General features: G+C 35.3%; 4 protein-coding genes and 1 pseudogene across 5 annotated transcripts; 4 read left to right on the top strand and 1 right to left on the bottom strand.

Moving 5' to 3' along the window:
- Window positions 1-14,117: 14,117 nt before the first annotated feature.
- Window positions 14,118-15,670, bottom strand: LOC102665699 (protein MAIN-LIKE 2-like). The gene is made up of 4 exons (XM_006588195.1): window positions 15,296-15,670; window positions 15,003-15,200; window positions 14,564-14,905; window positions 14,118-14,483 (listed from the first exon to the last, which is right to left on the bottom strand). Exons 1-4 carry the CDS (start codon window positions 15,668-15,670, stop codon window positions 14,118-14,120), a joined length of 1,281 nt encoding a protein of 426 aa, XP_006588258.1.
- A 3,066-nt stretch (window positions 15,671-18,736) lies between these two features.
- Window positions 18,737-21,872, top strand: LOC106794609 (zinc finger BED domain-containing protein DAYSLEEPER-like; annotated as a pseudogene).
- A 10,423-nt stretch (window positions 21,873-32,295) lies between these two features.
- LOC100802336 (ATP-dependent Clp protease ATP-binding subunit CLPT1, chloroplastic) lies at window positions 32,296-36,527 on the top strand. Its single transcript, XM_003533992.5, has 6 exons — window positions 32,296-32,633; window positions 32,736-32,771; window positions 32,873-32,982; window positions 34,859-35,038; window positions 35,961-36,088; window positions 36,166-36,527. Exons 1-6 carry the CDS (start codon window positions 32,371-32,373, stop codon window positions 36,205-36,207), a joined length of 759 nt encoding a protein of 252 aa, XP_003534040.1. The 5' UTR covers window positions 32,296-32,370; the 3' UTR covers window positions 36,208-36,527.
- Window positions 36,528-37,351: 824 nt separating this feature from the next.
- LOC100802863 (ATP-dependent Clp protease ATP-binding subunit CLPT1, chloroplastic) lies at window positions 37,352-40,554 on the top strand. The gene is made up of 6 exons (XM_003533993.4): window positions 37,352-37,579; window positions 37,693-37,728; window positions 37,836-37,945; window positions 39,233-39,412; window positions 40,251-40,304; window positions 40,385-40,554. Exons 1-5 carry the CDS (start codon window positions 37,383-37,385, stop codon window positions 40,271-40,273), a joined length of 546 nt encoding a protein of 181 aa, XP_003534041.3. The 5' UTR covers window positions 37,352-37,382; the 3' UTR covers window positions 40,274-40,304; window positions 40,385-40,554.
- Window positions 40,555-42,412: 1,858 nt separating this feature from the next.
- On the top strand, window positions 42,413-64,043 carry LOC100801803 (cleavage and polyadenylation specificity factor subunit 1). Of its 2 annotated transcripts, XM_003533991.4 has the most exons (26): window positions 42,413-42,926; window positions 44,112-44,258; window positions 45,721-45,874; window positions 50,146-50,281; window positions 51,617-51,762; window positions 52,639-52,734; window positions 52,891-52,943; window positions 53,145-53,276; window positions 53,905-53,956; window positions 54,056-54,175; window positions 54,382-54,513; window positions 54,655-54,783; window positions 54,999-55,076; window positions 55,462-55,602; window positions 56,753-56,847; window positions 57,183-57,379; window positions 57,549-58,327; window positions 58,696-58,776; window positions 58,867-58,932; window positions 59,020-59,097; window positions 60,124-60,351; window positions 60,433-60,564; window positions 60,675-60,851; window positions 61,143-61,328; window positions 62,678-63,060; window positions 63,480-64,043. In XM_003533991.4, the coding sequence occupies exons 1-26, from the start codon at window positions 42,610-42,612 to the stop codon at window positions 63,592-63,594; spliced, it is 4,350 nt and encodes a 1,449-aa protein (XP_003534039.1). In that variant the 5' UTR covers window positions 42,413-42,609; the 3' UTR covers window positions 63,595-64,043. The 2 variants fall into 2 exon arrangements, with proteins under 2 accessions (XP_003534039.1, XP_006587381.1); XM_006587318.4 differs by lacking the exons at window positions 42,413-42,926; window positions 44,112-44,258; window positions 45,721-45,874 and adding an exon at window positions 46,976-47,109.
- Window positions 64,044-72,089: the final 8,046 nt, after the last annotated feature.

The raw sequence follows: 72,089 nt of genomic DNA, 5'->3' as shown, positions 1-72,089 counted from the left end.
TTATAATTACATTTATTTAAAGCAAATGTAATCCAAAAAAATGTAATAAAAAACTTATATACCATGAATAATTCATCAACAAGTAGAGACTGCTTTAATTCTTCAAATTAGTATTTGCCACTGAGCAGGTTGATATACTCATCAGACCATTTTACAAGTTCTTTAAGCAAATGGTTGTGCACCAAAGCCCATGAATCTTCACATATACCTAATAAGGTAGTAATTGCACGATATCCACAGTTACTATCAGCTTTGACATCAATAATATTTTCAATGGAATCATGAATGCATGGATGAAATTGATCCAACATCGGCATGATCCTTCTTGGAATTACTTGCTCAGATAATGATGCACTACGTTTGACTGAAGAATTACTATTTTGCACATAATGAAATACATCAACATACTTCCAGTAAGACGGATCACACTTTGTTGATCTTTGATGTTTGGTCATTGATTTCTTCTAAGCACCTTTTGTTTTCACCTTTTCTAGAGGAGGACACAGAGAGTTTAGATCATAGTAGTCAATTTCCCAAAGTTTACTCTTTATAGTAACAATGCTACAAACATCAAGCTCTTCAAACCGCTTGGATATGGTTTTCATCTCTTCGGTTATGTTGACTTCGGGCTCAGATAACCTTTGGTCTGAAAAACTTAGTCTCTACCATAACATATGGATTGTGTCAAGTGGTATGCTACCAACAACATGTATAGCTACCTCACATGCACATGCAAGATTGTGAGTAGTTCTCATGATACATCCACAACGAGAAGGGTTTTTGCCAGCATAATATACACGCTCAAACTCAGCAGCAATCTGGTTTAAAGCATACCTTCATAGCATGCAAAGTAGTCTCTTATATAAGGTAACTTTAAAAGAATGTCTAACCACATGTGTACTTGTCTCAAAAGATGCCTTAATTTCAGTGTTTTACAGCGTGATCATGTTGTTCATGGCTTCTCAAACACTACATAGGTCTCCAAGGCTATTGTGTAGTAGTCTCTTTAAGACCCAATGAGCAGACTTAACCATGCATATGGAATACACAAGCAAGTAAAGAAACATAATTATTTTTATCCATTCAATCCTAAACCCTAACAACAACAAAAATTTACAATTTTCATACCTATTAGTTGTTGTGTTTCCTAAGTGCATCACATTATTCATCCAGGCTTTAACAAATCTTTCTTTGTAGGGAATGAATCATGTCTGGTTGACATAATTAACAAACATTGGTCATGGTGAGCAAATAATTTCAAACTTCTTAAGACACTCATCAAACTCTTGCTCAGAAAAACAATCCACCAAACTCCCCAAGGCTTCCATGACATAATCTCATGCATTTTTTTTACCAACTAGGGGTTTACACTTTGCCTTGACATTCTTATCAATGTGAAACTGACACAACAAATTGTTAGCCTCAAAGAATACAATTTTCATTGCATTCATCAATGCTAGATCTCTGTCAGTAACAATAACTCCAAGGAGTGCATCACGTTTGAGAAAAAGACCTTGAAACCGTTGTAGAGCCCAAACAACATAATTTAGACGTTCTCCTTCCAAATATGCAAAAGCAGCAGAGAATGTTATCCTTATTGGTGTCACGCCAATAATATCAAGTAACGATAGCCTGTACTTGTTTGTTTTGTAGGTACTATCTATTAAAAATACCAAATTACAGGCATTGGTTAATTTGACTGCATCAGGATGACTCCAAAATATGTCATGTACAACATCTTCATCCTTTAATCTATGCCAACGAATATATTAATCCTATTCAAGAAGCTTTATTAGTTGTCGCATTTCACTATTACTCCCTTTTATGGAAAAATGATAAGCATTTCTTGCATTATATATTTTCTTGATTGTTGTATAACTATTGACATTGTGCTCTTTTAGTGTTAGAAGAATATATCTTGGTTTCACCATTGATTTTGTCATATCAGCAACAATGATTTTCTCTTCCTTAGTCAATCGGCCAACATATGAATGTCCAACTAATGACTTGACCAATTCATGATTGTGACTCTCACACATTAACTTCACCATCCATCATTCGCTCACAACACTAGTTTTGCACGCAACTTAAACGGGCACCCATATTTTTTACTGCTAGTAACCGTTCTTACCAAATCTTTCTTCTTTGCCCTATATTGATCACTCATTTTACAACCAATTAAAACAAATGAGGTTCGTCCTCTAATACCATTATTTGTGTTTGATCTCATAATCATTGCCACAAAACCAATTTCATAAGCAATAGATTGAGCCTAATGTAGAATATCATCATGGGTGACAAACACTTACAATGCAATCGATACAAGTTTAGTCTTTAAGGGACATTCATTTACTTACTTTAATAACAAAAAATCATAATAATACCTGACAAATATTGAACGCATCAGAACAATCAACATGTTGTTCATTCACACCAACTTCATCTTCATTTTATTCATTCATATCAACTTCTTAAAATATTATACTATCATATATCTACTGATATTCGTTTATCTAAACAAAACATTCAAAAATTTCAATGACAAACAAAAAACCCCTAACCCCACCATAATTATACTATCGCATAATTTTCGCATTTTTGTTGCATTTAATAATTTAATACATTAAATTTAAAAGGAAAAAAAATTATGTTCAAACGACTAAATTAAATTAAAAGTATAAATTATTTTAACATTCATATCACTTTCAAACTATACAAACTACAACTTTCAAATGAATATTCAAACTATATCTATTTAATTTTTTTAAAATTAACAATTCTAATTTTATTTAATTACACAATAAAACAAATTTTTAAAAATTAAAAACAAATTAAAAGGAACTTACGCATTGACAATCCATAAGAATCATACAGATTGACAATCCGTAAGATTTTTATGGATTAGCAATCTGTAAGTACCATACGAATTGACAATCGGTAAGGTTCTTACGGATTACTAATCCATAAGTTATATAAAACTTACGAATTATCAATCTATACATTGTATACAACTTACGGATTATTAATCCATTATTTTAACACAAAAAAACCAGATCGAACACCTTACCTCACCATTAATGGCCAAATCAACCACTCTTACAACTGTCACTTGCCCACGAACCACCGTAAGCAATGCACCTTCACCGAAGAGGACACAATAACGAACAAGCAACTCGAACCAAAACAACTCTCACGACACAATAAAGGTGAAGGAAAAAAAACAACAAGCTCTCATGAACAAACGTTAAAAAGCAAAGCGCTGAAGAAGAAGTTATAAGGGAGGGGTATAATAAGAATTTAAAAATTTTTCCTGGGTGTACCAAGAATGCCATAGGTGCCCAAAGTGTAACATGGAAATACCATTGGGCTGAAAATTCTCTTAAGCTGGAGTGGGTCCTCATTCACACCCATTCAGTGAGTATGGTCTCCAACTGCAACAAAAGTACCAAAAACATAAATAATTAAATAAAAACAACCACAACCGTTCTCTCTTATTGATAACAGGGTGGGCTAGGGCTAGGGCTAGGGCTAAGGAATGGGAAAACAGAAACATGGACCTAAAAATCAAACCAAAATGTAAATTATTTTAATAAAAGTTAAAATATACAAATAATAGTAATGGACCTTTGAGTCCAAAACCCTATTTTACCATCGAGTGTTGCTAGGTGCACCCAGCAAAGCTTTTAAATGCCAAAATTGCCCCTAGCCCCTTTCTTTCTAAAAAATGTAACTTTTTTTTCCAGAAAAGTTGTTTACCTCCATTTTCAGAAACGTTTTGCTTCTCGTTTTCTCTTTTTCGTGCGGCATTGCCTCTGGTTCGTGGGGGTAGCAGCGTTGAGCGTAGCGATGAAGGTGAAGGTACCGACGTTGAGCGTTGCGGTGGTCGGTGGCGGCAAACGAGGTACCCAGATGGTGGTTTGACTGTCGTGGACGTACGAATGACTTCCTGATCAAGTTGATCCGTAAGTGTATTATTTTTGGTATTTGTTGTTTTTGCTTTTATTTTCCTTTTTTTCTTTTAAATTACTAATTTTTTTGTATGACCATTTTTTGTTTGATTTGGTTAGATGGACGGAGATGAGTGGATGTATGAAATAATGTCTGAACGAGCGGATATGGATTGTGAAAATACAGAATCATGTGGTGCGAATGAACCACATGCTGATTGTTTGGATGCGTTCAAGACTTCTCTGGTTATAATGTTAATGTTTGTCACATATTTTATAAAATGAATACTGGTAGAAAACTTAAATTATGTGGATTTTGTAGGTGTTTGAGTGCCAAGGGGATGTTTTGCGGTGGGCTTGATCCGTGGCTTATGAAAACAGATTTGTGGCGGTGATTTTAAGGTCAGACATAAACACAGGTAGTAGAGGAAGGACTACGTTTGTGTTAATTGGCTGTGAAAAGAGTGGCGAGTATAGGTGTAGGAAAAAAGAATTTATCAGAAGAGACACTGGGACTAGGAAATGTGGGTGTCCCTTCAAGCTTCGTTGCAAGCCAGTGGTTGGAGGAGAAAGCTGGATGGTGAAGTTGATTTGTGGAGTACATAATCATGAATTGGCCAAGTCATTAGTTGGATATCTATATGCGGGGCGATTGGCTAAGGCTGAAAAAACACTTATTGCTGATATGACGAAGTCCATGGCGAAGCCAAGAAACATTCTGCTAACTCTGAAGGAACACAATGCCAATAGCTATACGACCATTAAACAGATATACAATGCAAGAAGTGCATTCCGTTCTTCCATAAGAGGAAGCGATCTTGAAATGCAACATCTGATGAAACTTCTTGAACGTGATCAATATATTCATTGGCACAGAATAAAGGATGAAGACGTGGTTCGTGATATCTTTTGGTGTCACCCTGATTCTGTGAAGTTAGTCAACGTATGTAATTTGGTGTTTTTGATAGACAACACCTACAAAACAAATCGGTAAAGACTCCCATTGCTCGATTTTGTTGGGGTGACACCGACTGGGATGACATTCTCTGCCGGTTTTGCATATGTGGAGGGTGAACGCGTTAATAATTTGGTATAAGCTTTACAACGCTTCTGAGGCCTTTTTTAAAAGCGTGATGCCCTCCCTAGAGTTATTGTCACTGACAGAGACCAAACATTGATGAATGCTGTGAAGGATGTATTCCCTGAATGCACAAATTTGTTGTGCATCTTTCACATAAACAAGAATGTGAAGGCCAAATGTAAATCACTAATTGCGCAAAAAAATGCTTGGGATTATATCATGGATTGTTGGGGATCTCTGACTGATTGTCCTTCAGAACAACAGTTTGATGAATGTCTGAAGAAGTTCGAAATAGCTTGTGCACCTTTGCCAATGTTTGTTGACTATGTCAAGGAAACATGGATAATACCACACAAGGAAAAATTTGTTTCCGCCTGGACTAATAAGGTGATGCACTTAGGAAACACAACAACAAACAGGTACGAAAAATTTATGGAATTGTATTATTGTATATGTTTATTTTTATTTGTGTATTTGAAATGTAGGGTTGAATCTGCTCACTCGTCTTTAAAAAAACTGTTACAAAATAGCATTGGAGACTTATGCAGTGTGTGGGATGCCATGAACAACATGATTACGTTGCAGCACACAGAGATTAAAGCATCATTTGAAACAAGTACACATGTCGTTGGACATGTGTTCCAAAAAACCATATACAGGAGGCTGCTTGGAATGGTTTCAAGGTATGCTTTAAATCAGATTGCTGCTGAATTAGAGCGTGTTGACTATGCTGGCAAGAATCCCTCAAGTTGTGGTTGCGTGGTGAGAATCACGCTTGGTCTTCCTTGTGCTTGTGAGCTATCCAAATATGTTGGTGGTTGCATCCCACTGGATTCAATCCATATGTTCTGGAGGAGACTCAGTTTTTCAGACCAAGGGTTATCTGAGCCCGAGGTGGGCATCAAGGACGTAATGGAAACAATATACCAAAAATTCGAAGAACTTGATGTTTGTGGCAAGTTTACTCTAAGAACTAAACTTTGGGAAATTGCACACCCTGATCAGAATTCGATGCTTCCTTCTCCAGCAAAGGTTAACACAAAGGGGGCACCAAAGAAAACTACGAGCAGGAACCCAAGGTCAACAAAGCGCGATCCATCTTACTGGGAGTATGTAGATGCCTTTGAATCACAACAAAATAGCAATTCGTCGGTGAGGCGTACTACATCATCCTCTGAGCAACTGAATCGAAGAACGATGATGCCCATGTTGGACCAGTTTCAGCCATTTATGCACGACTTCATTGATAAGATTGTTGATGTCAAAGCTGATGGTAACTGTGGATATCGGTCGGTTGCCAGTTTATTAGGTATGGGTCAAGACTCTTGGTCGGTGGTCCGCAACCATCTGCTTAAAGAACTTGCCAATTTCTCATAAGACTATATCAAGCTCTTTTGTGGCACGGAGAGATTTGAGGAATTAAGAATGTCACTACTTGTTGATGGGTTAACCAAGGTAGGTAATTTATGTATTTGATTTTTAAGACTTTAGTTTGAAATTAAGTTTGACGTGTATATTTGTTTTATTCAGGTGACAACGGATAAGTGGATGGATATAACGAACATGGGACATGTCATTGCATCAAAGGTATAACGTAATCGTTGTATCCTTGTCTAAACAACAAAGCATGATATTCTTTCCCCTTAGAAGTTAACCGCTGGCAAATTCTTCATTGCATCGTATAATTTGTATCGGTCATATGTATGATAATCATTTTGTTGAGGTACATTGTAGATATGAAGTGTTTTTTTTTATGATTATGCAATGAGTTTTGTAGGATTGAGTTAACATTTTTTTCACATACACAACAGGTTTATTTAAAAGAACATTGTCCCTTACCGCATGTATCATTGTTATGGTCTAGCAATTGTCATCTGCAGGCGAAGTCATGGCCAACTCCATTTATTAGCAGAATGCAGCATTACAAGAGCTTCGTGATGTTCAAGAGAGACTATGTTGACATAAATGATGATTGAACATGTAATTTATAAATGGCTGATCGTTTTGAACATGTAATTTATTTGTTACGTCCACAACAAAATTATTACTTAATTCTAAAAAAGCATGTATGATATATCGTTGTCTGAGTTGACTACACATTGTGGAAAACCGTGTATGATAAATTGTTGTCTGCATTAACATAAAGTGCGTGAAAGGACCCTGCACAACATGACTACACATGCAGATCTGATGCAAGCTAAAGCGTGTCATGTCATTTGTGTAGTTGACAACACATACAGAAAACATGTGCATGCGTATTTTCAATCTTTAAAAAATGCAGCACTGATATTAAAACTCATCTATATATATAGCACAACCTAACCTTGTAAGAAAGCACAAGTTTCAGTATCAACCCAAGTCTTACAAAAAACTATGGAATTCTTGGGAGAGACAAGCAGTCAGAGAGTTGTGAACTCCACATTAGGTTTATTTTTCCAAATGAATCCATTGTTCACAACGACAGTGGTGTTTCCTTTCAAGCTTCCACTCCAGTTCCCATTCGAGTACCTAACGGGTGTGATTTTCAAATGTTAAAAACCAGAATACACAATACCCTTAAGCTAACCGACAAGCAACTTTTGGTTGAAATTTACTACCGGCAGCCTTTCACGTATACAAGTAATCAATTTCGGTTTCAATGTATGCAACTGAAAGATGATGCTGATGTTAACACAATGTTAATGTGTAATCATGAATTTTCGTTTGTTGGTCCAATTGAGTTATTATGTAGCATTGCTAGAACCCCAGCTGGTATTTTAAACTTACTTGAAGCTACTATGACCCCTACTCATGATACCCTGCTATATTACAATGGGAGGTGAAACATGTCAAGCCAAAATGAGTTTGTTGGTTACTCGTTCATAGGAAAAAATCTCAAAAACTTTGACATTTCCACCGGATGTACCATGGATGAACTGAAGGATTTAATCAAGCAAGTTGCGCCTCGTGGGATTCCCCCTTATGGTGTTGATGAAACACAAATGGTAAGGCGATTGTTTTTTCGGAAACCAAGTCACCATGAGCATTCAGAAAAAGTTATAAAATTCGAAATAATTGAACTAAAAACCAACGAGGACGTGATGAAGGTGCTCATTGAGTCTAACTACTGGAAAAAGATTGGGCCAATAGAAATTTTAGCTGTTTTCAGTAAACATGTACCGCAAATGGAAGACGAGTTGTCCTTGTCGCAAAATTAGCATGAGTTAGTTGTAGTATTTGATGCGAATTTAATTTCGTTCGACTATGTTTGAATTTTAGCTGTTTTCAGTAAACATGTACTGTTTGAATTCATGTATTGCATAATCGTTTTCAATTACAAGAATCTCAACTAAAAAAATAGATTACTATATATAACAAATTAATTAATGTAACAGCGATATTACCAACGATAACAGTGAGAAGCACTGGCAGCAAAGAATAAACAATTCTAAATACCTGCCAATGTTTATACCTCAACAACTAAAAACTAAGACGAAGAACACAAGTCTGAAGCACAAAAAACAAAAGGGGGATAGTAGAAATGAAAACAAAAAATTAATTATTTATAATAAATCAATATTTATAAATATATTATAATTAATAAAATAAATATCTGTATAAATTATATTATAAAATAAATATATTTAAATGTATAATTAATAAATTATTGTTTTTCCTCTTACGGATCAAGTTGATCCGTACGTTGATCCGTAAGAGAAAAAACAAGCAAGGGCAATTTTGCCATTTTGTTAGAATGCTGGGTGCACCAGCAATAATGCTAGGTGCACCTAGCAACACTCTAACGGCGATAGAAGAGGAAGCCCGAAAACGGAGCTTCAGGGCCCGACGGAGTGAGATCTTTGGGTTTTATTTTGGGCAATTGCTAGGGGCACCCAGCAACATTGCTGGTGCACCCAACAATTTTTAAAAAACCCAAAAATGCCCATGTATGTTTTTCTTTTATAAAAAGCTATTTTTTTTATTTCATGGTTCCTTTCTGCTTTCTCTCTTGCGTTTTCTCCATTCCGGTGCATGTGTTGTGCGATTTTTGTTAGTGCTGGTTGTGCTTATGCTCTGCTTTGGTGTGATATTTGTCAACTAAGGTACATAGCTGCTTTTCTGTGGTTGATTGTTTATTTTTGGTAGTAGAATGGTGTAAGCGTTTCAGATTCGACCCAAGAAATTTTCTTCCGGCGAAGACATTACAACTGCGGAACAAAAAAACTTCTTCCGTGGAATCTCGTGGAAGACGTCTTCCGCGAGACTCCACGGAAAAAGGTTTCTTCCATTGTTTAAATTACACCCGCGAGCACTCATGGAAGAAGCTGTCTTCCGCAGTTGTGATGTCAACAGCGGAAGAAGGCTTCTTCCGTGGAGTAATTCGTTTTATGATTTTTTAGTTTTAAGATTATTTTGAATGTTATTTTGGTTTATTCTATTTGTAATTTATGAAAAACATAAAAATATATTTGTTGGTTGAAGTGTGGATTTTTTTTGCCTAGGTTGAAGTATTTTTTGGTTAAATGAGCTTTGTAGGTTATAATTTTGAAATTATGTAATTAAAAGTTGAATTTGGTTATGTATATGTAGATTAAATATTTGTGTGAGGTTGTCAAATGTTGAATTAGTTTGATATTCATAGTTTGTAAATTTTTTTGGGTTCCTGTATTGTTCAAATTATTTAGTTGAATGTTGAATCAGGTGATAGTTATAGTTTGTATTAAGATGGTCGAAGATCAATGGGCATATTACAGTGTGATGTCCGAAGAAGTTGATATGGATTTTCAAGATGAAGAAGATTGTGGTGTGAATGAAACACATGTTGATTGTTCAGATGCTTTTAATACTTCTCAGGTAATCATGCCGATCAGTTTTAATTGTTTGGTCTAATGTATGATTTGTGTAAAAATTAATATGTCATGGTTGTGTCCTAGGTCTTTGCAACCCGAGAAGATGTTTTGAAGCGGACCTGGATGGTTGCTCATGAAAATGGTTTTATTGCAGTAATTATGAGGTCTGATACATATACTGGTAGCAGAGGAAGAATTTCCTTTGTGTTAATTGGGTATGAAAGGAGCGGTAAGTACAAGGGTAGGAAGAAAGAATTTGTTAGAAGAGACACATGCACTAGAAAATGTGGTTGTCCCTTTAAGATTCGTGGAAAACCAGTGCATGGAGATGAAGGTTGGGCGGTGAAGCTGATATGTGGGATTCACAACCATGAATTGGCGAAGACCTTAGTTGGACATCCATGTACTGGGAGATTGACAGATGATGAGAAGAATATCATTACTGATATGACGAAGTCGAATGTGAAACCAAGAAACACCCTGCTAACGTTGAAGGAGCACAACAGCAGCAGTTGCACCACAATCAAACAAATCTACAATGCAAGAAGTGCATATTGTTCTTCAATCAGAGGAGATGACACTGAAATGCAACACCTAATGAGGCTCCTTGAACGTGACCAATACATTCATTGGCATAGATTGAAGGATGAAGATATGGTGCGTGATTTGTTTTGGTGTCACCCAGATGCAGTTAAGTTATGTAACGCATGTCATCTTGTTTTTTGATAAACAGTACCTACAAAACAAATAGGTACAGGCTCCCATCATGGGGGTGACACCAATCGGGATGACTTTCTTTGCTAGGTTTGCATATCTGGAGGGTGAGCGCGTGAACAATCTTGTATGGGCATTGGAACGGTTTCGAGGCCTTTTTTTAAGAAACGATCGCCTTCCTGTTGTTATTGACACAGACAGAGACCTAGCCCTGATGAATGCTGTGAAAGTTGTGTTTCCGGAGTGTACGAATTTGTTGTGCAAGTTTCACATAGACAAGAATGTGAAGACAAAGTGTAAATCGCTAATTGGTCAGAAGAATGACTGGGACTACGTAATGGATAGCTGGGGTAACCTGGTAGATTGTCCTTCGGAACAGGAGTTCCCTGAGCACCTTCAAAGGTTTCAAGTAGCGTGTTCCCCGTGGCCAATGTTCATTGACTAATAAGGTGATGCACCTAGGCAACACAACAACAAATAGGTATTTAAATGTTTTATTATTTTAGTCAAGTTTCTTTTAATGATTGGTTGGAACATTATTGTTATTAATTTGTCTTCTCTGTTGTGTGTTTTAAATGTAGGGTTGAATCTGCTCATTGGTCTTTGAAAATGATATTACAGAATAGCGTTGAAGACCTCTGTAGTGTTTGGGATGCAATGAACAATATGATGATGCTGCAACACACTGAAATTAGAGCATCATTCGAAACAAGTACGCATGTCGTTGGTCATGTTTTTAAGAAAATCATATACAAGAGGCTTCTGGGAATGGTGTCAAGGTACGCTTTAAATGAAATTTCAGTTAAGTTTGAGCGCGTACGTCATTTGAAAAACAATTTGTCTTCTTGTGGGTGTGTCTTAAGAACCACGCTAGGTCTTCCTTGTGCATGCGAGCTACAAAGGTAAGATGGTGGCATCATCCCACTGGATGCAGTCCATATGTACTAGAGGAGACTTAATTTTTTAGACCAGGGGCTATGTGAGGCCGAAGTGAGCATCAAGGAAGAGATTGATAGAATACATAAAAGATTCAAGGAACTTGATGTTTGTGGGAAAGTTACTTTCAAGAGTAAACTCTGAGAATTTGCGTTTCCCGATGAGACCTCTATGTGCCCTCCTCCAACAAAGGTTAAGACGAAAGGTGCCCCGAAAAGGGTAATGAAAACAAGCGAAAGATTGACAAAGCGTGATCCATTTTATTGGGAGTATGTTGATGCTTATCATTCGGTTCAAAACAACAACACCTTAGTCAGACCCAGTGCATCATCTTTTGAACCACCGAAGCCAGCAAGGATGATCCCTATGTTGGATTAATTTCCGCCATTTATGCAAGGTTTTATTGAGGATGTTGTTGATGTGAAAACGGATGGTAATGGTGGATATCGGTCAATTTCTGCTTTGTTAGGTATGGGAGAAGAGTGTTGGGCCATGATGCGTAACGAATTGATTAAAGAACTTGGCAAATGGTCACAAAAATACATAAAGATCTTTGGTGGCATGGAGAGATATGAACAACTGAGGTTGTCCCTACATGTGGATGGGTTATCCAAGGTATGTGTTTTATGCTTTTTATTTACATAAGTAATGTTTACATGATTGACACGTGTATTTGTTATGTGATTTAGGTTAGTATGGACAAATGGATGGATATAACGGATATGGGATATGTAATTGCGTCAAGATATAATGTAATCCTTGTATTGTTGTCACGACAACAGAGCTTCACATATTTTCCTCTCAGAAGTCGACCACCGACCGATTCTGCTGCGCACCGCATAATATGCGTCGGTCATGTGTTTGGCAGTCATTTTGTTTAGGTCCATTGAAAATTCGTTTACTCAAATAATTTCAATTATTGAATGAGTTGGTTTGTTTGTTTAACTTATTGTTGTAATTTCACTTACAACAGGTTTATCTGAAAGATCATTGTCCCTTACCGTCTATGGCATTGTTGTGGTCAAGCAATGCGTATCTGGAGGCAAAACAATGGCCAACTGCATATGTAGGTAGAATGCAGCAATACTTAAGCCTAATGACAATTATTACAACGCATGTAGACCTAAGCGGACATTGAACTTGTAATATTTATGTATCTATATTTACATTGGATTTATGTTCATGCAATTAATGAATTGTTCCGTGAACAAGTGTTAGTGTGTCAAATTGTTATATTTGTGTTGAACTGAATGCTAGTTATATGTTTCTAATAGGCCGAAAACCAACTTTTTTTATTTTTGGTGCCTCGGTTTGAGGTGCGATTCGATGAAACGGGACGCTGCTTTTTTTTTTTTTGTTCCTTGATGTGCAAACATGTCAAATAAAGGCCCTGGACAGTCTCAAGCGGCTCCCACATAATTTAAAAAAAAGCCCGAACAGGGATACTTAGGCATGTTTCTAAAGGACCCAAAACCAATTTTTTTATTCTTTACTGTACGTATATATATGGTTAAAATATATAATTTCAGAATAGTTATAAATTTTAACATTTAAATTACAAATTAAATTTTAATAACAAAGCAAATTTGACCAAAATTTGGATAAATTAATTTTACCTCACTTTCAAAATGTTTTTCATCAATTTTTCTTCTAAAAAAACCAGATGTACTGAAAACAAAAAAATAGACATGTTTTGATTATTTTTTTAAAGTTTCTTAGTGACCATAACATTGTATTACTTTAACATATTTTTTCCAACATGAAAATAAGTTTATTTTACATACTTTTTTCTTTAATAAAATTGTCATGTCATAATTTTTATTTTTTATTTCCATATTTGAATGAATGGAATAACATATTATTTTCAACATGACAATTTTTTTTCTTTTCCTAATATTATCTCCTTGTTAAATTATTTTATCTTCTTTATTTTATATATTCAAATACCATTATAAATGTGACTCATGTGTGTGGTTTATATTTAAATTTCAAACCATATATTTATAGAGAGACAAACATAAATCATAAATGATGTAAGTAAATGTGTTTTATGACATACATAAACAAATACAAAAAAATTAATAATTTAAGTACAATAAAAATATAAATCCTAATCTATGCGGTGTCTCTGGCGCGGCCTAAGACTTCCATCTGCGGCGTCACCTCTAACTCTCCTCAGACAACGAGTCATGATGTCATGTAAGTCAGTGCCCTCAGTGACCATCCTGAGGTTGATGACCCGCTCCAAATCCTCAGCAATCGCTCCTAAATCCTGAGCCATCCCCTGACATCCTTCGCAGTGAAGTTGTCATAGTCAAAATAACAAAGTGAGTATCACATTTTAAAAAAATTTAAATTATGAAAAACTACATAAGTCATGCTTACCACTGAATGCGTAGGGAGATCGGTCGCGACTGAAACCTCGGGGATGGGTGGCTCGACGAACTCCCCATGATGAGGGGGAGGCGGATGTCTCGACGCAGCAATCTCCTCAGTCCGCGTGACGAATGGGTGCGATATCTGAAAAAACCACTCCATGTAGTCTAGCGCCACCTGTCCAGGAACTACACAGAGCTCCCCTAAAGGCACCAAATGGTCTGAAAAATACAGTCACCGATCATCTACATCATCACCCGTCAAAGAATCACAAATCGGCGGCGGAGGGATTGTCTGAAGGTAGCCAAACTGTCGAAGAACCCGCTCAGGTCGAACGTACACCACAATCTGACCCCATATAAGCTGGCCGGTGTACGACGATATCAAGTCAAAGGCCCTGACTCCCCGGTGCTCACCATAGGGCATCCAGCACACGTCAGTCACAGTCAGGGCATCCAAACGTCTCTGATACGGGGCTCCCTTGATCCCCGTCATATGAGCCTTACCCGTAAGCCACCTATAAGCCCGTGGGCTCCCCTCATCATAAGCATCATGAACGACGGATGTATGCACTGTAGGAAAGTGCTCATATATCCAGCACTACAAACACATAGTCAACATCAATAAAAAAAAAGAGATTCAATGCTACTTCAATTTAAATTATCAGTGATAATACGTACCTGGAGAAGTGTAATATAACCGCCCAGCTGCCGTGTAGAGGCCTGCGATGCGTCGTTCAGATGCTCGTACATGTGGACTAATGCAGCCGCTCCCCAGGCGAATCCCCCTGCCTGGGCCAGGTCCCTGAAAGCCTCCAAGTACACGACATGTACATGGGTTGAACTCCTGTTGGCAAAAAGAGTGCAACTCACCAAGTGGAGTAGATACGTGCGGGCTGCTACAACCCATCGTCTGGCCCTGCACTGGCTCTCATACAAGTCCTGAAGCCACCCCAACCGGACATGAGGCCCACCAGCCTGTCGGGTCTCAAATGTAGCCTCCTCATGATTGACCTCAAGCGTCTGAAGTAACAAGCGGCTCGAACGTATGCAACGCGCCAGTGATGGGAAGGTGTAGGAGTGACGCCACGTCATCCAACGTGATCGTCAACTCGCCTACTGGCAGGTGGAACGTGCTAGTCTCGCGATGCCACCTCTCGACGAAGGTGGATATGAGTCCAGGACCAGTGGTGATAACAGAACACCTAATCAGTGGACTCAATCCGGTGCCAGCAATCAACCCTTCAATCTTAGGCACTGGTCTCCCAATTTTATCTACTTTTCTACCGTGGGAGACCAACTTCAGATCGGGTCGTTCCTAAATTGAATAACAATTTATAATAATGTGTATATAAAAAACAATCCAACTATAAATAATTTTTATGTAATTAGTCGACATTAAAAACTACGTACCTGTCCACTCCAGATGCTGTGTGCGACATGCTCAGCAAAATCAGTCAAAATCGATGGGTCGCGTGGTTCACCCGGGAAACCCTCATCTGCAGCAGGTGACCCCAAGCTCCCATCAGTAGCCACTCCCTCTGTCTGAACAGCATCGGCGGTGCCTGTCATCTCTGGGGTGGCATCAGACACATGAGGAACATCCTCATGCAACTGAGGCACATCCTCAGGTCTCTTTGTGGCGTCCTCACGCAGACGAACCCGTTGCCTACGTGCTGAAGCAGTAGGTCTGCAACACCGAGGAACATCAACCTCATGCGCATCCTCACTAATGCCTCTACCTCTACCAGCTCCTAACGCACGACCTAAACCTTGTGTTCTAACCATGATATGAAATCATGAAGAACATTTATTTTTTTCGGTCAAATTAAATATTCAAATAATTGGTAACAAAGCTTTGTCATTACAAATTTGTTCAAACACATGTTTTGTATGTTTCTTACTAATTTGGTCAAATTAAGTTTTCAATGTTTATTGGACATGATGTTCTCATGATAAGTGTGACATTCTCATTTATGATATCTGTGACATTATGCTTCATTATGAGGGACATGTATAATGAAGGCATGCTTTTTGTTTTTTGGTTTAGTATTTTGAAAATAGGACAAAGAATTTAGGAGACACAATTCTCCTAAAAGCTGAAATTGAATAATGAAATTGTTTGCTTCCAAGGGAATAATCAAATCAAACATTATAATATTTACTTCCAAGGGAAAAATAATAGGCAGAATTTTTGGTTTCTGTTTGGATCATGTTTAAATTCTTTTTACAGCTCCAACAGGATTAACACTTACCCTTCTCTCATTAGTAACACAAAGCCCAAGATGAATGATGAGTGGTTCAAATCATGAGCAGATCCGAAGGGGGGAAAAAACGGCCTAGAGGATCACTTAAAAAAATTCCCACTGTTTTATCTCTATCTAACATTTTTATTGTTTTCAGTGAAGAAGTTTGAGTTCCATATTGCAGTTGGTCTAACAATTAGAGATTGGATTTAAGTTGTCTTAATTTATATGATATTGTGGAGCGCGTGCATGTTCAGAAGGAATTTCAAAGAAAAGAAAAAAGCTCATGGCACTTTCTAGGTTTCTTTAGTTAAGGGAAATGTGTATTTTATATGTTTCTGTTCTTTGGTTTTGTATTTTCAAGATTGCTATCTTGTTAGCATTCAGTGTGAATGCGTGCTTGATTGTAGCACTCTCATTAGCATAAACTATGATTGTGTAAGTGTCGTTATACATTTTTAGTGAATGATCAATTGATCTTTTGACAAAAAAAGAAAAAAGAAAAAAAAAGAGGAAGCATTTACATAAAAGAGATGGAGAGCAGCAGATTGATGGCAGAGGAGTTTAAGTTCATTCAATTTTCGGTCATATGGTATCAGCTTTGAATTGCCATGCTTATAACATTGCTTAGATTGTGTAGGTATCAGATTAGACAAATTTGTTTTCAATATCAAAAGAATTCCCATTGTAATTGACAAGTTGCAGGCTATTAGATTAGATTAGATTAGACAAATTTCTTTTCAATATCAAAATAAATTTAGAAACAGAGTAACACAGGAACTTTGTTTTCTTGTCTCATATTTGTTCTTAATTACAAGTCTAACAGTAGTCTAATAGTTGCATATTAGTATCCTAACTTACCTTGTTTTTTTTTCTTAACCCTCTCATTCTCAGGGAAAAAAAATCCTAACTAATCCACATAATTTATGTAGTGTATACAGTCATTTAGACATCCTAACCAAATGACAACAAATAACAATTCAATTTAGACATCCTAACCAAATGAAAGCAAAATACAATAGGTGATGCATCAAAATTAGGGAGTTTGTGTAAGTTAAATACCATATACACTTTGTAATAGCAAATAAATTAAAAATAATAATTACTAATATTAATAAATTGGTGGTTCAGACAAAATTTTCAAGAAAAAAACAAAAAATAGCAAAACATGGTCCGTGGAAGAAGTTTCGCATGTTCTTCCGCGAGAATGATAGGTAGCCTGCGGAAGAAGGTTCCGCAGGTTCTTCCGCGACCAGGAAAAGTTGCATGCGGAAGAAGGTTTTGCAGGTTCTTCCGCGGGATCCGCGGAAAACATGTTGCCTGCGGAACCTTCTTCCGCTGGATCCAGCGGAAGAACCTTCTTCGCCTTCTTCTGCCGGAACCCGCGGAAGAACCTTTTCACCTTTCTTCCGCAGGAGCCCGCGGAAGAACTCCTTCTTTCGCTACAATATCCAACTTCCCCTTCCACATGCGCGAAAGAAGGTTCTTCTCGCGGAAGAACCTTCGTCTTCAACCTCAGCCACCACACATCACTACACATCACTCATGTCGTCTATCCTACGGCCATTAACGCTTCCAAATGAAGACACGAGGTTAGAACACTAACCTGGATGGCGGAAGAAACGAACAAAGCTAGCCAATGGAGGATGCCAATACCTGTGGAGGAGAAGAAGGGAACCAAATTTCAAAGCGCGGAAGAAGAAGCTTGCTATCTGATACACAAAAGACGAAGGAAGAAGACGAACCTTTTTGGAAGGAGAAGAACGAAAGCACGGAAGAAGAAGCTTGTGGGGAGGTTGCTGGGTGCACGGGAGAAGAAGGAAAGCGCGGAAGAAAACGTTTTTTAAAACGGAAGAAGAAGAAAATGTTTTTTTTTTAAAATATATTAACTTTTATTTTTTAAATGAAGAGTATTTTTGAAAGTTCATTCAATTGCTGGGTGCACCTAGCAACACCCTCGCCGTTACTTTCCCCTGTAACACCTGGTAAAACCCCTTCCCCCATTCTTTTGTGTTCCTCTTTTTTTTCCCCCTGATTTTCATAATTATTAAAAAAAGAAAAGAAAAGAAAAGAAAAGAAAAGAAGAGCAAACCGTGAGGGTTTGAGTGATCTGCAACCATCATCGACCCCTGGGTTGCGATTATTAATATAAATTTTCTTGTTTTTATTTTTTATTTTTTTTGTGTTTATGGTTCTACCATTGCTAACTTAATTAAGAACTGGTTTAGTAGTTTTGAGGTGTGGGCTCTGTTTTAGTGCTTCATGGGAATTGTTAAAACCCACTAGGGTTTGATCCTCATTGCGGTCATTGTACACCGGAAAAATAACCTTGTTGGAATTGTTATCGTTATAAGTCAACAATTTTTTTTAATGTTTAGACAGTGTCAGGCATAATAGCACTGCCTTGTGGAATAAGACTAATGTAATATAAATGTCTGTGATTGTCTGAATCATGTGTATTTTGAATTGATATCTGATGTTAGAAACATGTAAGTGTTTTTCTTTCTGATGTATACTACTGTATCTGTATTTCTGGCAAATGTTTCTCGATTGTAATTCACCATTAATTAATTAATTAGTATCTTTTTTCGTCCAGGTGTGAGGCAGGATGGTTGATACCCTCGAAGATGACAGAGTGGTGGTGAATTCTGATATGAAAAAGGATCCAGTTGTTGTTGTTGGTACTGATGCTCAGCCCGACAAAGATCTAGCAGAGTCTGAAATGCTGCCAGGTACTGATGCTGAGCTGAACAAAGATCTGTCCAATTCGGAAACACTGCCCAACAAGGAACTTCCTGTTATTAATGGTGAAGCAGTGGTGGCATTACCCAACCAATGTTTGGGCAACTCTGAAGAACCTATGAATGGCCATCATCCAGAGAATTGTGAATTACTAACCAACAACCAACCAGACAATGCTGAGGCCTCACGGAGCAGTCAGACAGTTGATTCTAAGGCACTACCCACCAATCAATCAGCCAACTCTGAAGATTTGTCGAACAGTCAATTGGTTAGTTCTGAAGCACCTCTTGATATGAAGGCTTCTCAACCCAGCAACCAGCAGGTGAATACTGAGGCATTGCCAAACCATATTAATGTCAGTAATTCTGAAACACATACTAGTAATGATGTGCTGGTATCTGAAACACAACACAGTGATGAGGTTGTTATGTCTGAAACTGTGCAAGGCAATGAGGGGATCATGTATGAGACTCAGCAAAGCAATGAGGTGGTCATGTCTGAGATGCTGCCCGACAGTGACGCCCTTAAAACTCAGACATGCAATGATTGGGTCATGTCTGAAGCTCTGCCTAAAAATGAGTTGGCCAATCACACAAGGAATCATAACAATCTGCTCTCCCATTCTGAAACTGGTCCTGATAATCAACTCACAAATCTCCATATGATTCCTGAAGATCAGCTGCCTCAATCTGAATCACTGCCTCATTCAGAACCGCTACCTTATTCTGAACCACTGACAGATACTCATCTTTCAGACATTAAAGTAATGTATCATAATCATCTTAGTCATTATGAAACATTGCCCAATAATCATCCAAACCATTCTGAGGCGTTATCCCTCAATCAGCTATCTAACTATGAAGCATTGTCCCATGATCAGCTGGCCGATTCCCAAATGCTGTCTCATTATGAGCTGGAAAATACTGAAACAATGCACCACAATCAGATAGTCAATTCTCAAGCAAACTATGAAATGACCTTTTCTGATGCCATACCCAGCTGTGAGATAATAAATGCTGAGACACCGCTGAACAATGAGGATTGTGTCCCAGAAACACAGCCTATTAAGCGAAGGATAAAGAGGTCTATAGTCTGGGAACACTTCACAATTGAAGCAGTTAGTCCTGAATGTAGAAGGGCACGCTGCAAGCGATGCGCTCAAACTTTTGCCTATAGTACAGGTTCAAAAGTTGCTGGCACCAGCCATCTCAAAAGCCACGTGGCCAAGGGGATCTGCTCAGCTCTTTTACGCAACCATGACCATAATCAGTTGACCCCATATATTGCACGAACTAGGGCAAGTGGGGCTGGAGATGCTAGCGCTACACGTAAAAGACAATATAGATCCCCTAGTACACCTTACGTCATTTTTGATCAAGATCAAGGCCGCAATGACATTGCTAGGATGATCATTATGCATGATTACCCCCTTCACATAGTTGAGCATCTGGGATTTGTTGCATTTGTCCAAAATCTGCAGCCCCAGTTCAAAAGGGAGACCTTTAACTCTATCCAGGGAGATTGTGTTGCGACTTATCTGATGGAAAAGCAACATCTTTTGAAGTGTATTGATGGATTACATGGACGTGTTTGTTTGACACTGGATACCTGGACATCTAGTCTATCTTTAGGTTATGTATTTATCACAGGACATTTTGTTGATCATGATTGGAAGTTGCAGAGGCGAATTCTCAATGTTGTGATGGAACCATTTCCTGATTCAGATTCTGCACTCACCCATGCTGTAGCTGTTTGCCTTTCTGATTGGGGGTTGGAGGGTAGGTTGTTTTCTGTCACTTGCAATAAAGCACTGAGTAATGTTGCCCTTGAAAATCTCAGACCATTACTCTCAGTGAAGAATCCACTTATCCTCAATGGTCAGTTGCTAGTTGGTAATTGAATTGCCTGTACTTTAAGCAGTGTTGCAAAGGATTTGTTGGGTTCAGCACAAGACTTGATCAATAAAATCCATGATAGTGTAAAATACGTGAAGACTTCAGAATTACATGCGGAAAAATTCTTGGAGCTGAAGCAGCATCTTCAGGTTCCTAGTGAAATGAGCCTTTTTATTGATGACCAAATTCATTGGAATACGTCATATCAAATGCTTGTGGCAGCTTCAGAGCTAAAGACAGTTTTTTCTTGTTTGGACACTTCTGATCCTGATTACAAGGGAGCTCCATCTATGCAAGATTGGAAGCTGGTTGAGACCCTCTGTAGCTACTTGAAGCTTCTTTTTGATGCAGCAAACATTCTTACTACAACAACTCATCCCACTACTATTACCTTCTTTCACGAAGTTTGGAAATTGCAGTTAGATGCAGCCCGTGCAGTTACGACTGAAGACCCCTTCATTAGCAGCCTTAATTAAATTGAGTGAAAAGATTGATGAGTACTGGAGAGAGTGTAGTCTGGTTTTAGCGCTTGCAGTAGTTATGGATCCTCGTTTTAAGATGAAGCTTGTGGAGTTCAGTTTCGCAAAAATCTATGGTGAGGATGCTCATTTCTTTATCAGGATTGTGGATGATGGAATTCACGAGCTGTTTCATGAGTATGTAACCAATCCCCTACCACTAACACTAGCGTATGCTGAAAATGGAAGTGTTGGAAACCACAATATGATGGAGGAATTCCCAGGAGGTGCTGTGTTGTCAGATAATGGTCTTAAAGATTTTGATGCCTACATCATGGAAACCAGTAGCCAACAGACGAAATCTGAGCTAGATCAGTATCTTGAAAAATCACTGTTACCACGCGTACCAGACTTTGATGTATTAGGTTGGTGGAAGCTAAACAAAATCAAGTACCCTACTGTTTCCAAGATGGCCCGGGATATATTATCTATTCCGGTCTCTACTGTTGCTCCTGATTCTGTGTTTTATTCAAAAAGCAAAGAAATGGATGAGTATAGGAGTTCCTTGCGGCCAGAGACAGTGGAGGCCCTTGTATGTACTAAGGACTGGATGCAGTATGAAACAATAGCTAAGCTTCTAATGCGCTAGTGAAAATGGGATTCTAGATTTTTTAGATGCTTATACCCTAGATCATATATAGTAAATGGTGACTTTTTTATTTGAGTTCATAATTCTCCATTTGGGTATATTATTTGGATAGTTGGACGCAAATACGTAGTTTCTAGCGTAGCTTCCGTTTTAGACTATAATTCTAGTGATTGGGTCTTTGGTTGACACTTGATACCAATAATTTTTCAACCGTAGAGATCCTTCCTTTTGGTGGAAGGCAAATTCGTAACTTAATATTGAACTGTGGAGTGGCAGAGAACTGGATTGGGTTAATCTTTTGAATTAACTACACTTAAATTTTTAAATTACTTTGTCTTCAAAAACTTATGAATTAAATCTGTTGGTAATTTCATTAAATTGGCCGCACAGGCCCGTGAGGTTATCAGCTGATTGTTGTAAATAAGTGATTGACATCTGATATTTATTATTTTGGTTCCCTTGAGTATCAGTTGAGTTTATCTTCTTCCATGCATGTGCAAAAACAATTCTTTGTAACTATCGAGTATCGAACACTTTCACGGGTTCTTGTTAAAATATGATTTTTGTTCTTATAAAAGATTTAAAATTTGTTTTTAGTCATTCAATTTTTTTTTACTATTTGTCATTTTGGTAAAATTAAAATGTGACTTTTTAACTCGGAATTAGGTTTGATTAAATTTAAAAATCTTCATAAAAAAAAGATATGCAAGAATTTAATTTGTGATGGATAAATTCGGTCAAAATGACAAGAATCAGCCACCACACCTCAACGGGAGTTGCTATGTGCACCCAGCAATATTATTGGGGCACCCAGCAAACAGTGAATGAGCGAAAATGTCCTTCCGCAAAGACTTTTTTCGGAAGAACCTTCTTCCGGAAGAAGATTTTGGGATTCTGGAAGAACATCATCCGTAATGTTTCTAGAAGAAGGTTCTTCCGGAAAACAACCTTCCTCTTCCGAAAGAAGGGTATTCCGAAAATTGTTTTTTTTTTAAAAATGGTATTTTTTGTAATTATTTAATTTTAATGAATAAATTAAGTTATAAAATAAATAATAGTATTATACATAAATAATTAGTGAATATAATTATGACTAATATTTGTAATTTCTTTTTTACGCGCATGTAAATGTAAATATTAATTTGTGTGACAATTTAGTATGATTTAAATCATAAAAATTAATTAATTCGTATATTTTATTAAAAATATAAAATATTTATTATGATAACATTTAATTTGTATTACAAAAGTTAATATATAATAAAAAAATAATTATTATTTTATAACAATGTCAAGTAAAAATAAATTTCATTTTATAATAATAAGTAAAAATAAAATAATATTTAATGCATATGTAATGACGATTTTGCCCCTGTGTAGTTTTCTTTAAATTTACTGCGCTTCCTTTTCTGTTTACACGCTTCCATTCCTTCCATTTCACCTGCATCCTTCGTTGCTATCCTTTTCTTGCTGTTGCTATCCTTCCGTAAAAAGCTTTGAAGATTTGGTGGTCCCGTGAAGTAGGTGTTCCGTATTTGAAGATTTGGTGGTCCCGTGAAGCAGGTGTTCCGTATTTGAAGTTTTGTTAGTCGTTGGTCTTCCTATTTCGTCGGAGGTACGCATTTATGAGTATTTTTTGCGTTTTCTAACTAGTTTTTAGAGAAGAAAAATAGTAAAAAGCTATTTCCGGAAGAAATTTTAAGTAGAGGAGGAAGAAGTTCTGGAATGAGAATGTTGGATTTCCGGAAGAACTTCTTCCGGAAGTTACTAAGGCCCATTCTGGAAGAAGTTATTTCGGAAAACACTTCCGGAACTACTTCTTCCGGAATGGGCCTTCTTCCGGAAGAACTTCTTTCGGAATGTTACATTATTAACAAATTTTTTTATTTTTGTTTTAAAATTTATATATATATATATATATATATATATATATATATATATATATATATATTCAATTGTGGATTATTGGTTTAATTAGTTATAATGATTTGGTATAATATTAAATGATTTAGGTAACATAATTGTATTTTGTTGTAGTAGAAAAATGTTTTGTTAGTTGTTTATTATAGTGTTAAGTTTAGTTTAAGTAAATAACGTAGTTATAAATTTAGAATATATTTGTATTAGTTGTTAATATGTTTGTTAGTTAATATGTAGTCAATTTGTGGATGTGGTTATATGATAATTTGAACATACTTCTGTATGATGCATATGTCCTGTTAATATGTTTGTTATTTAATGTGTAGTAAATTTTTGGATGTGGTTATATGATAATTTGAATGTACTTGTGTATGATGCATATGTCCTTAAGATGGACGAAGATCATTGGAGGTATGACTATGCGATGTCACAAGAAGTTCATATGGATTATGATTATGATAATGAAGAAGAATGTGGGGTGAATGAACCACATGTGGATTGTTCAAATGCTTTTAATACGTCTCAGGTAATCATAGATAATTTGAGTCATTTGGTTGAATTGATGTTTTGTATAAAAATTAATATGTTTGGGTTGCGTTGTAGGTATTTGGTACTCGAGATGATGTTTTGCAATGGGCTCGAACAGTTGCCCATGAAAATGGATTTGTTGCAGTGATTATGAGGTCTGACACAGAGACCGGTAGCAGAGGAAGAAGTTCATTTGTCTTAATTGGGTGTGAAAGGAGTGGTACGTACAAGTGTAGGAATAAAGAATTCGTTAGAAAAGACACTGGGAGTAGGAAATGTGGTTGTCCTTTCAGGGTTCGTGGGAAACTAGTGCATGGAGGGGAAGGTTGGATGGTAAAGTTGATTTGTGGGATTCACAATCATGAATTGGCCAAGTCCTTAGTTGGACATCCATACGCTAGGCGATTGACTAAGGATGAAAAGAAAATTATTGTTGATATGACAAAGTCGATGGTGAAACCAAAAAACATCTTGCTAACGTTGAAGGAACACAATGCCAACAGTTGCACCACGATAAAGCAAATTTACAATGCAAGAAGTGCATATCGTTCTTCAATAAGAGGAGCTGATACCGAAATGCAGCATCTGATGAAGCTTCTCAAACGTTATCAATACATTCATTGGCATAGATTGAAGGATGAAGTTGTGGTGCGTGATCTGTTTTGGTGTCACCCAGATGCAGTAAAGTTATGCAATGCATGTCATCTGGTGTTTTTTATAGACAGTATCTACAAAACAAACAAGTACAGACTCCCACTACTTGACTTTGTTGGAGTGACACCAACGGCGATGACATTCTCTGCTGGGTTTGCATATCTGGAGGCTAAGCGTGTTAATAATATTGTATGGGCTTTGGAACGATTTCGAGGCCTATTTTTAAGAAACGATCGCCTCCCTGTTGTTATTGTCACTGATAGAGACCTAGCACTAATGAATGCAGTGAAAACTGTGTTCCCCGAGTGTACAAATTTGTTGTACAGGTCTCATATCGATAAGAATGTGAAGGCGAAGTGCAAATCTTTAATCGGTGAAAAAAATGCGTGGGACTATGTAATGGATAACTGGGGTACTTTGGTTGATAGTCCGTCCGAACACCAGTTCCATGAGTCACTTCAGAAGTTTCAAGTTGTTTGTTCGCCTTGGCCGATGTTCACTGACTATGTTAACGACACATGGATTATCCCCCACAAGGAAAAATTTATTACAACATGGATGAATAAGGTCATGCACCTAGACAACACAACAACAAACAGGTATTAAGAACTGATTTTATTTGTTAGTAAGGATTAGTAATAAATGGTATTTAATTGTTGTATATTTTCATGTTTGTTGTGTATTTTAAATGAGGGTTGAATCAGCTCATTGGGCTCTCAAAAGAGTACTACAAAATAACGTTGGAGACCTATGTAGTGTTTGGGATGCCATGAACAACATGATCACGCTGCAACACATCAAAATTAAAGCATCCTTTGAAACCAGTACGCATGTGGTTGGGCATGTATATAAAAAAACCTTATACAAGAGGCTTCTTGGGATGGTTTCGAGGGACGCTTTAAATCAAATTGCTTCTGAGGTTGACCGTCTACGTTATCTCGGCAACAATCCATCTTCTTGTGGTTGTGTGATGAGAACCACACACGATCTTCCTTGTGCATGTGAGCTTTCTAGGTATACTGCTGGCAGCATCCCATTGGAGTCAGTCCATATTTTCTGGAGGAGACTTTGCATTTCAGACCAAGGGTTATGTGAGACGGAAGTCAACATCAAGGAAGAGATAGAGACCATATCTAAAAGGTTTGATGAACTTGATGTGTCTGGCAAAGTAACTCTGAAGAGTAAACTCCGAGAAATTGCATACCCTGATCATAACTCTATGTGCCCTCCTCCGTCAAAGGTCAACACTAAAGGTGCACCGAAGAAACCGACGAAAATAAGTCAAAGATCCACAAAGCGTGATCTGTCTTACTGGGAGTATGTTGATGCTTTTCATTCTGTTCAAAGCAGCAATTCTCCAGTCAAACGTAGTGCATCATGTTCTATACCGCCTCAGCCAACAATGATCATCCTGATGTTGGATCAATTTGCGCCATTCATTCAAGGTTTCATTCGTGACGTTGTGGATGTGAAAGCGGACGATAACTGTGGATATCGGTCCATTGCCGCTTTATTAGGTATGGGGGAAGATTCGTGGCCATTAGTGCGTAATGAATTGATTAAAGAACTTGGCAGGTGGTCGCATGAGTACATGAACCTCTTCGGTGGCACAGAGAGATTTGAACAATTAAAGTTGTCCCTACCTGTTGATGGGTTTTCGAAGGTATGTTTTTAGGTTAATTTTTTTAATAACAAACTTTAAATTACTTACATGTGTATGTTTGGTTTGATTCGGGTTAGTGTAGACAAGTGGATGGATATAACGGAGATGGGATATGTGATTGCATCACGGTATAACATAATTCTTGTATCGTTGTCCCAACAACAAAGCATGACATTTTTTCCTCTTAGAAGTCAACCATCACCTAATTCTTCTGGGCACCGCATGATATGTGTTGGTCACGTGTTTGGAAATCATTTTGTTCATGTGCATTGAATATAGTTAGTATGACAATTATGCAATGACTTCGCTGGTTCATTTGACACGGCCACCGCATGATATAATCTTTGTTCATGTACAACGGGTTTATTTGAAAGACCATTGTCCCTTACCGCCTCCAGCGTTGTTGTGGTCAAGCAATTGTTATTCTCAGGTAAAGCAGTGGACAACTCCATATATTAGTAGAATGCAACAATACACAAGCTTGATGTCATTCAAAAGACACTATGTCGACCTAAATGAAGACTAAACATGCATTGTTTATGTAATTGTATTCATTATGCGATATAATTTGTTGTAACCCATTACTAACCAATTAATATTATTAAGTACTCGTTTGGTTAAGCAAAAAAATTGTTGGTCCAACAAAAATCATTTACGCGTGTAGCATACATCATTGTCATAATTGACAACACATAATGACATGCATGCGTATTAAAGTTTGAGCGCGACAACACATTGACTGACTTGACTACACATTCTGAATGAAACGTAAACACGAAACATGTTCACGCGTGTCTATTTTTTTGTAAACAAAATGAAGCAATCGCTCGGTCACAACCATCTATATATATAGCAGACACGGCTAATAAATCACACATTATCTTGCTTTCAAATAGTCTCCCAATTGATACACAAAGTATGAAATTTTTAGGAGAAACTAGCAGTCGGACGATTGTCAACTCAAGGTTGGCTTTCATTTTTCCAAATGGATCAATTATTCACAATGATACTGGCGTTTACTTCCAAACTTCAACTCCGGTGCCCATTCGAGTACCAAACAGCTGTGATTTTGCAAGCCTAAAAATCAGAATACACAATACCCTTCAACTATCCAACAAACAATTTTTGGATGAAATTCACTACCGCAAGCCATTCACCGATACAGGTAACCAAATTCGCTTTCAGTGTATGAAATTGATAAATGATGACGATGTCAACACAATGTTAATGTGTAATGATCAATTTTCTTGTGTTGGTCCGATTGAGTTATTATGCACCGTTGGAAGAACACCAGATGAAATAATAAACTTACTTCAACGCACTATGCCCCGTACTCATGACGCGATCCTGTATTACAACGGGAAATGGAACATGCCACCGCAGAACAAATTTGTTGGATGCGCGTTCACAGGAAAAAATCCTAAGAAATTTCAAATTCCTTCAACATGTACCATCGATGAACTGAAGAATTTAATAAAGCAAGTTGCACCTAAAGGGATTCCCCCTCTTGGAATTCACGAATCACAAACGGTAAAACGATTGTTTTTCTGCCAACCAGCTCGCTTTGAGTATTCAGATACGCTTATAAAATATGAAATAAATGAGCAGAGGACCAATGAAGAACTGCTGAAGGTGTTAGTACAATCTAACTACTAGAAAAAATATGGACCAATAGAAATTTTAGCTGTCTTTACTAAATATGTTGTGAAAATCGAAGACGAGGTCACTGGGACATCGCTAAACAACTGAATGCAATGTTTATTTTTTTGTTTTTTCGTTGATGTAACCTTTATCTGTTTACAGCGAGTTTAAATCTCATAATAAAGTTCAATGTGTTGTTTCAATGGTCCAAAGATAATTTATTTTAAGTGTTAGAAGGGTCGGATTCCTATTTTTTTGGATTTTCTGGCTTTTTTTTAGGTGTTATTTGACGGAATCGGGGAACGGGAATAATTTTTTTGGGTTCTTTGACGTCGAAACATGAGAAATAGTGGCCCTCCATTGTCTTACGGCACTCGCACACCCACGAAAAAAATCCCAAACATGGGTACTTGAACATGAAAAAGGGTCTCTTTCCTATTTTTTTGGATTTTCTGGCTTTGTTTTTAGGTGTTATTTGACGGAACCGGGGAACGGGAATATTCTTTTTGGGTTCTTTGACGTTGAAACATGAGAAATAGCGGCTCTCCATTGTCTTACGGCACTCGCACATCCACGGAAAAAAATCCCAAACATGGGTATTTGAACATGAAAAATGGTCTCTTTCCTATTTTTTTGGATTTTCTGGCTTTGTTTTTAGGTGTTATTTGACGGAACCGGGGAACGGGAATAATTTTTTTGGGTTCTTTGATGTCCAAAAATGACAAATAGTGGCCCTCTATTGTCTTACGACACTCGCACTCCCACGGAAAAAAATCCCAAACATGGGTACTTGAACATGAAAAGGGTCTCTTTCCTATTTTTTTGGATTTTCTGGCTTTATTTTTAGGTGCTATTTGACGGAACCGGGGAACGGGAATAATTTTTTTGGGTTCTTTGACGTCCAAACATAAGAAATAATGGCCCTCCATTGTCTTACGACACTTGCACACCCACGGAAAAAAATCCCAAACATGGGTACTTGAACATGAAAAAGGGTCTCTTTCCTATTTTTTTTTGGATTTTCTGGCTTTATTTTTAGGTGCTATTTGACGGAACCGGGGAACGAGAATAATTTTTTTGGGTTCTTTGACGTCCAAACATGACAAATAGCGGCCCTCCATTGTCTTACGACACTCGCACACCCACGGAAAAAAATCCCAAACATGAGTACTTGAACATGAAAAAGGGTCTCTTTCCTATTTTTTTGGATTTTCTGGCTTTGTTTTTAGGTGCTATTTGACGGAACTGGGGAGCGGGAATAATTTTTTTAGATTCTTTGACGTCCAAACATGACAAATAGTGGTCCTCCATTATCTTACGACACTCGCACACCCACGGAAAAAAACCCCAAAAATGGGTACTTAAACATAATTTTTTTTAAAGTGATCTTTGTAGTATCTTATATCAATTATTAAAGTAGGTTCAAACATTATACACATGTCCACTTTGGGATCATCGGGTCAGAGAGAGAAAAAAAAAAGTAGGTTCAAATTTCTTCAGACATGTGTGTTCAATTTTTAGTGGAGAAACATTATGAATGAATAAATTTGAACTTAATTTCAAGCCAAATAATAGCACATTATAGTTTTGTAGGCCAAATAATAGCACATTATAGTTTTGTAGGGACGAAAAGTAGATAAAATTTTACAGGAACTAAAAACGAACTCTTAGTATTTTACAAGAAAGAAAAATATAATTTAGTATTGTAAATTTGTTATCGGACATTGAAGAATGTATGAGTATATCTACTGAAGATGGCAAGCAAGGTTCCTGTATCACAGTAGTTGGATTGCCTTCTCATTATTACGTGCAGAATCTGATATAATCATTTGTATTAGCACATCACTTACCAATATGTAGGATAAAGATCTCCTAGGTTAATTGATATATTTCTTTTAACCAAATTTTGTATCCAGTAAGAAGATCAAAATTAATTCTTGTACCCTATAATGGCGAATAAGTTTGAACCTTAACAGGAAACTACTCAGATTCAAAAACAGCAGATTGTGATACATAAGGGCTATTATTACTTTCTTTAAGAAAAGGAAAAAATGTTTATATCCAAAATTTAACCCCAGCTAAAATATCATAATCATGCAATGAATGCAGCAAAATATGAAAAAACCAAAATGATTGCTGAATTTTGTGACATTTTTTTCCTCGATCATTAAGAAAACGAAGAAAAGAAAAATCATATATGTGAATATTAATTACTCATTTTTTTGGTGCAGAATATCAATTATTAAATACACCAGGGAATGAACCAACTACCAAGAAAAAAAAATGTTCATAATTCATTATTTGTAACTGCCTGCAACTTTCACCAAATTATCTCAGCCAACAGATAGATTCACTTTTCATGGTCATGAATAAAAAGGTCTTCAAGGTTGTGCTTCAGGCTGGAGTTTGATTAGTGTCATTCAAAGACTGATCAACAATGATTGGCAAGTTTATTTTTGTCATGTTAACAGGCAAGCTAACTATTGTGCTGATGCCTTAGCAAATTTGGCTTGTGGTTTGGAGGAGGACTATGTGATTTTTGATCACCCAAAGCTTTTGTTGCTTGCTGATGTTTCGGGAGTTTCTACTCCTAGGCTGATTTCTATGTAGTTTTTTTCCTCTGGGCTTTTGTGCCTGTTTGTTTTTTTTAAAAAAAGGTCTTCACACAGTCTTTTCCTTTTCTCTCACCCTTAATTCCTTAAATCTATGACATTGCATTTGTATCTCTCTAAAACATTTTTCTGTATCTCCTCTACTGCAAATCTCCTCCTCCATCTGCAGTTGCAGTTTGCTTAATGCTCAAAAACAATAAATGCATGAAGCTTTCTGGGTTAGAGACATGGCCACATGGGCCGGGTTTGCCATGGGATATTTGGGCGTTGTGACCTTTGTGGAAGAGAAAGAGTGATGGGAATAACGAATCATGACTACTTTTGTTGCACTTATGATTTAGTTATTACAAAAGCAATAGGTTAATGAAAACTGCCTTGGATGCATGTATTTCTGATTTGATTATCATAAAATCCTTTTAATTAAAAAATTAAATCCCCCCACTCACAATATTTTTCTATAAAAGAACTATGCAACTTTGATTCCCATTACACACCCAAGAGTACACACGAGCAATGATGCATTCTTGAGTTAAAAAGATAAAAAAAAATGATGACAATAATTCCCGGTTTCTAAAAATAATAAGGTTTAAATATGTGTTTGGGTGCTATCACTGAACACCCCAAATGACATGAATGAGGAGGACACAATTGTTTGGAAAGGTATCACGGATGGGATGTTCTCAGTCCGGTAGGCTTATTCTTTGTGAGTTTCAAATAATAGACAAATTGAATAAACTTAAATAAATAAAAGATCAAAATAAATTTTTTAAAAGATAAATAATTAAATTGAAAAAAAAGATAAATAATTAAAATAAAATTTTTAAAAGATAAAAGATTAAACTGAACTAAAAAAATAAGATAAATGATAAAAAAGTAATTTCATCTTTATTATTTTAAAAATTTTATTTAGTCATTTATGTTTTTTAAAGGATTCAAAATGATTCTTATGAAATGATGATAATTTTTAATTTTGGAAGATAATTTTATAATTTTTTTAATTAATTTGAGATGCAAAAATTATTTCATTAGAAAAACTTTGATATTAAATAATAAGTACCTTAAACTTACTTTTTCACATCATTTTTTTATGTTGATGTCCATTTTTTATGTTCATTTAAATATTAATTAAATTTTATAATTTTCATGTATATATAAATCTAATATGATAAATTTTACATCTCAAAATTAAAATAAATTTTAAATTCTTTTGGTTTTTAAAGAATAATTTATTGATTTGGCACACTGCTATTAATTTATTGAATTTAAAATTATGTTCCAAAATTGAATTAGTTTTTGAATATTTTTTAAAGGAATTAGTTTTTTAGTACTTCATCATAATACAATATTAGTTAGGCATATTGCTAGTAATTTATAAAGATTTGTATAATGGATAACACAATCTATCTTTCTATTGTATGGCCTTTTTACCTTTCTCCAATATTTGTCAACAAACCCTTCCCTCTCCTCTACTTGCTTGAACATGAAAGCTTCCACTCTACCCTTATACCCAACCCCTCTTCCCAAAACCTCCCTCTCTGCTTCTCATTTTTCTCTTCATCTCCTTCCAATGGCTTCCATTCCCACACTCTCCCTTTCAAACCCCAACAACCATTGCACTCTCCCTCCCACCTCTCTCTTCGGCACCAGGATTACTCTCCTACGCGCCACCTCATCGTCCCGTTCCCTCCCCAACACCAATTGCCGTGCCACGTCAGCAACCGTGTCGTTTAGCCTCCCCACCCCGTAAGCTTCTCCCTCTTTACCAATGGGTCTCTCGAATTTTCTTCTGGGTCGTCTCCGATTGCTGAAAGTTTTCACCTTTTTCTTTTCTTTCGTTTTTTGCAGGAAACCCCTTTCGGATACTCCTGAGAAAACACCAAAGTCAGTTCGTTGTTGTTGTTGTTGTTGTCGTTTTTCAGTGACGTAATTGGATTGTTGTGTGTGTCTGTGTGTGTGTTTGAGGATTGTTGTGTTTGGTTCAGGTGGTCGGCGAGGGCTATAAAATCGTATGCAATGGGGGAATTGGAAGCGAGGAAGCTCAAGTATCCAAACACGGGAACCGAGGCACTTCTCATGGGGATTTTGGTTGAAGGTTTGTTAGTTGCAATCACAATTTGGTGTCTTTTTAATTTCAGTAATAGCCATGAAAACCAGTGCTTCTATCGTAAGAGAAAAACAAAGAAGAAGAAAATGAAGTAAGTTTCTCCTGCATGCTAAAATATGCACTTCAGCTTTTAGAGAAGTTAAAATGAAAGAGCTTTTATAAATGTCAAGTGCACAAGTTGATCTTAGTATACAAGAGAAGTGCAGTTTATTTTATTTCTTAATTTCTTCTCCTATAAGTGCTTATGAAGAAGTTTATGCAAACAGACTTGTCTAATTGTGTTGCATGGATTCTGTTGAAGATGTAAAAAAAGAATAATTTAAACGGTTATGGGTTTATATCTTATAGAAATATAAAAGTATAAAAATTTAGTATTAGAATTGTAATATGAATTTAATTAGAATGCATTGACAGATTGCTTACCGTGTCATCCAATCATAGATTGTCATGTACAGTAAAGTTGTTGACTTTTGTAATAATTACTTTAAAGGTCACATCTAAGGTGATTATTTATTAGTTGACATATTTTTACAGGGTATGGAAATTAAACGCTTATAATATAAATACAATTTTTGTAGTTTTCTGAGTTCTAGCTCAAGTAAGCCAAAGTTTTTAAATAAAGTACAAATTTTAAAGGGACTGAAGTAGTAGCAATTTGTTTCATTTAGTAACAAACCTAAGGCTGCGTACAACATCCCTTCCCCATACCTTCGCATAGCGAAGAGCCTCTGGACAATGGGGTACGAAGTTTTTTAGTAACAAACCTAAGGCAACAAACTTTGGTGTTTATTTTCTACTTGAGTGAAAAGTGAGTTTTACATACATGCCTACCCAACTAGTATTGGCACCAGTCAGAGATTTAGAAGTACCACGCATCATAGTTGTCCAATAGCCATTAATTGAAATATTGGATGGCAGGTTCATATTCTTTTAAGTTTCAGTAAGCTGTAAGCACAACATGTCATTCTTTGATTGGATGGAAAAAGAAAGCAGTAGTTAAGCTTCCTGGTTGATGCTGGTAAATGTTTTTGTACTTTTATTAGATGTGCTATAACTGTTTTATGGTCACATTCACGTCAGATTGGATGCTAGGTGTTTTTCTTTTCTACTATTAAACAGGATTCTTAAAATGTGGATCGTTTAATTTAGCAGAAATGTTCAATCATAATAGCATAGTCCTATTTCTGACCTATCATTTTATAGTTTTTAAGAGAATTTTGTTGCCATACTTTATGGTTTATACACTTCCAATTACCAATTGGATGAATGTTCCTGTTGTATTGATATGGACATAGGTCAATAGTCTTTTATAAATCCATAGGAGAGCCCTATGAAAGCTTGGGTCATGGGGTTTGGTCCCCTCTTTGCTTATTGCATATGGGGTACATGACATGCTAAAAGGACTTGCATTCCCAAAACTTGAGAAATATTTCATTATTCTCAATATAAAAACATTGCTGGATCAGAAAAGGAGAGGTTTCATCCTTCTAAATGAGTTATGGGTTCAACAAGAATATTTCATGAGGTAGACACTTTGAAGATGATCATTTTCTTGTGGATTTTTCCTCTACTATGTGAGCCATTGTATTCATGCTCCATTCTTATTGAAAGAAAAGGGTACTGTGTACATGGCCATGGTTGGTTCCTTTCTCGCAATGCCACTATAACTTCAGATGCAGCGACATAAAATAAATGTGCTATTCAAAATGTGGCACTAGAGTCTATTATTCTTCTTCATTTCTTTTTCTTCTTTTTGAAATAAATTTCGTTTTAAATCTTGTTGGGAAGATCCTGCCATTTGAATTTCTAAAGGCAGTTGTGCCTTTACCCTTGAACACTTAATCAATTTTTGTTTCCCTTTCAGGAACAAGTAAAGCTGCAAAATTCTCAAGAGCTAATGGAATTACTCTTTTCAAAGTACGTGAAGAAACAGTAGAGCTACTTGGGAAATCTGACTTGTATTTCTTCAGCCCTGAGCATCCTCCATTGACTGAACCAGCCCAGAAAGCCCTTGATTGGGCAATTGAAGAGAAATTGAAGTCAGGTATACATGGTTTCTTCTCTGACGATTATCAACTAGTATCACCCTGCCAAAAATTTGGCAATTGATCAGCTAGATTCATTGTTCAGTTTAGGATGTCTCCTTTCTCAAATATTTTTTCCATTTTGAGAGTAACGTGATGCATGAAATGAATTTATTGGAAAGTTTGCAACATAGGGTAGAAAGAAGCATTCTGTTGTCTCGTTCCTCTTTTGTTAAAAAGAGGCTGAAGTAGGAAAATTGTTTTTTTATTGACATCTTTTTCGCCCCATTACTTAACAAAGACTGAACATTTGGTAATATGAAGACCTCATCAAATGTAATCAGCTTAAATAATAGTTTTATAAGTTTATGCCTCAGCCATGTTTTAGTTTTGAGTTAGTGTCTGAATCAAGCTTATTTTGAGTTTCGCTTACTCTTTAGAAGTTGTGCCAAAGCCAAACACATTTGAACAAAAGCTCTACAAAATAAAGTTGCTTTTTGGCTAATGAAGTAAACATAAATGAGGCTTGTAGCTAATTTTAGGAGCTTCTCCTTCTCCTTGTCAATTCCAAATCCCAAGACCCAAAAACACATTATCAAACAGTTTTTAGTTAAGAAGTAACATCGAAGTTAAAAAATTATAAAATTACTAAACAACTTTATTTTTAAAGCTCTTATGTTTTAATTTTAACCTTAAACTACCTTTTGAGATCCTAATGTTTAGGTTAAATGCCATCCAACTTATGGCTCAGTTAGTTAACCATCGCTCAATGTAAGTAAATGCTTATCAATGCCCAAGCCATTACCTAATGTTTTTGTAATCTGACCTTGTGATGCTGCATTTGTACAATGTTGATCTTCATCTTGCTATCTAATAACCTTCATTTTTTTTTTTATGTTTTTCTCTTGTGTATTCACTAAATTATTATCATATAAAATGCAGGTGAAGGAGGAGAAATAAACGTTACACATTTACTTCTAGGAATATGGTCACAAAAAGAATCAGCAGGTCAACAGATCTTGGCTACTCTAGGTTTCAATGATGAAAAAGCCAAAGAACTTTCTAAATCAGTGAGTCTCAAGTTTTGTTGCTTTGACTGACTGACACCTTAATGTTAATGTATAAATATGGTTTATGTTTCTTGCAGATTGATGGAGATGTTGATTTGAGTTTCAAAAGGCAGGCTTAACAAATTTCTTGCAATAATGGTTGATTGATACCTGCCTGTTGATCCTTGGGGTTGCAAGTTCCTCGAGGGAAAATTAACTATACTCTCTCAAGATTATCAACAAGTACCTGCATTAATGTTATTTCAAATACTGTGCTGTACACCATTTTGGAGATGATGTATTTTTTTTTTTTTTTTAATTTATACAACTTTTGTGGAAGTCAATTTTTAAGCAGTGTGTGATGGTGGAATTGCAGTCACATACACACTGCATCATCTCTACCCTGTAACCTACCAATACCTTCCCTTTTGAATGAGTTGTATCTGGATCATTTTGCTAACACCGAAACTTTTTTATATTTTATATTTATATTTAGTACTAATTTCAACTACTATATATTTTATATATTTAAAAGTATTCATTTACAATAAGCTGAGACCTCTCGATTCAGATAGGAAATGCCCATTTGTCTCATTTTGACTCTCCCCAACTCGAATTCTACTAATCGGATGTGACTGGTTGTGAAGGGAAGCTTCTAAACTTTTTTAGGAATATTTATAGCGTTTTTTTTTTTTACAAACTGGTTTATTCATATTCACCAAATTTAAATTTATTTCAAAAAAATGTTCTTAATAAAAAAGTTTCTGACAATTTTTAATATGTCATATATGATTGGTCATATAATCGTGATTATATAGATATTTTTTATATAAAATAAACATTTATTTTATGTGAGAAACCAAATAAAATACTAGTTAACTAATATAAATCACTTTATTTTTTCTAATCTTGGTATTATTCCACCGAAAATTAATGATTAATTTTTTTATGATACTACTAACATATTTATTTTTTCATATGCATGGATCATAAATCGAACTCCTAACCGTATATTTTTTTTCTTACATATAATCTTTGACCTATAACAAAAAAAAATATGAATAAAAAGATTATGCATAATTTGTAATTCAATCATAAAATGTTAAATTTATTACCTTTTATAAGATTATCTTAAAAATTATAAAAATAATAATTTATGATTGAATAATCATATAAAATTATTTTAGCACATAAAGTATTATAAATTATTTATTGAAGTAACTAAAAATTTAAAATAATAAACAATTTATTAAATCATGATTTATTTAAATTCCCAAAATGGCTTCCATTCCCACCCTCTCATCATTTCCTTCCAATGGCTTCCATTCCCAATCTCTCATCTTTCCTACCCACACTCTCCCATTCGAACCCAAACAACCAATGCACTCTCCCTCCAACCTCTCTCTTCGGCACCAGAATCACCCTCCTACGCGCCACCTCATCGTCCCGTTCCCTCCCCAACACAAGTTGCAGTGCCACGTCAGCAACCGTGTCGTTTAGCCTCCCCACCCCGTAAGTTTCTCTCTTCGCCAACACATGTAATAGGTTTCTCGAATTTTCTTCTGGGTCGTTTCGGATTGCTTAAAGTTTCCACCTTTTTCTTCTCTTCCATTTTTTTTTTGCAGGAAACCCCTTTCGGATACGCCCGATAAAACCCCAAAGTGAGTTCATTGTTGTTGTTGTTATTGTCGTTTTTGAGTGGCGTAATTGGATTGTTGTGTCACTTGTATGTGTGTTTTGAGGGTTGTGCCTTGTGTGTTTGGTTCAGGTGGTCGGAGAGGGCTATAAAATCGTATGCAATGGGGGAATTGGAAGCGAGGAAGCTCAAGTATCCAAACACGGGAACCGAGGCGATTCTCATGGGGATTTTGGTTGAAGGTTTGTTAGTTACAATCACAATTTGGTGTCTTTTTAATGTCAGTAATAGCCATGAAAACTAGTGCTTCTATCGTAAGAGAAAAGACAAAGAAGAAAAAAATGAAGTTTCTCCTGTATGCTAAAATATGCACTTCAGCTTTTAGAGAAGTTAAAATGAAAGAGCTTTTATAAATGTCAAGGGCACAAGTTGATCTTAGTATACATGAGAACTAGTGCTTCTATCGTAAGAGAATAAATAAATTAAGTTTATCCTATAAATGTTAAATGCATAAGTGGATTTTTAGTTTGCAAGAGAAGTTCAGTTTCTTTTTTTTTACTTCTTATTAGTGTTTATGAAGAAGTTTATGTAAAGAGGCTTGGCTAATTGTGTTGCATGGATACTGGTACCAAGTACCTATGCATCATAGTTGTTCAATAGCCATTAATTTAAAATAGAAAGTTCATATCCTTTGAGTTTCAGTAAGTACAAATGCACAATATGGCGTTCTTTGAGGGCCCTGTTGAAGCTTGAATACCTCATGCCTTATAGTTTTTAACAGAACTTGGTTGCCATACTTTATGATCTATACCCTGCCAATTACCAATTGGATGAATGCTCCTTGTTGTATTGATATGGACATAGTCACATAGGTAACGTCTTTTATAAATATCCATGAGAGCCCTGTGGAAGCTGAATACCTCATGCCTCATGGAGTTTGATGCTGTATTTGGTTGTTTCATATGGTGTACTGGACTTCTTAAAATACTTGTTTTTGCCTCCAAAACTTGAGAAATATTCCATTATTCCTCAATTTAAAAACATTTCTGGATCATTAAGACAGTAGGAAAAGGAAAATGTTACCTTCTGTTTTTTCCTTTCAAATGAGTTATGGGTTCAACAATAATATATCATGAGGTAGACGTATTCAAGTTTTCATTGAAGGAAATAATTTACTTGTGGCTTTTCCCTCTACTATAGTACTGTGTGAGCAATTGTATTCATGTTTCATTCTCATTCTTATTGAAAGAAAAAGGGTACCATGTACATGGTCTTTGTTGGTTCCTTTGTCAGTATAACTTCAGATGCAGTAAAACCTAAACCAAATTAGCTATTCAAAATGTGGCACTAGAGTCTATTCTTCTTCATTTCTTCTAGTTCCTTTTTAAAGTCTTGTTGCCTAGATTCTGCCATTTGTATTTGTATTTGTGCGTTTTGTATATCCTTGAGCACTTAATCAATTTAAATATTGCTGCTTTGTGCCTTTAGCAAACCCTTGAACCCTTAATCATTTTTTGATTTCTTTCCAGGAACAAGTAATGCTGCAAAATTCTTAAGAGCTAATGGAATTACTCTTTTGAAAGCACGTGAAGAAACAGTAGAGCTACTTGGGAAATCTGATTTGTTTTTCTTCAGCCCTGAGCATCCTCCTTTGACTGAACCAGCCCAGAAAGCCCTTGATTGGGCAATTGAGGAGAAATTGAAGTCAGGTATGCATGGTTTCCGCTATGATGAGTTTCAACTAGTATCCCCCTACCAACAATTTTTACTAATGATCAGCTAGATTCATTGCTCAGTTTAAGATGTCCCTGTTTCAAATATTTTTTGTGAGTTATTTGATGCATGAAATTAATCCATTGGTGAGTTTGCGTTGTCAATTGTTATCTTGTGCCTCTTTTGTTAGAAAGAGGCTGAAGTATGAAAAATTATTTTAAATGACATCTTTTTTTCTCCATTACTTAACAAAAGACTGTAAATTTGGTAATATGAAGACCTCATCAAATGCAATAAGTTTTAGTATGCCTTAGCCATGTCTAGTTTTGCTCAAGTTAGTTTTTGACTCAACTTATTTTGAGCTTCTCTTCTCTTTAAAAAGAGAAGTTATGCCAAAGACATTTGTACAAAAGCTTGACAAAATAATGGTGCATTTTTGCTAATGAAGTAAACATGAAATGAGCCTTGTAGCTAATTTTTTGAGCTTCTTCTTCTTCTCTATTCCAAATCCCTAGACCCAAAACCACATTGCCAAACATTTTTTAATTTATAAGTAACTTTTAAGTATAAAAAGTTACAACATTACCAAACAACTTTAATTTTAAAGCTCTTATTTTTTAGCTTTAACCTTTAAGTAACTTTTAAAGATCCTAAAAATTTAGGTTAAACATTGTCCGAGTTATGGCTCAGTTAGTTTCCCATCTCTCTATGAAAGTAAATGTTTATCAATGACCCAGCCATTGCCTGAAGTCCTTGAATTCTGACCTTGTTTGTGATGTGGCATGTGTACAATGTTGATCTTCATCTTGCTATATAATAATCTTTCTTCAACAGATCTTGGCTACTCTAGGTTTTGATGATGGAAAAGCCAAAGAACTTTCTAAAAAAGTAAGTCTCAAGTTTTGTTGCTTTGACTGACTGACACCTTGTTGATGTTAATGTATAAATATGGTTTATGTTTCTTGCAGATTGATGGAGATGTTTGATTTAAGTTTCAAAAGGCAAGCTTAAGAAATTTCTTGCAGATTGATGGTTGATTAATACCCGTTGACCCTTGGGGTTGCAAGTTCCTCTTAGGGAAAATTAACTATACTCCCTCAAGATTATCAACAAGTACCTGTGTTAATGTTATTTCAAATGCTGTGTCGTACACCATTTTGGGGATGATGTATTTCTTATTCTTTTTTAATTTATCCAAGTTTTGTGGAAGTTAATTTTTTAGCAGTGTGTGATGGTGGAATTGCAGTCACACACTGCATCATCTCTAGTCTCTACCCTGTTCTGTAACTTATCACCCTGTAACTTATACAAGTTGTATCTGTATCATTTTGCTAACACCAAAACTTTTTTACTACGAAATGAATTAATTGTAATGGACTGTCATAAGATCTTATGATCGGTGAAAGAAATGATTCATTTGTTTCATGCATTAGCCAAGAAGGAAAAAATGTGTTGTAAGGTTCTATTTAAAGTTCTTCGATGCTAATACGACATAGAAAAATGATAGAAAGAATAAAGCATGCCATACCTGTATCATCATTATTACATTAGTAAGTTATAAAATTATTATTGTTAAGAGTATTAGCGCAAGATAGTATGATACTATGACCAGATCTTGAGACAAAATCATACAACACTCGGTTATATAAAAAAACCAACTTACACCACTAAAATAAAAAGTTAGAAGATGCAACTAAAATTAAATTTAGAGAATAAAAAATATAAATTTACCAAATATTTATCTAATATGCTTTTATTTTATATTTGGATTCCAAATTTAACTTAGACTATTTTTTTTTCAAAGTCACCCAAATTTTTAACAAATTTACAATAAAATTACACCATTCATGTAAAAAGCTCCAATTTAGTTAGTAATAATGCATGATATTGTGTGCCATCACTATGATTAGGTCTCGTTTACAAAGGAAACATCTTTTTGTAATGAAACCACATGAATCTCCAATAGAAGATAATTTTAGTGCATGTTTGGCTTTGTGCGAGTTTGTAACGACAAGACGTTTCAAGGACATACCTAAAAGCCAACGTAAAAGAGTTGTTACGCGCACCATGTAAATTAATTACTGGTACATTAGCATAATTTATACAATTCTCATTTTGTTTTTTTTTTTAAACTGATAAGTGTTATTAGCATTAATAAGTCAATTATGCGATAAAATAATTAATGTCGCTATATATAACACTAAATTTTTTAATGTATATTTAATGTGCATGTAAATTTAGATAATAAATTTTGTGATAATTAATTTTGATATAATAATTAATATGTTTACATATATGAATTTTTATGAAACCTATAATTTTTATTTAAAATTTATGTATGTAAAAAAAAATTATTAGATCAAAATCAATTGTAATAAGATCAAAAAATACATTAATAGATTTATGTTAATAAATATATAATTTTTATTTGCAATTTATATATGTAAACAAATTAATTATTAAATCAAAATTAATTGTCATAAAATTTATTATCTAAATTTATATGCACATTAAATATACATTAGTAATTTTAGTGTTACATAACGTCGTATTAATAATACGAAAGTGATAAGTTCGATCCATATCAATTTTGCAAAAAAAAAAAAACAAAACAGGAATCGCACTAATTTGCTGAGTGTATAAGTAATTGTGCTGGGTGTGCATAACAAAAACCTCTGATTGATAATAAATCCATGACTAAAATTGGAAACTGAGATAAGTCAAAACAATTTCAAACAATTCAATGAACTTGCTCAAATGGTATAAATGAGACAATTTCGTTTGTATTTACATATACATATTATAATAAATTAACTTTTCATTATGATAATTGAAATTTTTTTATATTTTTAGTAAACATAATATGTTAATAAGAATTTATAATTAAATTAATTTAAATAACATTTTCATTCCATTTAATAATCTAAATAACATTTCATTTCACCAAATCTAATAATAATAAAATCCAATATCATTCAAAATTATTTATTTCTTCCAAACTCTTTCCCTCGCCGCTGAGACAGAGCTACACTGACACACATCAGAGTTGGGGGACACACACAGAAACACTCACTCCCGCCAAACCCAAACCCTAATCGAGGGTTTAAGCTCCGATAATAACAAACCACAATCCTCTCTCTCTCTCTGCGTCAATTCTCAACTTCGAATTCGAATCTAACGTGTTTCTTCCACCATGAGTTTCGCGGCGTACAAGATGATGCAGTGCCCCACCGGCATCGACAACTGCGCCGCCGGCTTCCTCACCCACTCCCGCTCCGACTTCGTTCCTCTCCAGCCCGACGACCTCGACGCTGCCGAGTGGCCCTCCCGCCCCCGCCACCACGTTGGCCCCCTCCCCAACCTCGTCGTCACCGCCGCCAACGTCCTCGAAGTCTACGCGGTCCGCCTCCAGGAGGACCAGCAGCCCAAGGATGCCTCCGACGACTCCCGCCGCGGTACCCTCCTCGACGGCATTGCCGGGGCCTCCCTCGAGCTCGAGTGCCACTACAGGTTCCGCCTCTGTCCCCTTGCTGGTTTCTGAAATTTCAATTGTGCTTAGGCTAGCTTATTTGGAAGAAATAATAATATTTTGAACTGTGGTAGTTGTGTGGATTTGCTGGAATTTAGAATGTGTAGTAACAATAAGGGGTTGGGTCTAGCATAGGGGGTTAGTCTCAATAATGTGGCGAATCACTAACGAGGTTCCGATTCCCGTTGAGAGAGGTGCTCACATTTAGTGTCTATCCACTTGTTCTGGAATCTGAATTGTGATTAGATTATCTTATTTTAAAGAAATAGTAGAAGTAGCGATTACTTTCTCAGAAATGGTCTCGGTTAGACATTTGAGCTGTGGTAGGTGTGTGGATTTGCCGGAATTTAGAATGTGTAGTACCAACAAGGGTTGGGTCTTGCAGAAAGGGTTACTCCTATCAATGTGGCAAACCAAGGTTCAATTTTCAAAAGAGAAAGATGCTCACATTTAGTGTCTGACTATGCTTCAAACATCTTTGTCTCTGTAGGAGTATACCCGGGAGAAATAAAAAAGAAAAAGTGTAGTGAAGAATAGAGTTTTTATTTCTCTTTTTTTTTTTTTTCTAATTCTTGTTTGCAATTGATGGTACATTGTGGATTGAGTAGTAGTTAGTGATAATTCTATGTGTTTGGTTAATGGTGCTGGGATGTAGATTTGGTTATTTTCAGCTTTGTTAGTGCAGAATTTACTGAAGGAGTTGAGTGTGGAGCATCTTATGCTGCAATGTAAATCTAATTGTGTTGCTACTGCTGGAGCATATAGTGTAAAATTTGCAAATATTTATGTTTCTTTAAATATTGATTTGCAATTGGTAGGTATATTGTGGATTGAGCTATGGAAATTTCATTAGTGATCACCAAGTGGGTTTTCTTAATGATGCTAGGATATAGATTAGATTGTTTTTAGCTTCTTTTAGCTGTTAAGTTTTCTGATTGACTGCGTGAATTTAGAATGTGAAGTCTGGAAATTTTCTTGTTTTTTTTTTCCAATTAAGTACAGTGTGGATTGATATAAGGGGATTTAGTTAGTGATGATAACATGGGTTTCCTTGATTATAATGGGAATGTGGAAAATGTCCTTGACTACGAACTTCTTTAATCTGTTGGATTTAGTGCTTGATTTTGGCATCTTACCTCACACATACTATTATACACATGACTCAGGTTGCATGGTAATGTTGAAACCATGGCTGTTTTGAGCATTGGAGGTGGTGATGTTTCTAGGAAGAGAGATTCTATCATCTTAACTTTCGCAGATGCAAAGATTTCAGTTCTTGAGTATGATGATTCTATTCACGGACTTCGTACTAGGTGAGTGCATATGAACAAAATATGCTTTTGTTCTGTTAAATTGTGTTCTTAATAGTGTGATATTTGGCTTTGCACTTCTGTGAACTAAAAATTAGAAGAATCATTAAAGGAAAAATAAGCCTTCAATTTTGTTGTGGAGTATGATTAAAAATGTTTTTATCCAACTCTTTTTTATACTTTTTCTACACATTGTATGCTTCTTCATTGATATTGAAATGGTTAGCTACTTAACTGAACTGTAAAGAGGTTGTATTCTATTTGAAATGTTATGAGTGGGGACATTCTAGTTCAACTTGGTAGGATGGGAGACAAGGTGTATTCCTCTATCAAGATGCTGTTGCTCTATTAGAAAGTTGTAATTGTAACTTTTCAATGTGGCTTGTTGAGGGAAATGACTTTAGCATTTTGATGAAAAAAATTCATTTATGAAGGCAGTGAAGTTAAAATGCACTGTAGATAATTATGTCATCTAAATTCTAATTACTGATTTTGCAGGTTTTTTTTTACAGTTATGTTGTGGGATTGGAGGGCTTTGTAGAGTACAAATCGTCCTTTATCCATGCTTTTTCTTTTTTATATTTTTTCTTTGTCTTGTAGATCTCTTGTCCTCATTTGTAGTGCTTTTCTTAATCTGACCTCTTTTGTTTTTAAGAGGAAAGATCAATGAGGGTAGGGGTAGGTATATCAATTAGATGACATTGGAGTTGTTTGTGTTACAGTGTGTTTGGAAACACGTCTTAGGGTGGATAAATCACATCAGTTTTATAAAAGAACGCGGAAGCTACATCACAGAGCTTCTAAACGGATGTGGAGAACTACGTCTCGGATGTGTAGTCAAACACACACTTAATCACACCCACCCACATAGAGAGAACTTATCAAGTGGGAATTGTTCTCATGGGAACAACTAATCTTGACCTGATATTGACTGTAATGGATGCATAAGATTAGAATTGAAGAAAAACAATATGACCATTCTATGTATGATTGTATGGTCAAAATTTGTTATTCTCATAATAACAAGCAAGAACAATTCTCACTTGATATGGGGCCATATATGTCATGTTTGTGTGTATGACATAATTCTGGATTTCTGAAGTTAACCAGGTTTAGTCTAGGTTAGGGTATTTTGTTAAGTTTGTTTTACTTGAAGGTGTAAAGATAAAAATGTTTTTATTTTGATGATATTTGACAGCAGTGATATAAGTCTTCTATTGTCTTTTGAAGGGTTGAAATTTGGAATATGTACAGGGCTTGCATAGAGTGAGCTGTTGCCATTTCTTTTTATTTGTTGTTTAGGGTCAGGGGTGTTGAATAATGATATGGCTTAAAACAGTTAGTTCATTGACTTATAGCATGTCAGTTGATAATTAGAAGTCATGTCATTTTACTTCAAACACTTATCTCTTGTCTAAAGGATTTAGCTTACCTGTTGTCTTTAACTGTTTCTTCTACCTTCCAGTTCTTTGCATTGTTTTGAGGGTCCAGAATGGCTTCATCTGAAAAGAGGAAGAGAACAATTTGCAAGAGGACCAGTGGTAAAGATTGATCCTCAAGGCAGGTGTGGTGGAGTTCTTATCTATGATTTGCAAATGATAATACTAAAGGCTACTCAGGTTTATCCTCTATGCCTTTTGAATTTGAAATTCTTTGCAGTATACTATACTACTCATTTACTTTGTAACCTGGTTTTTTGCTGAGCAAAAAAAACTTTGTAACCTGGTTATTAAAAAAATTACTATTCACTAGAAAGAGGAGGGACAGCCTAAGATGCCCAGTCTCTGTACATGTCTATAAAGGGAACTCCCTTGAAACATCCTTTAGTTCCATAACTGCTAGTTCATTCTTTTCATACATTTGCACTAGAAAGTAGGATGTGGATTCAAGTTTCTAAGGAGTCTAGTCATGCAGTTGCTGGTTCTGTTTTAATTTCCTCTCCTTTTCTCCAAATAGGGATAAGTCTGTTTTTGTAAACCTGCTTTGAAAGTCCAAGGTTCCATCCAAGGCAATGCCTTTCATTTGAATTGCTGTAAAAATACAAATGATTTGTTGTGGATTTGCAAACCACACAAAGGTTTCCCTCAATCCCTCCAAATGATTGTGTTTTGAGCCTGTTGATAAACTGATATTATTGATATCATAATAGAAAATGTAATTGGCCAATTGAATCTCTGAGCACTAACAGATACTTATAGTCAGAGACTCTAACAAATTCTTAATTATCTATTATCTCTAATTCTAACAGATTATCTATTGTAACCTAAGAAGCACAGACGTGGCCGTGCAGGGGTGTATCCCGTGTCGGAATTGTGCTGGTTGCGGATTCGGACACAACTCACGTGCGACGCGGTGTCTGAGTTCACTGGACACGGTTGGGCTGCCGGACACGCGCAATTGGATGCGGCCCACCATAGAAAAACATTTACAAAAGTGAACAAACTGCCTCAGCTGTCACGCACGAAATGAACCTTCTTCTTCTCCTTCACATTTCCCGCATTGCTAGCAAACCAAACACCATTGTCAGACCTCTGTCGCCACGCGCAGACCGCCGCACTCAGACCATGCCTGACCTCCGTCTCTGTGTGAAGACCAGGAAAATGGAAACTGAAAAAGAAACCTCATGGCCATAGTGAATAGCCTTCATCATGGCATAGCAACTGTCTTTGCCGCCTCTAACGAGTGCCACCACCTTCATCGTCGTCGCCACTTCCATGATTTAGTAGTGTTGCATCTTAGGGCTGCACTTACTGGACAAACAGAGAAGCAGCAGCAGTAAAAACGTTGTGTTTTGACTTCTCTTGCTTGCTGTTGGGCTTCCCTGCCTAGAAATAGAAAGACTAGATTGCTTGTGGTATTTACACCCCCACTACCAATAAATAAAAAATTGCAAGAATGATAATATTTATTATTTAAATGATTATGAAGACATATCTTAGTACTTTTTGTTAGACATATCTCTTGATGCCTCTTAGTAGTTAGTACTTTTTCTCAGATTTATTATCATATGAATATATAAGTTTTATTGTCATGTTTGATCATATTTAAATTTTTGTCATGTTGATATTGATCATATATATATGTGCTCGCCGTGTCCCCGTGTCCCATGGTTTTTATTGTAGGCGTGTCCCTGTGTCCGTGTCATGTTGGAAACCATGTCCGAATCCGTGCTCTTAGATCGTAACTAACTGACAGTTGTACTAACTAACAGGGGTTAACTCTTAACAGATAGAGTTAACTTACAGAGTGTACACTCACAGAGCCTTGGTTTTCTGTACATCAGTGGGCTCTGAGGATGTTTTGGTATCACACCTTCAATTTGCTGATGACACTGTCATGTTCTTAGAACCAAATGCCAATTCTTTTCTTCATTCTCTTTTGATTCTTAGTTTGTTCGAAATTATTTCAGGGTTAAAGATCAACCTTTCTAGTTGTGGATTGGCAGGTATCGATTTGAATTAATCTATCTTTATCCATTTTTGCCTCTTTGGTGGGATTTCAAACACTTATATGGTGACTTACCAATCTGGAGTTCTTGTGGGTGGTGATCCCCTGGCCCAGACCTTTAGGAACCTGCCATTTAAATGATTTCCGTGCAGTTAGACAGCTTGAAGGGTGCTTTCTATTTCCAAATTTCTTTCACTGGTCCGGTTTCTCTGTATAGTATCCCACTGTACTATGTCTCTCTTTTTATGCATACCAGTAGTTATTGCATATTAGAGTTTGAGAGAATCTGAAACTAATTTGGCATTGATCTGAATTAGTAAAAGACAGTTACAGACTTGAGTCATCTCTATATATAAAGTGACTTAACAGAAAACTAACTATAACAGTTACTAACTAACTAGAGTTAGTAACTACACCTAACTGACAACTAACAGTTGACGGAAAGTAAAAGACAATACATTTTACTTAGTGGAGTAAGTATACTCTAATACTCCCCCGCAAGCTCATGGTGGGTGAGTCCTAGCAGAAACAGAGGAATCACACACTGTGAGCTTGGTTTTGTACAATTCAAAGTTGGTAGGAGAAAGAGCCTTAGTAAAGATGTCAGCATATTGATTGAAGGCAGGAACATAAACAACTTGAAAGTAATGAGGGGCTTCTTTGGTAGGGGGCCAATGGGTTTACTAGAGACATCTTTGTTTTTGTTTTTACGTCTCTCTTTGTTTTGTTTGTTGGGAGATTTGCAGTTCCCATGAAGGAGGAGGTTTGGGTCTGGGAAACTTGGTATAGTTTTTGAGAATTTCTTATCCTCTTGCATATGTGTCTCTCCTCTTAAGAAAGTGGGTTTGGGCCTAACTCAATCCCAAAAGCTAGCTCATACTGTGAGGATTGCCCTCCACCTATATACTCTATCTTGCACTATTTCTAGCCAATGTAGGACTTGGATTTTTCCCAATACATTCCTTCACGCCCAACACTTTTGGATTTGGTGTGTGGATAACATGGTGGGTTACCCTTTGAATGAATTTAGCATAAACTTTGATACCGTTTTAGAATGTGGGTTTGGGTCTAACTCAACCCCAAAAGCTAGTTCATAGAGTGAGGGTTGCCTCCCACTTATATACTCTATCTTGACATTATCTCTAGCCAACGTGGGACTTGGGTTTTTCCCAATACACCCTCTCACGCCCAACACTTTTGGGCACGGTGCATGGATAACATGGTGGTGGCCCTTTGAATGGATCTAGGATAGTCTCTGATACCATCTTAAAATGTGAGTTTGGGTCTAACTCAACCCCAAAAGCTAGCGCATAGGGTGAGGGTTGCCCATCACTTATATACTCTATATTATCCTTATCTCCTTTTTTTAAAAAAAATAATATCTGTACAGCAGTAAGACATTTATGGTGCAGACATTTTAGGTTTAATATAATTAGGGAAATTGGATGTCCATAGAGGATTTAGGTCTTTCGGAGCAATTTCTCGTGCCATTTTCTTAGAATGTGAATTTGGGCGTAACTCAACCCCAAAAGTTAGCTCAAAGGGTGAGGGTTGCCCCTCACTTGTATACTCTAACTTAGTTTTATTTTTAGCCCATGTGGAACTTGGGTTTTTCCCAATACACCGCCTCACGCCTAGCACTTCTTGGGCTTGATGTGTGGATAACAATGGTGGGTGACCCTTTGGATTAATTTTGGATATACTCTGATACCATCTTAGATTCTTAGAATGTGAATTTGGGCCTAACTCATTTTAGTGGTTTTGGTTGGACTAGGAGTCAAGACAGCAAGATCCATTGCAGTGCGCTATACAAGCAGTTATTTGGTGCTTTTGGTTAGAGAGGAATGCCAGAATTTTTTAGGATAGTCACCTGAACTGTTGTTTACTAATTTTCAATAAGGAAGCTATGACTCAAACAACCATAATACTAATAGTACATTCTCAAGAATCAAGAGATCTTAAAATCAAATACGTTACACATTCTCAATGCAACTAATCGTAAGGAATTTAATGACCCAAGCAACTTCACTGTTTTCAAAATGAAATTACATCGTATAAATTAATACATTAGTCATAATTGTTGCTTCTCATATTGCAGTTGCATTGCATATACTCATGGAGCTATTATATAAAATTTGACCATGAAACTAAAGATCAATGACAAAGACTTTATTGAGCCATAATAATAAATTTTCTTATCCGTGCAGATCTATCACATCCTTCTTTGAATGGTTAACTATATAAAAGATCTTATACATGTATGTCTATTGCTTAAGCTACACCATAGCCATAATGCTCTTAACTGCAAATGTTGTAACCTAGCGTTGCATTCTGTAATCTACCTAACTTCTAAAATCAATTGTGATTCATTTTGTTAGTGTATTTACTCTTGGAAAAATTTCTTTTAGTTTTTTATTCATGTATTATTGTTGTCACTTGTCAGGTTGGTTCTGGTTTAGTTGGGGATGATGATGCCTTTGGATCTTCAGGAGCAGTTGCTGCTCGTATTGAGTCATCTTATATGATAAACCTACGTGACTTGGATATGAGGCATGTAAAAGATTTTACGTTTGTTTATGGTGAGTGTAAGAGAATATTAATATTTATCATATTGTCTCTTAAGTATATATTTCTAAAAATTTTGTTTTTATCTATTCCAAATGGCATCGTGTTATCCATGTAGCTGACCTCACTTAGTTAGATAAGACTTTGTTGTTGTTTGACTCTTAAGTATGTATTTATATATGGTAAAAATAAAAATACAAGCTTTCATGAGATGAAATTTGGATTTAGTTTTTGATAAAAATGGAATCATGGTTGTTGCTAGTAACATCAATAATCAATATTAAAAGTTCCTATAAATATATGTGTATTCTTATTTCTCTTTTAATTTTGCGGGGGTGGTGGAGGGGGAAGAAAATGGGGCCTAATCCAAAAGCAACAAAATAAAAGCAAATAGAAACCATCTTTGGCAAACATGTCTCCATCATAATCATATCAGCAGTGATAAGCATGGATAGACTAGAAGGGACATGAAACATTAGATTCAGGAGAAAGTTGCTGGTTCCAGTTGTGAGCCATCCTGCAAATTCATTTCCTTCACAGTTTGATTGACTGAAATTTAGTTCACTACTTCAATCCAGCCATAAGAAATGTGACAAGAAAAAGAGATGGTCTTTGTAACAGAACCTTGCCTTAGCATAACATAAATTTATTCCTGTAAGTTTGAAAGTTCACAGTTGACATTCAAAGAAAATTTAGGGTGCATTTGTATAAACTACTTAATTAAATGTTTATTTAATAAGCTCTTATCACATGATAGCTTATGTCATAAATTTAACCATGAAATTTAGTGAAGTAAGCTGAAGAGATTATTTTGATAAAGTTTCATCAAGAAGCATATTGAAAAAAGCTAAAGAAAGCTTATAGGAGTCCTAAGTTATATCCATAAGCTGAAATAAGTTCCATGTAAACTCTTCCAAACACCACTACACCACATCAGTTGTATGCAATACTTGCTCAATATTTGTTTTTGAGAGCAATGATAAATTGTAACATTGAATATCAGGATTTTATTTTTAATGCTAATGAATTTAATTTGTGCATAATAAAATATTTACTGTTGGTTTGGTCAAAATGACATGTTTCTTAAATTTATTTTACTGTTTCTTTATTTGTATCCTTTTTTATTAGTTGAATATAATATAATTAGTAGTGTTGTTTCTGGATCAAAAATTGAATTAACTAATGTTATATTGTATAATCATAATTAAATATAAAAATGTAATAGATTCTGGTTCCACTGCTTTTATTGCATTGCTTGTTTATCTATTTTCTTTGCCTGAAAACATATAATTTACATTAGTTTGTGTTATTTTTGTATTTAACGAGTATTGGGTTTACTTGTTGTATAGGCTATATTGAACCTGTAATGGTGATTTTGCATGAACGTGAGCTCACTTGGGCTGGGCGTGTCTCATGGACGCATCACACTTGCATGATATCAGCACTTAGTATCAGCACAACTTTGAAGCAGCATCCACTTATTTGGTCAGCTGTTGTAAGTTCAATGTAGATGCCTAGATGGCACTTCAATGTTATTTTGTTCAAAAGTGGCAATGACAAAAATGGAAGATATTTTACCCCTTCTCCCCTCCCCTCCCTCTCAATATCTAAGATAAGTTGGAGTATTTTAGGTTATGGCTCTGGTTTATTAATCTCCTTATTGACGGTTGCTGTCTATTTCTTTTTTTTATTTAGAATTTTCTTTTCATCTTATAATTTTTAGTTTTGTTTGCTCTTAACTTGTAGGTGAACAAATATAATGTTGCTAAATAGTGGCTATTATATTGTTTAAACAATTTTTGGTTTTGCTGTCTCTTAATTTCTAGGCAAACAAAATTGAATGTGAACAGGGTCTTCCAACATTATAATTACTATAATTACTGGAGAAGGATTTTAACACTCACTATAATTACTGGTCTTCCAACATTAGAGCAGGGTTTCTCAATAGAGCAGGATAGAACATTAGTGCAGATTTCTGTATAACCTAAATGATATTTCAGATTGGTTCAATGAAAACCAAATGTCTTGGGACCAAATCTGGACTGTTAGTTGTATTTTCAGTACCTCTGGTACTCAATTAATATATAATATTATGTTTGCTGATAAAAAAAAAAATTTGAATGTGAACAATAGTGTCTATTATATTGACTTTTTTTTGTTTAAAATTTTTTTTACTGCCTCTTCCATGTGAGATCTCTTTAGTAACCTGTTAATCAATGTGTGCATGGAGAGATTATATTTATAATAATATTTCCTCCTGGAAATCATTTGTATCTCTCAAGTCCAGCGTCTTTTAACTTCTTCTGATTGTTTTTCCCCTTTTTTCGCTTTAAACTGTTAAATTAAATTTGTGTCCTATTCATGTTGTCAGAATCTTCCCCATGATGCATACAAGCTTCTTGCGGTGCCATCGCCAATAGGTGGCGTTCTTGTAATTGGTGCTAACACTATTCATTATCACAGTCAGGTAAACATGTTGCCTAGGCATAATCATGCAATGTCTTCCTCAGATTCTGTAAATTGAAAAGATATTTAATTGTAGTTTTGTGTGTATTCTTACATTTTACGGTTTTTGGTTTGTAAGAGATAGAGAATAATCTAATTATATAGGTTGTTTTTGCAGTCTGCTTCTTGTGCATTGGCCTTGAACAACTATGCTGTTACACTTGACAGTAGGTGGTGATTCTTTCTCTGTCATGTACTCTTCATATAAAAGGAAATAAAATTCTAGGCTTGGATTTTTACAATTATTTGACATTACCTCTCGCAATTCATGCTCTGATTTGACATCCTCTTATGACACACAATTAATTTCTTCATATTGTATTAGGGTGTTAACATTTATAACCCCAATTACCTTCTTTTTCCTATTTCCAGTCAAGAGATACCAAGATCAAGTTTCAATGTTGAGCTTGATGCTGCCAATGCAACTTGGTTGTTGAGTGATGTGGCCTTGCTGTCAACAAAAACTGGCGAACTGCTATTGCTTATGCTTGTTTATGATGGAAGGTACACCGCTTATCCTTTTTATCTCCCTCATTCTCATTCTTTATGTTGTGGGTCATATGTTCATTTTAGCTGCTTGGGAGGTAGATGCGTAGGTTGAGATTACACTCCAACTGACATGATAGGAATATGTCTTTAGTTTCAGAAAAAGAAAATCTTGCTATTGTTAGTACTCCAGATAACTATTTTCAGCATTACTTCAATGTTCTGTTTCCTGTTCCTCTCTTTTTGTCATCGTATCATCTCATGCTACTTTTATGAAAGTTGAAGGTGTTTATACTCGATGCTTTATCTGGTTTCTATGCCCAACAGTTATAATTTTTTTGTATCAAAGAAAATTTAGTTTGAGTTTTTAATTTTTAGTCTATAGTAGATGGAAATCTATTTTAACAATTCTGAGTGGGCAACATGATTGAAGAAGAGTAATAGTTGCAGTTTTATCCCCTATTGCAACCATGGAAATCAATTTTAAGAATTCTAGAGTATACAGCATGATTGAAGAAGAGTAAGAGTTGCAGTTTTATCCCCTCTGGCAACCATTGTTGCAGTGCCATGTGCTCAAAACATTACTAAACGCAATTATGATAGAACCTCCTATATACATAAACCAACAAATATTTTTCATTTTCAGGGTTGTACAGAGACTTGATCTTTCCAAGTCAAAAGCTTCAGTTCTGTCATCTGTAAGTTTGAAAATTCTTTCCTTTTTGTTAATGTTGTTATAGATTTGAATCTAACCTTTACAGATTAATTTTTTTTTAATATCTGTAAAAATATGTTAGGGTATTACAACAATTGGAAATTCTCTGTTTTTCCTCGCCAGTCGGTTAGGGGACAGTATGCTGGTGCAATTTTCTTGTGGATCAGGTGTTTCCATGATGTCATCCAATCTAAAAGAAGAGGTATGCAATGGATGTCTTTAAATTCTTTGCTGCTTTCTTTTGATAGCTAATTTTAAAAACAGTAGATGCAAATATGCTATTCAAGTTGAGGGTTGTTTTTTGGTTCTATAAATATTTTCAAGCAAACCTGCTGTTGTCTTATTTTGTTACTTCTGTGTTCTCTATCAGTGAAGTGATTTATAAAATTTTCCCCTGCAATTTTATAGGTTGGTGATATTGAAGTAGATGCTCCATCAAAGAGATTGCGGAGGTCACCTTCTGATGCTTTGCAAGATATGGTTAGTGGTGAGGAGCTCTCCTTGTATGGGTCTGCTACAAATAGAACAGAATCAGCACAGGTAGTGTCTCGATATGGATAGAGGAAAAGCTCAGGAGATAAAGTTGGCATCTAACATCTTTTATTTGTTGATAGACACAATCCTTCTTGAATTTTCTGTGGTATTTTCTGAACTAGTTAAATAGTTATATTTTTGCTGCAGAAATCCTTCTCGTTTGCAGTGAGGGATTCATTGATTAACGTTGGTCCTTTGAAAGATTTCTCATATGGTTTAAGAATAAATGCTGATGCAAATGCTACAGGGATAGCCAAACAGAGTAACTATGAATTGGTCAGTATTTTTTGGTTGTTAGTTGTTGTTTTAATCTGAGCACTATTACCTTGCTTAGATAGGGAAAACAGGTGGGGGAGTGAAAGAAGCCATTTTACCACCTGCTTATATACTATTAATATTAATATTCCATAATGGTTTGTTTACATTATGTTTATCATTGTTCTGTTTACATTCAATATTTTTTGTTTCACATATATTGAGCTGCCATGCAGGTGTGCTGTTCTGGTCATGGAAAGAATGGTTCTCTGTGTGTTCTGCGGCAATCAATTCGCCCAGAAGTGATTACTGAGGTTTGTCCATGGTTTTCATTGGTGGGACATGTTTAAATATATTAAATATGTTTAATCAGGATGCTTATGTCATAAAATAATACTATTGAAGTTTCTCTTTACATCAATGTACAAAAACTAATGGCACTTTAATTTTTTATATTTTATCAATAGCATTTCAATTTTTTATATTATTCAATACAATTTTAAAGAAAATCAAATATTGGATTATGATATACTACTTAAGAGTACTTTCAGCCATCCAGTTGCTTTTAGCAATTTGCTGAATGGTCTAAAAAGAGTCTCTTATGAGTTATTATGAATATGAACCAATTTCCAATTGATAAAAAGGTTGCAAATGGTATGCAACATTCAATAATTTTTTTTGCGTAATGCATAATTTCAGGTTGAACTTCCTGGTTGCAAAGGAATTTGGACTGTGTATCATAAGAGCACACGTTCTCATAATGCTGATTCTTCTAAGATGGCTGATGACGACGATGAGTATCATGCTTACCTTATTATTAGCTTGGAGGCTCGAACTATGGTAATTACTTTCTGTTCAGTTTTGGAAGGATAAGCTATGACTCAAAATGTCTAATTAGTTTTGATTTTACATCTAATGCTATTTGTGGGTAGACTTTCTAGTCAAATAATTTGATGGTAAGAAATTTAAGTGTTACATCAGTGCCTAAACAAAGTAGTAGGGACATAATATCAGGCTCCAAACATGTTTGATCGTTTTCCTTATATTGCTTGCAAGGGGTATATAGTTGCCGATCACATGACATGAGTAACAGTCCCTAATAATACAACATTTCCGAGATAATTCTGAAGTATTTTTATATACTTGTATCTATTGCCACAACTTATTTTTAAACTTCATTAGATTTTTTCATATATTTATTTTTTAATTTTCTTAAATGGAAATTAAAGACTGGTACTCGGAAGCTGACTTACAGGTCTCTACTATGTAAGCAATGTGGCATCTAATCACAGCATCTATCTTTTTCCCTCTGTATTTTATTCACTCACCCTCCAGGTCTTTGTCATGTATATTTTTGTCTCTGTTGGGTGTTGGACTGTTGGCTAAATGCCAGATCGACTTTCTTCGCCCTTTACACTTTAGGATGCAGGACAAATGAGGGTTTACGATTTAACACTTGAAATTTGGGTTTCTATTTAGTGTTGAAAGATTTGGAATTAAAAGTCCACTTGTGTGTTTTTAGGGAAGATCAGTTTTCTGGCAATAGGAGAGGCATTCAATTGGTCTGCCAGTGCCAATGAAATTTGTGTTTTGATATTTATGGTAAATTGAAGGGAAAATCCAATCACAGGCACTGCCAAATACCTTATTTTTGGACAATAGTAGAAAACTAATAAAACAATCCTATGTGATAACAGCGGCACAACAAGCTTCAACATCAAATTTAACTTCAAAAGTTGGCTAGACTGAGGCTTGATTCTTGCTTAGCAGCTCCCCCCATGTGTTATCTCTGTTTCTTTTTAATGTTCTTCATGCTTCTTTGATCCTTATCTTCTATTTTTTCATGGTAGTTCTGTGTGCTTGATTTCTATATTCTGGCACTTCAATGTAATTTCTCACATCACAAATATTGGAAATTAAATTAAGGTAATATGTTATTGTTTATTCAAGGAAATTACAATGACATGTTTTTTTGGCCATTTATGATTAGGTACTAGAAACTGCTGATCTTCTTAGTGAGGTTACTGAAAGTGTGGACTATTATGTTCAAGGAAAAACACTTGCTGCAGGGAATTTATTTGGAAGGTGGGTCTTTATTGGTTGGTTATTGATGTTTCTGTAAGAATAAAATTGAATTAGAAGATGGGTTGTTATTTAACTTTCTGTTGTACTTCCTGCTTGTGGATCTTTACCATTTGGCTGGGATTTTATCTGTTTCTTGTCAGTTGTTGATTTTCTATTGTATGGAGCCATGGACTGTTACCACTTGCTGGGGAAACAGAAAGTGTGTTCCATTTATATTCTGTATCTTGATTTACCCTGTTAATTTTCGTATAGTCTAATGTCACATACTTTTCTATTTAGCTATTTAAAATTAAATTATAGAAATATAACTAATGCAGTCCTGGTTTTGTTCGTAGGCGTCGAGTTATCCAAGTCTATGAACGTGGTGCTCGAATTCTAGATGGTTCTTTTATGACCCAAGACGTAAGCTTTGGAGCTTCTAACTCAGAATCTGGTTCTGCATCTGAGAGTGCTATAGCACTTTCTGTTTCTATAGCTGATCCATTTGTCTTACTCAGAATGAGTGATGGAAGTATTCGACTTCTGATTGGAGGTAAATTTTGGTTAGTTATTTTTGTTCAAATAAATTCTATTTATTAACTTTTAAGTTTCTCATTCGTAGTTGTTCTCATAAGCTTTGTCCCTTTGTCGATTAGATGCTTTTGAGCCTTTTCCCCCTTTTTTTGTGATGCCCTTTTTCCCTTTTTCATTTCAATTTGCAGATCCTAGTACCTGCACTATTTCTGTCACTTCTCCAGCTTCATTTGAGAGCTCCAAGGGATCAGTTTCTTCATGTACACTGTACCATGATAAAGGACCCGAGCCTTGGCTGAGGAAAACAAGTACTGATGCATGGCTTTCTACTGGTGTTGGTGAGGCTATTGATGGCACTGATGGTGCTGCTCAGGACCATGGGGATATTTATTGTGTTGTTTGTTTTGATAATGGTAACCTTGAAATATTTGATATCCCCAATTTCAATTGTGTCTTTTCTGTGGAAAATTTTATGTCTGGAAAGAGCCATCTTGTTGATGCTCTGATGAAAGAGGTACTAAAAGATTCTAAACAAGGGGATCGGGATGGAGTGGTCAACCAAGGGAGGAAGGATAATATACCGAATATGAAGGTTGTAGAGTTGGCCATGCAGAGATGGTCTGGGCAGCATAGCCGTCCATTTCTTTTTGGGATTTTGAGTGATGGAACTATTCTTTGTTACCATGCTTACCTTTATGAAAGTCCAGATGGTACTTCTAAAGTTGAGGATTCCGCATCAGCTGGAGGATCCATTGGCCTTAGTAGTACCAATGTTTCCAGGCTTAGAAATTTGAGATTTGTTCGTGTGCCCTTGGATGCATATCCCAGGGAGGATACCTCAAATGGATCACCTTGTCAACAAATTACTATTTTCAAGAATATTGGTAGTTATCAGGGATTCTTCCTATCAGGGTCAAGACCAGCATGGGTTATGGTGTTGAGGGAACGACTTCGTGTTCATCCACAGGTCAGAACAAACCCACCATTATGTGTAATTCTATCTATTAGATATTGAACTTGGTTGTGCTTGTGATATAATTTCTTTCAACGTTTGTTCTTGGGGATACCTGAGTAACATTTTAAAATGTACACCCTTCTTCATTGTAATTAGTATGTTCAAAGAAGTTCTATTTACCAGCTGATTGGACTGCATATCATTCTTGAACCATTATGGGCCAGCCATCACATCGGATGACTGGCCCATGATGGTTCAAACTATGACTGCATTTTTTTCGCTTGATTTTTATATCTAAATGAACACTATGATGCATTTTATTAATATTTTTAATACAGAAGAAATTTGAAAAAAAATCTTACTGTTGTCTTCTGTGTCAGCTATGTGATGGATCTATTGTTGCTTTTACCGTCCTTCACAACGTGAACTGCAATCATGGACTTATATATGTTACATCACAGGTACAGGATGATACTTTGCTTTTATGGATGAATTGTCATAAACTAGACCTGTAATTGTGGCTAATTTTTTCTTTTGGATCTTCTCTATAGGGTGTTTTGAAGATATGTCAGTTGCCTTCTGGCTCAAACTATGACAGCTACTGGCCTGTACAAAAAGTGAGCTTTCTTCTGTACAAACTACGAAATCTAGATTTTTTTACCTGATTTGGTTGGACCTTTTCTAATATTTGTTATCATTCTTAGATTCCACTAAAAGCCACACCACACCAAGTAACATACTTTGCGGAGAAGAACTTATATCCACTTATTGTCTCATTCCCTGTAAGTTTATATTTTTATTTTCAATTTTAATTTTCTAGAAATATTCAAGAGCATGATTGTTAGGCTTACTAGGTTAGAATTCTTACTCAATAATAATTACAAGCATTTCTTGTGGCTGAAGTCTTGAACTTGAACATTTGTCTGAATTTGAATTATCTTATTTTTGGAGCTTTTTTTTTTTTTTTGCAGCTCTTGAAAAAGCTTGACCCAAAAAAGTGATTATTTTGCAAAACTAGATGTCAAATATATTTAATAATCCAAGCATTTGTAATCACATAGGGGGTGTTTGCTTTAGGGTAAAGTTTTGCATTCCCGGGATTATTATACCTGGGAATGCTATTCCCTTGAACATGTGTGTTTAGTATTTAGTAATTTAAGATAAAAAGTTAGAATTTATTTAATTAAAACATTAAAAGTGAAAGAGAAAGGTTGAAGAATCTAGTGAGAATAGGTAGTTATTGTCGACAATAACTTCCATTCCCATGGGAATATCGAATACCACCCCCTCATGGGAATAATAAATGCTTATATTGTGAGAGCATAACTTTCCTTGGAATAAAATATACCCGGGAATATATTATCATAACCTCCTAACAAACATGAGAATATTCATTCCCACCCTCATATTCCTGGGAATAAAAGAAGATAACATGAAAAAAATGCCCCCTTGTGGTACATTATGAGTTATTTCCAACTTTTAAGCTAAGAATTAAACTGGATAAACTAGTATTCCTTATCATAGAAAAAAATTATTTAAGATTTTCTTATGAAGTAACCACTAGTCATTAGTTTGTTAATTTAGTAGCTTATTTTAACCCATCTGTGCTTCATTTCAATATTTGTGATTAAAAGTTGCTGGTTCTTTATATTATTATTTTTGGCCTGGTGCTAAATGTTTTTTTCTTACTTCATTGGATGAATTGTCCTCTTGTTTAGTATTGTAATTTAGAAGGAGCAACTCCATTGATTGCTTTTTAGTCTTTAGTCTTGTTAAGGAAGTGATGACACTTTAATCATTCTCATCAGGTTCTTAAGCCACTAAATCAAGTTATTTCTCTGGTTGACCAAGATTTCAACCATCAAAATGAGAGTCAGAATATGAATCCTGATGAGCAAAACCGCTTTTATCCTATTGATGAATTTGAGGTTCGTATTATGGAGCCAGAAAAGTCTGGTGGCCCTTGGCAAACAAAGGCAACAATACCTATGCAAAGTTCTGAAAATGCCCTTACTGTGAGGATGGTTACTTTACTGGTAATGTTTTTTGCTTTGGCTTTTGAATTGTGGATGCTGATTATTGCTGAACCTTATAAATGAAAATGATCTTTATTGCAGAATACAACCTCAAAAGAAAATGAAACACTTTTAGCCATTGGTACTGCTTATGTGCAAGGAGAGGATGTTGCTGCAAGAGGACGTATCCTCTTGTTCTCTTTGGGGAAAATTACTGATAATCCACAAACTCTGGTATCCTCATGAATGCTTTCTTTTTAAGTGACCAAAAGTGTGTCCCGTTACTCTAAATTTGGGTGATGCCTTTATTTGGACATGATCATAAATATCCTTCTTCTTTACAGGTTTCAGAGGTGTACTCTAAGGAATTAAAAGGTGCTATATCTGCCTTGGCCTCACTTCAAGGCCATCTATTAATAGCATCTGGTCCAAAAATTATTCTGCACAAGTGGAATGGCACTGAGTTGAATGGTATTGCATTTTTTGACGCACCGCCATTACATGTTGTGAGCTTAAACATTGTAAGTGACAGTTCCTTAAATCTTCCATTATGATGAATACAAGGCCACTGAAACAGCATGCTTAATTTAGTTACTTGCTTCTGTGTTCAACCTTCTGAAGTTTCTCTTATTGAATTAAAATTTGTTGGTAGGGTAAAATTAGAAATGTGTTCCTGGTTGTTTTCAAGAGCAATAATCTTTCGATTGGAAACTTGATATAACATGAGAAACTCATATAACTGTATGTTATCAAATGATTAATAGTTTCCCCCACCCCCACCTCTTGATTAATAGCTGTCATCATTTTTGTAGGTAAAGAACTTCATCCTTATTGGCGATATCCATAAAAGCATATACTTTCTTAGTTGGAAAGAGCAGGGTGCTCAATTGAGCTTATTAGCCAAGGATTTTGGTTCTCTCGATTGTTTTGCGACGGAATTTTTGATTGATGGAAGTACTCTTAGTCTCATGGTTTCAGATGATAATAGAAACATCCAGGTTTGTCTTAGGATTACATGGTAATATATTGTTTCCATTTGTTTGTTGTGCTGTGCATTTGCACTTCTTAAAAGATAACAGGTAAAAAAATGAGGTTCTTTTAATTGAAAATTGTGCTCCATTCTTTCTTCTTTCATTAAAGTTCTCAGTTCATATTCTCTAAATTTTATCTATTTTTTTCCTATTAATTTTACCATCATCTTTCAGTTTTTGACTTCATTGCTTTGTTTTTATTGCTCCCAGATTGATGGGGATTATGTGTATACCGTGACTTATTATCTATCTTGAATTTTTTTTTATTTTTTTTTTTTGAGTATTTATGTGTAGTATAAATTATTTAGTTTGTATTATAATATTCAAAATAGTGCCCTTCCCACTTTCACTATCCCTCTATAGTGTTTTCAGGGCTAGCCCCTATGCGTCACTGTTCAGGATTGATAACTATGCTTGAATCACTTTCCTTCCTAGTTTTACTAGATTATATGGTGTATTATTTGTAATTTATAATAAAAGGAGATTGATAGAAACCAGGTATCTATTAAGAAATAGGGGTAAACCCCAATTACAAAGATAGGAACACCATAGAACATCGAGGGTCTGCACCTCCTGTTGCCCTAAGGCACCAATTCTCTTACAAATTATAAGATATTTGTCCCTCTCAAGTCTCAACCCCTTTTCTTATTTATAACATGTCTTATTTCATAAGCGTACTAACCTACCTACCTGCCTGACTCCTCACTACCAGACCCTAAAACTAACAGGCATCAAACCAATTTTTCTTGTAAAGGTTTGCATGATGAATCTGCAATATAAATCGTCTATCTCTGATAAACAATTTTTCCAGTTAAAATATAAATCTATAAAACCTACAATGATTATATGCAGTTTGTGAAGGCCCAATCTCCATCATCGATATGGTTGGACTGTATTTGATCTTAGCAACAGCTATAATTGAGTCAGTGTACCCCTATAGGCTGCTGGTAATGTTGGCCAAAGTAGTCGTTTCTCTTGATGTCCCATTTAGAAATAAAGTTCACTAAGGATAGCTTAACCTGAACTTATTCCTTCCCCTCAGTTCTTTCTATATTTATATTTTGGTGTTTGTCCATTTACCTTTTTTTCTCTTGGTTGTAATTGTGACTCAATAATGATTACTAGGATTTCTTATACCCCTACCCTATTTACCTTCTTTCTATTTATACATTCTTTAATCCAACAATCAGGAAAATTGCTTCTTTAATTGAAAACTTGAAAGCTGTATCTGAAGTTATCATTATTGAGTCGTGTTTATTTTTATTTTATTATCTTTTTTGTCAAGACATATAACCTTTGAAATGTCTGGTGAACAGATTTTTTACTATGCACCAAAGATGTCTGAGAGTTGGAAAGGACAGAAGCTTCTTTCAAGAGCTGAATTTCATGTTGGTGCCCATGTGACTAAATTCTTAAGGTTGCAAATGCTATCCACTTCGGATAGAGCTGGTTCAGTTCCAGGCTCAGATAAAACCAATCGTTTTGCCTTATTATTTGGTACCTTGGATGGAAGTATTGGTTGCATTGCACCTCTTGATGAAATCACATTTCGCAGACTGCAGTCTTTGCAGAGAAAACTTGTTGATGCTGTACCCCATGTTGCTGGCCTGAACCCCAGAGCTTTCAGATTATTTCGGTCAAATGGAAAGGCCCATCGGCCAGGCCCTGACAGTATAGTTGATTGCGAGCTGCTATGCCAGTAAGTTTTATCTTCAGCCAGTATTACTGTATGTGGTATTGAGAAATGGATATCAAACTGAGAGTCTTATTAAAAAATTAAAAGAAAAAAGCTGTTATTCGATATATGTATGTTGAAGAATTGTTTGCCTTTTCACAGCAAGAAATTAATGGCCATATAAAATGCATGAACCTTGCATAGTTCCAAACAGAAATTGAATCATAAGTAGTTAATGAACAAAACATAACTCTGCAAGAAAATCTAGGTGAATTTTCTCCACTTAAACATTCTATAATAGTCAATCAGGTGAAAAGCTATACCTTGTGCTTACAGACCTTACCTGTTTCAGATATTTACATTTTTGTCTTTTATATTTCATTAATAATATGCGAGCTCCTTGTTTTGAAACGTAAAATCTGCCTTGGTCTTCTTTGTTACAGTTATGAAATGCTTCCATTGGAGGAACAGCTTGAAATTGCTAACCAGATTGGAACAACTCGATCACAAATTCTGTCAAATCTAAGCGATCTGTCTCTTGGAACAAGCTTCTTGTGAACAGTCATCTTTTGTAGATCAGGGAACAGTGCTGCCCATGTTTCCCAAGCTCTTGGCAGTTATTTATTTTGATGCAATGGCATCTTATTATCACAATTAAATGCTCCACTATGTTGAAGGCTTGGGTAACTGATGAGATCGTAGCCTAACTCTCTTACGGCCCTTGGAAACAGTGAATGCAGACAAACTATGGATAGTGATATCTAAAATTGATTCCAATGTATGTTTCATTGGAAGTAGGGGTGTCTGTTTAATGCTCTAATGGACGAGGTGGATGTAACATGAATTTTGTTCATCTAAAGAAACAAGTAGGAAACTTAACCCCACTAGAAAGCCCGGCCCGGACATTCTTTCTTTTCTGTATGTCAGCATCAAGAAGTTTCTGTAACTTGTAATTATTATTACTTAATACTTTTGTTCGCTCCATAATATGATGGTTTAGTTTCAAATGGTATTTAAATTTGTCATGGGTGTCTGTTGCGGGGGACAGCCATGGATACATGTGTGTGTGCTCAATTTAGTAGTTTTCCATTGAAAAAGGAAAATTAGAAAGACGCTGACCTGAATTTTCAATATTACGAGCATGAGTGAAGTTTTCGGTTTAGTTATTTATGTTTCTATATTTCCAACCAATAATGCTTCTAAAATCTAAATAGTAGCTTTCTATACATAGTGTTCAGATCAAGCCTACAAGGGATCCAATTTCTTTATCGGTCATCAGTCATAATAGCTATCTTATCATACAAATATAACTTGTAATAGGACCTATTATTATTTATGTGGGGTTAATTAAATGTGAGGAAGATTTTAAAAATGGTTTGTGCGATGACAAAATGCCTTTTACCATTATATTGATATATTGATTGGTACAGTTAAGTTTAATAACATACACTTGTACTCCCATGCAAGTTTTGAAGTTTTATTTGCAATCATAATTATGGTCTTAAGGTTGCGATCTTAGACACCTTCACCATCGTAATTGTAATTGTATTTGTCTACAAATTTATCAATTATATCATAAAATACAATTTAAATCATGCTCCCTTGAAACAGAAAACTGAGTTTAAAAATACCATTTCTATCTATCAAAATCTGATTTAGACTTGACCTTAATTCATCGACCGAAAGTCAGTGGCTGCTGATAAGTTAGCATTGATGTCATGCTATAGGAGAAATACATAAATGAGTTGATAGATCTCATGAGGTTACTCCAATGGCAATTCTCAAGAAAAAGCTCTCGCACCCTTTCCTCGATGCTCCTCCCATGTCAGGAAAAAAACAAAATAGGGTCATTGGATGTCACCAATTATGATGTCCATTGTTATGAAGATGAATATTCAATCTCTTTGGAGGTCTAAATTACAAAATCACAGAATTGAATGTTTTGGGCAATGATTCAATGGTTCTGTTGGCGAACTGTTGTGACCAGATACTATATACCTACAATGTAGTAATAGTTACATTATCATTATAACATTTTCTTACAAATCTTTCATAACTTTTTTTTTTCGTTTTATCTCCTTTATTACATCACTCATTTTATTACACACTTTTCAACATTTTCTCATATATTTTTGTAACCATGGACATTGAAGTCTCAGCCATTTTGAGTTAATGTCTGTAAATAAATTAAAACTTTAAAAAATAGAATTACAGTTTAATTTCCATCTATTTTCAATTTAAAGATTTTTACACTATTAATCGGTTCTTACGTTGGCAATTAGATATCTAATACCTATGATTTGGTTCTATATCGAATAAAGTATTCGGTTAGGACGAGAGGATACCTAATGCATCCAAACTAAGTACTCTCTCGGCCACATACCCACATATTTCGTATAATATTTATTGGCCTTCAACATATGCAAATAACGAGTATCACTTGACTATGATTATCGTCAATAAATCCACTTAAGGGTAATTATTTGATTAGAAGCACCTAAGCAGGATTAAGATGTGTATTACTTAACTGGTAATCAGGACGTGCGGGCCCATAGCCTCCAGACCCTATGGAGCGTTGGAGTGTCTTTTGCAGGTATTCCCCCCTCTCCCCTATTTTGAACTAACATATACCAAATTTCGACAAGGAATCATCCAAGAAGACCATTCGACATAACAGAAGACCTTTCGGTATAAGCGTAAATGTCCGGTTAATTTTTAACATGAACAAATTTTATACAAAAAAAAACTAATAATTCATTTATGATTGCGAGTTCAAAATTCACACACAACACTCATGTAACACATTAAAACCTGTATTAACAATTCCCTGTTTTAGATATGTTGAAGCCATTAACCTAATTAAAGTCTAAAGTAAAAGTAGAAGGAGTTGACTCCACATGTGTATTAAGGGAAATGTTAGTCACACCTTTTGAAAGCACTCTTTAGTTAAAATTTATTGGAAATTATAAGATTCAGTGGGTCTTAGATCTTATTTAATGATTCTCTTTAATTTTTAATATATTTTAACTTATAAAAAAATATTCATGAAGGAGTGTATTAAAAACTGTGTTGTTAGCCCTCCTTGTGTATTAATTAATTAAATCAACAAGATGATGCAGCAGCCGCAGTTCAACTCAAAATGACAGAATTCTCTTCCAAATTGTTAGTAAACTCTCTTTGTCGGCACTATCCATCTATTCATCAACTATATTTAGTATTGCGGCTTTTCACAGACCTTTAATTACTTACTTCAACACGGAAATGATAGTAGTTAGGCAGGTTCGGATTGCATTTGTGTAAATCCACGAGAAATTCTTAGTCATTCTACAGAATCGGATCATTATATTTTAATCCTTGAAGTCCCTTTTTGAAATGCACGACATTAAAATCTCCAATAAACTTTTTGAGATTGTACACGACATTGTTGTTTCTTAATGGTTACTTTTGTTAATATAATTTGTCTAAAAGAATAATATTTTAGTATAAATATTGTGAACTTATACCAACATAATTGTCTGTTACTTATATATACATTCATTCATTTGTATAAGAAATAATGAATACATTATAATTAGTGTGTGTTTCATTCAAAGTATACGTTTGGTGCAAGCTAGTTTCAGACATTATTGGTATGTTGATTAAGGTTTCACGGTTCTGGTTAACTAGTCTATCACTTCCACTGGGGACGTGAGAAAGATGGATTCTAACTTCTAAGGTTGTCTTAATGTGTATGGAGTGTTGCGGGAAACGTGATGGAAAAGAAAAGAATACTCGAGTCTGAACTCGATCTAAAAGACGTAAGCGTCTTAAATTAATTGAGAGAAGAACCAAAATGAAAAAAAAAAAAACTCAATTAAGGTTACTTTATAAATAACAATCATTTTCATGGGGTTATGTTGATGTAGTGGTGGCTGCGTATGGAATGATGGATAGTGGTGTGTGTGAATGGCATCTCCCTAGGTTTTGTGCCAACCTTCTCAATTATCTTTCCTTTCAATCCTTTATGGACCTCTTATTACCAAAACTTTCAGATTAATTAGACGTTTAGCTAGACAAAGCTTTTCATCTTTCTAAGCCTATAGTTTTGGTACTAGCATTCAAAATCTAACCAATTTTAGTTAAAAACTAAAAAGGGTAAGATGAAACATCCAAAATCAAGTAGATTATAAAATTAGAAAAGATTATAGAGATTGATTGGATATTGGATTCGACTGCTTTGTGATTAAAACTGATTTAATGATCTAAATAACAACAATAATAAATAAATAAATAAAATTTGTTACATTGCGGTATTTTCATAAAATAGCACAAATCATTTAAATCTCAAAATTGAATTAACATTGACCAACCAATACTAAATTGATATTGATGACAACAATAGTTGTAGTGCACACCTTAAAACTAGAGTCGTTAAAATGGGTTTTGGCCCGTAGGTCAGTCCGGTCCATTGCGGGTTAGAGGTGGGACGAGTTCAATTTTTTTTAAAAAATATCGGTACCGTCAATTTTTCAGCTCAGTCCACTTAGCCGTGAGTTAGGTGGGCTCAACATGTGGATTAGTGGGCCAGCCCATCAATCCACCATATTTAAATAATATATTATTTTATTTTATTATTATTATAAATTTATAATTGTTAGGAAGTTAAGTTTTTATTTTGTACCAAGTTAGCAACCAAATTCAAATAATGGACCAATTCCTATTTCCTAGCCCAAACATAAGACAAATAAACAAGCTCAATTGACAATTGTTATAACGCTACGCAACGCAAGCATAAATACTAGATAGGCAAGGCATTAACTAAAGCAACACATAATGCACAAAGAAAAAAACACGACAACAAAAGTTTCGTGCGTCCTTCAACACATGGTTCCTTAAAGCAATTCACCTAGTTATCTGCTCCCCTGAACACAAAGTTCAAGATCATCACAGGATCCAAACACAAACAACAGATGGGGTGAGTTATCACATTCCTAACTAATAGAGAAAAATAAGACAATATATAGGTATAAATATTATATAACAAAGTACAATTTACTTGAGCATAACTCACGTTATTTCACCACAAGTCTCATTCGTTTTCACAACATTCGCATACTCAATAGTCAAAACACAATATCATTAAATCAATCAATATAGAACAATACACAAGCGTTATGCAGCAGATACACTAAGACTCAATCCTATATGCAATGTGATACCATGTCAGTGAAAAACCTCGTCGGACGTCTAAGAGTACATGACAAGACAAACCACACACTAGCAAGTCAAGTCACTCTCACTAGGTAATATCATAGGGAGACCAGTCAGGGTCACAGTATTTTGCGAGAATGCTCTAACCATGTGGGATCGACACAAGCTTAAAGGAGCACTCAAACTGGGTGACCCCCAAGGCCTACACTCCGAAGAGTCTGTCAGGGCCTCTCCCTCCTGATTTAGGTCTAACCCCAAAAAAATTTTAGCAAACAGACTCTATCCATGAACTATACAAAACACACGACTCATCAATTGTTCTCAAATATTTTTAACTCGTTGTCCTTTAAGGGTCTTAGCATTAACCCGTCACCCTTAAAGGGTCTTAGCATTAACTCGTCGCCCTTAAAGGGACTTAGCATTAACTCGTCGCCCTTAAAGGGTCTTATAGTCGTGTGATGGTACAATCCACAGTTTACAACTCAATGCACACAACATCTCAATCACATGCATACTCAATTTATCACATACACTCGATTTCAATCACAATGTTATAATCTCAAAATAACATGTTATCACACCTTATGAATCATACACACTTTACCTATGAACTATGCAATACACACAACTACTTAATTATTTTCAAAACCATTTTAACCCGTCGCGCTTGTGATTAAACTCATTGGATTCCCACAATGGATCCCATCATAATACTCGTCACGCAAAACTCGTCACCCTTAAAGGGTCTTACAGTTGTGTGATTGCACAATTCATAGCTCACAACACAATACACATCTCAATATACATGTATTCCATCATTCAACACATGTTCAATTCACCACATACTCACAATTTGAATCATCATTTCATATCCTCAATATAACAATTTATACAAAAGACTATCACAACCTGGAGAGTAAAACCCCTCAAATAATATCACACAATTATATCAAAATCATAGGTCAAAATATACAAATATCAAGAGTACAATTTATCAAGCAATTCCCATTAGGACATCAATATTTTATTTATAATCTTAAAGGAAAAATTGCAATTTAATAAACATCCAAAAATAAAACTCTAATTTAATCCTCTAAGGATCCCGACACATGTTCTTACTAGCCCCAATTGTGAACAACTCATCCCTTATCTCTAAGCGGACTCACATGTCTTCCGACAGCGATAACAGCATCTCCAGCGGTTCCCTGAGATTCCTCCAGTTTTTCCTCCGACTTCTCCGATAGAGTTCTCAAACGTCAGAGAGACGGATAAGGGATTGAAGCCTCCATATGTACTGTCTTCGTGTGATTCCTTTTTCTCTCTCCATGAATATTATATCACAAATCCCAACGGTTAAAGTGTGTAGAATAGAATTGAAAACTACATATCAAATTTTCATGAAAATCCAACGGTTAACAAAACCGGGACCATAGTTTTACTTAGACCGTTTTGGGTTTCTATGGGAAAAGAGAAAGCTATGGTGAAAAGGGTATTTCTCTTAGATCCGACATGTTTTTAAAATTCCCAACGGTGACAATTCTTTTAATTGGGTTTCGAATGTGGTGCTCAAATTTCACAATAATCCAACGGTGAATGAGTCCGAGATTGTCATTTTTCTGAGATAGATTTGGTGGGCTACGGGAAAAAGAAAAGGTTTTGGGGAGGAGGAGAGGGAAAACAAAATTGAAAGAATGAACGATCATAAAAGCTATCGTCTCACCTAACATATCACTATTTATATCTAGGGTACTCACAACCTATTATTTTATTTATTTTTATTATTTTATAAAAACAAACTCTATTTTATTTGTTATCAAATGCATAAATAAAATACCTTTTTATTTTCTCTCAAACTATTATTTTAATACACTTATTTCTCTTTATTTATTTAATTACAAAAATCTTATCATAAAACACTATTTATTTACAAATAACAACTCCTTTCAAATTAGTCTACAAAAAACGGAATGTTACATCTATAGCTTGGAAATATTCTACTAAAATTGGTGTGCTAGATGGTAAAGAAAAGGCAGAATCTAATGCATGTGGGCAACAATATGTAATTGGTGGGAGTAAAATAGGTACTTCACATGTATTGTGTCATGTTAAGATCTTGTGTAAAAAGAAAGCTAAATTTCATGATGTGGGTGGAATGATAATTGATCATGCTGGAAAGTTAAGATCTAGGGAAATTGACCAAAAGTGTGTTCTTGCGCTTCTAACAATGTGTATTGTTCGACATGGTTTGGCATTCAACTTTGTTGAATATAAATGAGTTAGGGAATTACTTCCATATATAAATTCTGATGTTAAGCATGTGAGTAGGAACACATTGGTGTCTAGTTTGCTGAAACTTCATGGTGAGATGAAAGAAAAATTAAAATATGCAATTCATAAATGTCATAATAGAATTTGTTTGACATCTGATTGTTGGACTGCTTGTACTCAAGAGGGGTATATATGTTTAACAACACATTTTGTTGATAATAATTGGAAATTGAATAGTAAGATTCTTGATTTTTGTAAATTGGAGCCTCCTCACACCGGTGAAGATTTGACAAACAAAGTGTTTGAAGTCTTGGCTGAATGGGAAATTGATAGGAAAATATTTTCCATTACTTTAGACAATGCTAGTGCCAATGATCGTATGCAAGAACTTTTGGGTGAGCAATTAAGATTGCAAAATAGCTTGTTGTGTGATGGTGAATTTTTGCATGTGAGGTGTTGTGCCCATGTGTTGAATCTTATAGTTCAAGATGGATTAAAAGTTGCTGAAGTTGCTTAGAGATAGCATTAAATATGTGAGAGCATCAGAGTCAAGAAAAATAGTATTTACCAAATGTATTGCTCAAGTGAGAGGTATTGATACTAAAGTGGGCTTGAGGTTGGATGTGCCTACTTGGTGGAATTCTACTTATGTCATGCTTGAGAGTGCTCTTAGGTATCGTCGTGCTTTTGCAAGTTTCACTATTCGTGATAGAAAATACAAATGTTATCCATCTAATGAGGAATGGAAAAGAGCTGAAAGATTGTGTGAATTTTTTAAGCCATTATATAAGATGACTAATTTGATTTCAGGTATATTTTTTCAAACTTCATAATTTTAATAAATAGTTTTAGATTTATATTTATAGTTTAATTATCTTATTTGAATTTTTTTTAGGTACATCTTATCCAACTTCCAATGAATACTTCATGCAAGTATGGAAGATTGAATGATTGTTGCGAGAAACACTTAAGTGTGATGATCCAATATTGCAAAATATGGCAGTGTTGATGATGGAAAAGTTTAGCAAGTATTGGAGTGACTATAATGTCATTCTTTCAATTGCTATGATTCTTGACCCACGGATGAAGCTTGAAGCACTTTGGTTTTACTATTCAAAGCTTGATGCTTCTACTTGTGATGAAAAGATTAATAACATAAAAGAGAAGATGTACAAGCTCTTTGATGAATATGTGAGTGTAAAGTCAAGTTCATTTACTGCATCAAGTTCTCAACAACCTACTGTTGAAGAAGATTTCAGTATAGAATAAAATCAAGAGATGGATGATCCATATAATGTTAGTCTTTTGTTTAATTATTTAATCGTTTTATGATTCAATTTATTTTATTTAATTTTTCTCTTATATTGTCATCGGAATATATCAATTATGTGAGCCAAAATGTTAATGTCCACGGCAAGTCTGAATTAGATCTCTATTTGACTGAGACACCGCTTGAGCCAAAGTTTTTTTCCTAAGTTGGATATTTTGAGTTATTGGAAGGACCGTCAAAAACGTTATCCAAATCTTTGTAGATTGGCATGTGAGGTGTTAAGCATTCATATAACAATTGCTGTTAGTGAATCGGCATTTAGCAT

The sequence above is a fragment of the Glycine max genome, chromosome 9, assembly GCF_000004515.6.
Source record: "Glycine max cultivar Williams 82 chromosome 9, Glycine_max_v4.0, whole genome shotgun sequence".
NCBI classification, from domain to species: Eukaryota; Viridiplantae; Streptophyta; class Magnoliopsida; order Fabales; family Fabaceae; genus Glycine; species Glycine max.
Note: the sequence above shows the minus strand (reverse complement) of the source record. Positions and strands in the feature narration are given on the sequence as shown.

Excerpts from the sequence above, each read along its gene's own strand:
- LOC102665699 (XM_006588195.1), bottom strand. The coding sequence starts at position 15,670 with ATGGTTAGAACACAAGGTTTAGGTCGTGCGTTAGGAGCTGGTAGAGGT. Across the intron at positions 15,201-15,295 it reads ACAGCATCTGGAGTGGACAG|GAACGACCCGATCTGAAGTT; the intron begins GTACGTAGTTTT and ends TATTCAATTTAG. Across the intron at positions 14,906-15,002 it reads CTAGCACGTTCCACCTGCCA|ACGCTTGAGGTCAATCATGA; the intron begins GTAGGCGAGTTG and ends TTGTTACTTCAG.
- LOC100802336 (XM_003533992.5), top strand. The coding sequence starts at position 32,371 with ATGAAAGCTTCCACTCTACCCTTATACCCAACCCCTCTTCCCAAAACC. Across the intron at positions 32,983-34,858 it reads CATGGGGATTTTGGTTGAAG|GAACAAGTAAAGCTGCAAAA; the intron begins GTTTGTTAGTTG and ends TTTCCCTTTCAG. Across the intron at positions 36,089-36,165 it reads CCAAAGAACTTTCTAAATCA|ATTGATGGAGATGTTGATTT; the intron begins GTGAGTCTCAAG and ends TGTTTCTTGCAG.
- LOC100802863 (XM_003533993.4), top strand. The coding sequence starts at position 37,383 with ATGGCTTCCATTCCCAATCTCTCATCTTTCCTACCCACACTCTCCCAT. Across the intron at positions 37,729-37,835 it reads ACGCCCGATAAAACCCCAAA|GTGGTCGGAGAGGGCTATAA; the intron begins GTGAGTTCATTG and ends TGTTTGGTTCAG. Across the intron at positions 37,946-39,232 it reads CATGGGGATTTTGGTTGAAG|GAACAAGTAATGCTGCAAAA; the intron begins GTTTGTTAGTTA and ends ATTTCTTTCCAG.
- LOC100801803 (XM_003533991.4), top strand. The coding sequence starts at position 42,610 with ATGAGTTTCGCGGCGTACAAGATGATGCAGTGCCCCACCGGCATCGAC. Across the intron at positions 52,944-53,144 it reads GCTGTTACACTTGACAGTAG|TCAAGAGATACCAAGATCAA; the intron begins GTGGTGATTCTT and ends TCCTATTTCCAG. Across the intron at positions 56,848-57,182 it reads GCAGGGAATTTATTTGGAAG|GCGTCGAGTTATCCAAGTCT; the intron begins GTGGGTCTTTAT and ends TTTTGTTCGTAG.